The following is a 72089-nucleotide window of genomic DNA, read 5'->3' on the forward strand; positions in this document are numbered from 1 at the left end:
GCCGCAAAGATCAACCGCGCCGTTCTACAAAAACGCGCCCTTGCTTCTTCGGAACGGAACAACAGCGACCAAACATTGGTTAAAGAGGTTGCTTGATCCGTCAAAAGAGCAAGCCCCGACAATCAAAGTCGCCTCCCAAGAGCCCAAGCGACAACGTCGGCGCTACGGAAATTGGGTCGAGCCCGATCAACAGCCTGCTCCGAGAAACGAGGCCGCAGGAACAGTTCTCTACAGACCGAAAGGCAAAACGGTCAACTTTCTCTCTCTCTCTGACAAAGGACGCCATTGCCGCCCAGCTATCGAAAATACTTGGCATCTAACGCGTACGTGTCAACCTTCGCGGCTGTGTGGTCGCCGTGGCCTGCCTTCCGGGTGCTGACCTCACGCCACTTTTGACTGTTTCCACTATCGGCGCAGTCGAGGTAAAGTCCAAAAACGCATAGAAAAACGCCTGCGCCGGTGTCGTTTTCGACGTTGACTCTGCTCTCGACTGCGACACTATCGCCCAAAACATGGAGAGCGCAGCCCCCGTCGTGGCCTGTTCTCGCAGCGGCCGCAACATGGCGGTGAAGTTCACTGGAAGTGAGGCACCAAGCGAACTAGTTATATTCAAGCAGCGTCGCCCTGTTCGCACCCGCCACCCCCAACCAGTGCAGTGCATCAACTGCGGGAGGTACGGCTACGTCACAGCCGCGTGCACTTGGTAGACACGCTGCCTCCGCTGCGGCGGTGCTCACGAGACTGCGCAGTGCAACGCTGCTCACGCCAAGTGCATCTTGCCACCGAGCCCCGCTGCCCCCGTTGGCAACAAGAAAGGAAGATTGCCGGATTGATGGCCTCCTCCCAGCATCCCGTCAGCCGTCGCGAGGCCGAAAAGGCGGTCAAGAGCGCCTCGAATATCGCCCCAGAACGGCAACTCGAGGCTCGTCCGAGCGCCGTGACGCAACCGGCGCTCTCTTACAGCCAAGCCCTCATTGGCAAGCCTGCACCACCTCGCGCGCTCCAGCCATCGGAGCCTGTCAACACGGAATCCCACAAGGATGTTGTGATTGCTGCCCTCACGGCCGCAGTCAGGGCTCTGCTCGGTTCCGTAGCAACCAACTCGCCCGTCCACAACTTGTGCACCGCGGCTTTAGCCGCTCACGAAGCCCTTTCCCATCATGGCTAATTACATTTTGCCAAGGCCGCGCATACTCTAATGGAACGTCCGTTCCCTGCGCCGCCATCACACTGAACTCGCAGAAGAGCTCCTTCTGAACGAGTACAACGTTATCGCCCTGCAAGATACATATATTCGCGAGGGGGAGCTCTCTCTGCCCGGTTATCTGTCGTATCATAGTGCCCCGAACTGCGCTCATCACGTGTACTGCCCACCCGTGCGCCGACCCGTCTCAACCACCTGGCCGCTCCCGTGCTTCACTCTCCATTCGCGCTCAACTGGAACACATCACTGTGCCTACTTCTAACGTTCAGTGCTCTGGAGCGGAATGCGTGGCTGCCACTGTTCGCGTTGGTTCAGTCGACACCACCGTGGCCAGTGTGTATGTGCACCCTTCTCGAAGATAAGACACTCACTTCCTAACCCGGCTGTGTAAACTTACTCACGGTGATCACGTCGTTTGCGGTGACTTTAACTCCCATCACGCCTCGTGGGGAAGTAATCATACTAATGCGAACGGACGTGATCTCCTCGACGCCATTCACGCTGCCGGTCTTCTCCTAATAACCACAGGGGAGCCGATATTTGCCAGACGACGAGTGAAACGCAGAGTGATAGACCTTTCTCTCGTCTCCGACCGCTGCCAATACGAATGGCATCGCAGGCCATACACTCAGGGATCTGATCACTTTCCCACCCTACTCGAGTGGCTTCACAACGTACGCCGGCAGGGGAAGTCCTACAGTGTAGTGAACTGGCCCCGCTTTCGCTAACTGTGCGCTGATGTGCCCGTCGCGTCGCACCTTTTCGCGCACATTGCTTATTGTGCCAGTCGTGCGTCCGTGACTTGTGAGGTACCTGCCAACGCCCCTGCGCCGGACATCAAACAACTCAACCTGCGCGCTTCTTGCCGTAGAGCTCAGCGAAAGCCTATACGCAAGGATAGCCCCTAACACTGGACCGTCTACAATCGCATCGACGCCGTTTGCCGCAGAAACTCCGGACATCGCCGCAACGAAAGCTGGGCTAGTCTATGCATCAGCCTCGACGACCCACGAAACCAATCGTCATGCTGGCGCATCCTCGGCGCTATGCTTCGTCCCAAAATGTCACGCTCCCCTGCGCTCTCGTTCGCGATTGCTCGCCACATCACTGCGACCGAAGCTGCTGAACTCCTGGCGGATAGCTTCCTAGCTCCCCCAGTATGAACTCTTCCTCACTCTAATCTCGCAGAATTAGCTCTGCCTGAACACTGCAGGTGCGAGCTTTTTGAACCGTCGCGTTTCTTCCCAACGCAACGTATTAGAGAGGAAGTCCGTGTTTTGTGCAACGCTGACTTCACCACCGGAGTACTCACTTACGTTCTTCAAAGTCGCAAAAGCCGCTCGGCACCGGGAAGAGACGGCATAACGTATCATATGTTACGCAATCTCTACCGCTCGCAGCTTCGGCAACTCCTCGAAGAATACAACGAAGTTTGGCGTTCATGGAATGATGCCGTCGTGGTTCCACTTCTGAAAAGAGGCATACCCTCTTCCGAACTCTCGTCCTACCGGCCTGCTTCACTCACATCCGCCGCGGGAAATCTTTTCGAGGCCATGGCCCTGCGCCGCCTCGAATGGATTTCTGTCGCACTGGACTTCCTTCCTCCTGAACTCAATGCTTTCGACGACAACTTTCGCAGCTGACTGCCTCGCCGATGTCATCGCCACCCTCGAGGACGCCAGGCACCGTGGAGAAGCAAGGTATCTTGTTCTATTGGATGTGCAGAACGCTTTTGCCACTTTGCCGCACGTTTCAATTGCAAATGTCCCTCGCGCAATGAGTGTCTCCGACCACCTCCTCTCCTATATTGCCGCTTTTCTAAATGGGCGCAGTTTTCGTGTTCGAATAGGCGGCTCATTAGGTGCGTCCCGTCTCGTCACCATCGGTGTTCACCAAGGCAGCGTACTCAGCCCTCTTTTGTTTAACTTGGCTATCGCTCGCATCAAGGACTTCGTTCCGCCCGTTCAACCTCATGAAGTTCGCATCGCAGTTTGTGTTGACGACGTAGCCCTTTTCGCCACCAGACCCACTTCCTGCGGCCGGAAAGTTCGTCAAAGCATTCAATGCCCCATCATTGCGTTGAAAGCTTCCTTTCTGGCATAGAGCAAAACCGAGGCCCTACACGTACACCCTCGTCTTACAGCGTGCTTTCAAGGTTCCTCGTCTCAGTCCACATGGCGTTTCTCTCCCGCGGGCTCGCGAACTTCGCTACCTTGGCGTCCTTGTAGACCCCCGTCTTAGCTTCAGGCAGGCTGTGACCACTCTCCGCAAGAGCGCCATCAAAGTTGCCAATGTCGCGCGTTCCCTCCTAGCTCGAGGCCGCGGCTGCTCTCCGCAACTTGCTCTCAGAGTACACAATGCGATCGCCTCCTCGAGAATCCTGCACGGTCTCCCCTCGACCTCTCTCAAACCTGCTCAGTGCCAGTCATTTGACATGCAACATAGAACAGTCATTTGCCAGATTTATGGCCCATGCACTTCTCAAATAGGGCCCGCTTTGGCTGAAGCTAAAGACTTCCCCCTCTCACTTAGAGCGGAAAGGCGCGCGCTAAACCGCGTCGAGCGCCTTCAACGCACGCCGCAGGGGCAAAAGCTCGTCACGCGTTTTCACTCTCTCCCCCAATCTGGCATGGGACGGCACGCACCTGACTTTCACTCACTTGTGAAACTCGCCCCCGACTGTGGCTGGCTTTCGCCCATTCCCTATCGTTACTGCCCGCTTGACATCCATACTATAGTACCCGGGCTAAAAAGTAAGTGGAGCGCACCTACCTTTCGCGATTCTTCACGACATCGCCGCCACTTTTGAGGAGCGACTGTCGGGCCGCGTGCTCGTTTTACCGACGGCTTGGTTCTCGATGACGGTTCCTCATCCGCAGCATGTGTTATTTCCGAACTTTCGCTGCATAAGGCGCTGCCTCTGCCGCGATTGTTCCTCAAGGCTTGCCGAACTTGCCGCCCTTAACCTGGCTGCAGATTTACTTCTTGAGCGCATCCCCTCGTCTGTCGCCATACTCACGGACTCCCGCGCGGCGCACCTCGCGCTCGCCAAAAGGGAGAGAGGGCCCCTTATCGCGCAACGGGTTTCTTTAACGCTTGATTACGCACACGGCATGGGCTGTGATCTCATTTTCCAGTGGGTTCTATCACACGTCGGAATCGATGATAATGAACGAGCCGATCACCTCGCCTAAGAGGCTTTCTCATGTCACGCCCTAAACCAACTTCATCTCCCTGTTTGACACTGCACGCCGACTGGTATCAAATGCAGTCAGAAGCAAACACCCTGACAATTGCGTCGCCGCCGGCGTTCCACCCCGGCCGCTACCAAAACTGGGACTCTGACGCGCCGATAGGAACCTTTTACTCCGCCTCCGCATTGGCTGCTTCAACAGAGCGGAGCGGATATCTCGCCATTCAGGCGCAATCAGTTCCGTTTGCCGGAACTGCACTGCTCGCGTTCATAAAACTCTCGCACACATCCTTCTCGACTCCGCGGCATATAGCTCAGCTCGCGAAATCCTAATCGCCTCCTATCGACGCCTCGGACTCCCCACAGCCCGTCCTGAGGACTGTCTGTTTCCTAGGCGTTTTGCGGGTTTACTCAAAAGAGCCTTCCCAGCTCTCATTGAGTTCTTTGAGTCCTCAAACCTTTACACGCGGCCATAGGCCCCGTTTCACGCTTCTTTTTCCTTTCTTTTTTCTTCACGACCTCACGCTCGCCTTCTTCCACCTTTATTTCTCCTCACTCTTTTATTCCCCTTACCCTTCCTCCGTGCAATGCTGTTGAGGTGACCTCCTAAGCGAGAGAGAGTTACGGTACTGCACTTATCTCGTCTTTTCTCATTTCGAAGTCACTTACTACTACATGCTCGCACCCGTGCTCGCACACTTTGATGACGACGCTCCTACGATTCGTCATACCGACGCTACTAATGTCGGCCTCGGCGAAGTGCTTGTACAGCGGCAGGACGGCACCGAAAGAGTGATTGCTTACGCCAGCAGGACGCTTTCAAGAACGGAGGCAAACTACTCCACGACAGAAAAAGAATGTGTCGCACTGGTGTGGGCCGTCCTGAAATTTTGGCCATATTTGTATGGTCGGTGTTTCACCGTTTTCAGTGATCATCATGCACTTTGCTGGCTGACTAATTTAAAAGATCCAGCTGGTCGGCTAGCGCGCTGGAGTCTTCGTCTCCAAGAGTTCGACTTCACGGTTGTCTACAAATCAGGGAAACGACACACCGACGCCGACTGCCTTTCTCGGTCTCCTGTTCAGACTGCAGTGCACGACGATGATGACACGGCTTTTCTAGGCGTGCTAGATACTGTGGCCGTTTCACGCCACCAACGCGAGGACGCAGAACTGGTTCCTCTTTTTGATTACTTAGAGGGAAGAGCAGGCAGCGTGCCGAGGTTATTCGCCAGAGGCCTGCCTTCATTCTGCTTGCGCCTCGACGTTCTGTATAAAAAGAACTTTTCACCTAGTGGCAGCAGCTACCTACTCATCATTCCCGCATCTCTTCGCGACGAAGTCCTACACGCCTGTCACAACGAGCCGACCGCTGGTCACTTGGGCTACACTCGGACATTAGCAAGAATTAGGCTCAAGTACTATTGGCCGAGACTTGCGTCGATCGTGAAACGTTACACACAGACATGCCTGGATCGCCAGCGCCGCAAAGCCCTACCCGGCAAGCCAGCTGGGCTGCTGCATCCTGTTCACATACCGTAAGCGCCGTTCGAACAAATTGGCATGGACCTTTTAGGTCCGTTTCCACTGTCTATTTCCGGAAATAGATGGATAATCGTCGTCAGGATTATCTTACGCGATACGCCGAAACAGGTGTTATCCAACGTGGAACAGCAGCCGAAGCAGCGCGATTTTTTGTCGAAGCCGTCGTCCTAAGGCATGGCGCTCCCGCAGTGGTCATAACAGACAGAGGATCTGCGTTCACGGCTGCGCTTCTGGATACCGTGTTTCGACTAAGTGGTACCACTTACCGAAAGACCACGGCTTACCATCCCCAAACCAATGGGCTGACAGAACGTCTGAATAAGACTCTCGCAGACATGATGAGTATGTACATCGACGTCGACCACAAGAACTGGGACGAGATTTTACCATATGTTACATTTGCATATAACACGGCTCGCCAAGAGACAACACGCGTGACGCCTTTCAACCTCGTTTACGGACGCGAAGTGACAACCATGTTGGACGCAATGCTGCCGCACGAGTGCGGTGACGACGAGACTGGTGCCGAGGAGTTTACGCAACGCGCAGAGGAAGCCAGGCAGCTTGCGCGTTTGCGAATGAAAGCACAACAGGAATACGATGCCCGACACTACAATCTTGGACACAGACCCGTCACGTACAACGTCGGTGACCAGGTGTGGGTCTGGACTCCGATTCGTCGGCGGGGGCTGTCTGAAAAGCTCCTGCGAAGATACTTCGGCCCGTACACAGTTCTGCGCCGCATCAGCGATGTTAATTATGAAGTTGTCCCCGACAGCCATAACTGCTCCAAACGTCGGCGGCATCTGCCCGAGGTTGTGCATGTGCTTCTTATGAAGCCATACATTTCCTCATCACCTCAAGTTTGCACCGTCTGTGCACAGCCTTCGGACGTTGGTGCATCGGGACGATGCCCTTTTTTTCAAAGGGGGCGGGGGGCAAATGCCACATGCTATATGGTCACTGCGGGTATGTGCCAGGCGATGAGAACGACGCTGAAGTAGCGCGCGAGTGGAAAAACAGAGACGACAACGACGTCGCGTTGACTGCTCTGATAAAGTGCTTCCATACGTCCTCTACGCCGGCTTTCCCGTCTTCTACTAGGCTGCGACAATATAACGCCCTTAAGAATTTCCCTTGTGTATGCCAGATAGAACTTATGGGACACATTCTCTACCAAAATTAGCTGTACTTATCATATAGTGGTGCATTTGTACAAGGTCAACAATGTTGCATCTTGCAATTCAACATGTTTTAATGCCGTGTAAAACTTCTGCTTGCTCTGCAAGGCCGGCCATAGTGCCTGAGGGATGCATTCATCACTGAAATCTGCAGTGTGTCTCACCGTTATATTATGGCTTTTTCCCTTGCTGGCTCTTGAAAGCTTCGCTTCCCAATTTCCACAGTGTGTGGAATGTGCATAATTTTTTTCCTTGCACGTGTTTCTTCTAGCTGAGCTGGAAGGAAAATGTGCATTCGCCATGTGAGCCAAGCACATATATTAGAAATATTGCAACATTCTTATGTGCACTGACATTTATTTTAACTAGTGTCAGTACACTTAAAGGTCTTTGGTGTCTGTTTTTGCTCTACATTTCATTGAAACGTAGCTCTAAGGGACTATTAAGTTGGGCATCTCAAAAACTCTTTTATTCTTGCCATGCTCTTGCTGTTGTGCTTTTTTTTTGCTCTACAGGATGAAGCTTATTTTTCCTGTTTGTGGCACATGTTTTTCCATCTTTTGTTGTGGGCCATGTTTATACCTAAAACTAACAAGCACTCTTACTTTTTCTGCAATTACATCATTATCCAGTAGCTCTGGAGCACCTCTTCACACAACTTCTAGAAAATGTAAAAGGCATAATTTAGCATTTTGATAGTAGTGTTAAGCAGATAAGGATAAACTGTATAAGGTATGGGATTTAATGCCCCAAAATCACGATCTGGTTACGAGGCATACCGTAATGGCGGACCCGTATAAGTTCGACCATCTCGTGTTCTTTAATGTGCACCTAAATGTAAGTGCACGGGTGTTCTTGTATTTCGCCCCCATTGAAATGCGGCAGCCGTGGCTGGGATTCGATCCCTCGACCTAATTCTTAGCAACCCGACACCATAGCCACTAAGCAACCATGGGGTAGCGGACGCTAAAGAGGAATGTAAGTTAAGCTGTGTTAGCAAATAACCCTTATTTGTATAACACAAAAAGCCACTCTTACCATAGGAGCAAACTTGGTAATCCATCATGATGCAAAAGGGAAGAGATGGCAACGCCCCCTTCAAGTTCTCACTTCAGCTTTCCATGAGGTCAATGATTTTCAGTGTCTAGTTAACTGGGCTACATTGTATTGCAACAGAGGCAAAGACTGAATTTTGTAAGTTTTGAGAACTTTTGCTGTGATACAACGGACAATAGGAAACACTTCGAGATCTGTTACATCACACTGATTTTCTGGTGCTTGGGGTTCAATGTAAAATTAAAAAAAAATGTTTGGCCTTTATTTTTCTTCTGTTCAATCAACTTGTTAGTGTGCAATTATTGAAAATAGTTTGAAAGCGCGCCTTGTCGCTCTACACTGATTTAGTGTTCATCTTTACTGTCCATTTACCATCATGACATTTCGTATATCAACCATGTAGCTCCATCTGATGCAATGTTAGAATGTTATAGGAATCTGCTAGAAGAGGTAAGGAAAGTGAAAGTTATGACAGAGAAACAGCATGATGATTACACACTAATAAAACATTTGTAATAAGTAGCATATATTTAGGAATGCTTTATTTTGGCAGGCCATGTGGTCCTTAGAATACCTCAAAGTAGGCCTCTGCACAACAGTGACTGTGTCAGCACAAATATAGGGACATAAGTGCATGTGTTGTAACACATAGTAATTTTTGCATTTACACATTTCTTCACTTGAAAAAAAAAAAGAAATGCTGATGCCACTACCCAATGCTCTTGTGCTGAGATCTCCGCTGAGCCATTAGTGGTGCACTTTCCGTGCAGTGGCACAGGACCTTGTTGCTTATGGGGAAGTGGGGAGGAGGTGCAACACAAAATCCAAGGAAACCCAAGCACTTGTTACAAGTTCCGAATGTAAAATGATTAATGCCACAACTTGTAACAAGTGCAGTCATTCGATATTCGTGCTGCGAGTAATGTTTTTTATGTCTTCTGCGAGGTATTATTAAGTTTTGCAATTACGTTGGTGCGGGTTATTATTCTCTTTTACAGTTTCTACGTTAGCATGTTGGCTGCAGACTGGAATCATTTGGGCGATATTGCTGAAAATGAAGTGCATTTATTGATTTATTATTTGCTATGTACGTGGTGGAAGCGACAAGAGACTGAGGCCGTAGCAGAGACCACCAAAGCTGGCAGGTGCGCGTAGCAGCTAAGCCCAGTGGGGTTGAGAGAGAGAGAGAAACAAACTGTGTGCCGGTTTACAAAGCCGCGATCCTCGCACAACACCTGGCACGCTAACACGGTAGCAGGTAACTGTTTCGCGTGCTGGTGACGTCGCGCTGCAGCCAATGGCAATTTAAATGATGTTTCGCTGCTACAGGCACTGCTTCTTTTCGCACATTGGGCCATTTCATGCTTTCGCATCAAAAATGACACCATAGTGATGACTTCCCTGGTCCCTTAACTAAGTTTTAGTTCAAAAGCTCGCTAAGGTGCTGCCTTTGGGAAATGCCTGTAATTCTACTCAAAACATCAGCTCAACTGCACCAAATGTGATTAGACCCTCAAGCTTTTTATACATTACAAAAATGCACTGTTCTGATTGTTCCACCTTATTCTTTTCAGAGCGCCTTCTGTCAGTGTTTGCAGTACGCTGTGAGGCACTGTATGGTGTTACAGCAGCGACGTTTAATGTGCACCAGCTCTACCACATGGCAGATAGTGTTCGATATTTGGGGCCACTGTGGGCCCATTCTCCCTTTTCACTTGAGAATGGAAATGGACGTCTTGTAAAGTCGGTGACCGCTGCTCAGGGCCTGCCCCATCAGATTGTTGAGCGTGGTGTTATTGGGTAATATCTAGAGCACTTCGGCGCCACTGCAAATATCTCAGAAGAGGACAGAGCAGTTTGTGATCGTTTCCTTGGGCAACCACATATCCAGAATGCAGTTGAAGAAGGCGGTGCAACGTTTCCTGGCCTGAACAAGCATGCTACATTCAGTGCTTCCGAAATGCAAGCACTCAGTGATACTGGCTATGGTGGCAGTAGTATTGAATGCTATGAGAGGCTTGTATTTAAGAAACAGATGTACCATAGTACACTCTACAAAAGGCCAACTAAAAGCGAAAGCACATTTGCGCAAACATTAGAAGGCTTCTTCCGCATAAAGAAAATGGTTCGCGTGTTGTTCAGGGCCGGTCACACTTGCTTGCTGCTGCGCAGAGAAGTCCTTTTCCTGGATGACCAACGCTTTCCGCAGCACACGTTTCCTGTCATGTTTGCGGCCATGTTTCCTGTCAGCAAAGGCTCCACGAAAAGTTGTCAGGCCATCAAACATATTAAAAAGATGTGTGTACCTACAATTTAGCAACACACGCAAAGCATTTTAGTGCCCTCTGCCTAACATGATTGAGAGAGACTGATGAATAGAGTGACGCGCCAGACATGTTATTGTTTTCTGGATTATTGAACTGCATTCTGGAGATGCGTGTGCCACTTTATTTATTAATGGAATTTAATGAGACATGAAAAAGACTAAAGAATGCTTTCACTTTCATTAGTAAAAACCCTTATACGATACCAAAAATGTCACCCTCACTGCAAGAGGCTTGGTAAGTGAAAAAAGGCACAAAAAGGAAAGCCTTGAAGTTCTTACATCAGCTGATTGTGATGTCATAGATTTGGATGGCGTTTGCTATGGCCTAGTTAATTATTTATTGGTAAAAATTAACTACATTGTGTTCTAAAGGAGCCAGGCTGAGCATGACAGCTTTCAGGAACTTTCACTAAGCCAACTTGGCCTAAATGTAAAAGAACGTCATGAACTTGAAAACAATGGAACTCTGAGCTTCATTTCCTGTTCTAGTCCCCACAAAATTTAAGAAGGAAGAGGGCTTAAAATACTGTATTATTCTAAATTATTTATGTTTATGTTTATGTCTTTTTAAGACTCCAAAGTTATCGAATGGTCAAGTTGGCTATTTCTTCTCTGTTCTTTATCACCAACTGACTGAGCTCTCATGACGACTTCAGCTTTTGGTAGAGCTTGTCGTGGTCAAAGCTTATGGACACCTGTATCGCTCCTTTAGTAGTGAAACAATTCACAGCAAACAATGCGAGTGCCGTTCCCTGTAATGCACAGCTGAGAAAGTCTTCAACCGCCACGAGCTGGTAACTTAAGTGCCTGTCCCTGCTGCTCTTCGCATCCCAGTAATGATCACCATTGAGTAGTGGCCCGCCTCCCAATGCCAAAACAAAGTTCATCTCATGAGTAGTCAGCAAGTCAGAGTCCCTGCTTTTCCATGAGGCTGGCTGTAGAGTCGTGTGGTGGCAGCAGGAAGTCCTTGCAGAGCACACAAAATTAAAGTGCTTTGAAATGCACTCTGGCGTCGGACAGATTATGCAGCCACAATTTTTTTTACTGACACTCTCTAGATGATTAGCTTGTAGCTACCTCAATTGTAAATAGTTCAATCTTGCTTTCCCTTTTAGTTAAGTTGTCAGAACAGCTCAGGATGAAGGTCCTTCCGCTACAATTGCCGAACAGAAGGGCCATTTACTTTGCCCTTCAGCCCAAGTTTACGCTGTTTGAAGCAACATGCGGTTTGCTCCCCGTGTTTCTGCCACTTGCAACAGTTATTGCGTGGTTTACTTGGGAGGGGCAACATCATTGTCTGAAGAAAGTCGCACCAGTTGCTTGTTCTGGTCACAGATGCCTGTGATACGTTAGATTGAGTACTTGGAGCCCTCGAGCTACTTTTCCTCCAGTCCCACTGCTTTATTCTTTAGCACTTGTGGCAGTGCTGGTTACTCTGTAGTACTTTCTTTTTCTTATTCAGTGGAAACAGCCGTCTCATATTTAAGAGTAAGAGCCCTCGCTGCTGTGCGACAGGTGCATGGGGTTTCATGAGTCACTACTCTTTAGCATTGACACAGTACTTTAGCACTTTTTGCATCAAATTCTCCAAAATTGCGATGCTTCTGTTCGACATCTGTGCTTGTTGTTCAGTGGTGTGCTAGTTGGACTTTCCCTGATTTCTAGCTTTGCCTGGAAAAATTTTAAGAACTCGAGAAGGTAATCTGCATATCCAGATGTGGTTATCTTTCTCAAGTACTGAAGGCAGAGCTTGCTTGGTATCTTCTTGTGAAGCAGTAGTAGCGTGTCGCAAGTGCTTGGGAAGACTCCCAGTGATTCTAGACTAAAGGCTCCCGCTTTACTTGTTGTAAAGCGTCCTTTCTCCCTTGATGCTACAGAAGCTGTACATTGGGTGCATGTCAAGCAACCACAATGTGTGCCTTTCAATTATTACATCTTTACTAAAGTTTATAACAGCTGTGTCTTACCAGTACTCACGTACGGGGCAGAAACCTGGAGGCTTACGAAAAGGGTTCTACTTAAATTGAGGACGACGCAACGAGCTATGGAAAGAAGAATGATAGGTGTAACGTTAAGGGATAAGAAAAGAGCAGATTGGATGAGAGAACAAACACGAGTTAATGATATCTTAGTTGAAATCAAGAAAAATAAATGGGGCATGGGCTGGACACGTATTGAGGAGGGAAGGTAACCGATGGTCATTAAGAGTTGCGGAATCGATTCCAAGGGAAGAGAAGCGTAGCAGAGGGCGGCAGAAAGTTAGGTGGGCGGATGAGATTAGGAAGTTTGCAGGGACAACATGGCCACAATTAGTACATGACCGGGGTAGTTGGAGAAGTATGGGAAAGACCTTTGCCCTTCAGTGGGCGTAACCAGGCTGATGATGACGATGATACTAAATTTGTCAGTGACAGTCAGCACCACGATGCTTTAGCTTGTCGCTGAAACACAGCCCTTTGATGGCAGCGCAGCTCATCAGGTGTTAGAATTCAGATACTCAAAATAGGACACTGGTGCGAACATTCAGTTCAAACCGGTTCCATAACATTGCCAGGAGCGGTCTCCATTGAATTAGGCATTTTGTAGCTTTTTGTAGTTTGATAGCTATAGGTGGTCGTTGAACTGTTGTGATCAATGGAGTAGTAAGAAGCTGTCTGTCATGGTCTGCAATATTTCCGGTCACTGATGATGTTCCTCGGTTTTTTTATGCTAAATCGTTAATTTTGAAGTGCTCATGTAATTCTTGATTTTGTGTTGCAGCTCCTCTCATTATAAGTCATGCAAGAAACTTGCACAGCTTTGCGCTCGTGAATGTATATTTTATTTTTGAGTGTCATTAACTGTGTCAGGCTTTTCTGATTTTTGAAACATGTAAATGTTCAAGATCAAAAGGACTGGCAGTTTTTCGAAGCACCTTAGCGGCTTAGGTGATGATCCTGCTGATAGCTTGGCGCTGGTCAGCCTGTTACTTGTAGAGAACTTTCGTGGCGTTCGAATGTCAGTGGCTTAAGTGTCTTGAGTTTCGGCAGAAAGGATTGTATGAACACTAGCGTGTAGTTAGGAACTAATGAATAAGGGGTGACCGGGGTTGTTGGAGAAGTATGGGAGATGCCTTTGCCCTGCAGTTGGCGTAACCAGGCTGATGATGATGATGAATAACGGGGTCACATGGAAGACCATTTCTCTCTGCGTGAAAACTTAATGAGGCAGTCAGATCCGCATGCGCATGGGTTACCAAAAATTATGCACATTCACTGTCATGTTGCCGATGGTGAACTAATCTGCGAGGCTCACTTTGAACAGAGATAGGACAGTTGCATTTATTTCATGCCATGTTCAGTCCTAGTCCGCCAGTCCGGGTGACCCGCTTCGCACATACTCTGCTTTCAGTCGACACCACAGGATCGTGGCGCTGTACTTGAAAAGAATGCTCTACTATACTCCATCTCAGTAATTCCTTGCAGCACTGGGGCAGCTGCAGGGCTCCTCAGCCAATAAGAAGGCTGAATGCCCTTCAAGATGTGTTCATCCATGCCACGTCATCTCCTCAGCATCTGCTTGCCATGTTTTAGATACATCATCCACTGTTTGTGGAGTGATGCAACAAATGTTATTGTGTTGTAACTGTAGGCTACTTTCCCATGAATTCGACAGCAAGGCTTCGCTTCATAAATACCCTTTCTGAGCACATCAATACAGCCTCCTTAGCCAGTTTTAGTAAGATCGAATGCCGTGATAAATGTTTACACATGCCGCACCATCTGCTCGGCATCTAGTTGGTGTTTGCTCGCCACGGTCAACACGTATGTACCATGCTAGAGCGGAGTAGTAAATTAATGATGAAGTTAGCAATTAGGCCTTCGTAGCATTAGGCATCATCAACGCATCACCAACTCCAATCCTGTGGCAGCATCGGCTAAACTGAAATCGAACCACGTTTACTGCTTTGGACCACCTCTGTAGCCCTAGCAGCGTCAATAGAAACAGCTGATCTCAATAATAATGACAAAATATACCTAATGCTTTGTCCTCAGCGTGAAATGAGACCAAGTGATGATAGATTTTATCATTTCTTTGTTGCAGTCAGGGTGGAGAGCCAGTAACGAGCTCGAATTAGGATCAAAGGGGGCAGTCCGGTTTGCATAGGGTGCTGCCATGTTGCTGTGTAATCGAGGTTAGGGTGGCTATTAATGTTACGAGCAATAGCTGGCACAGTAATTCGATGTGCATGTGCAAAGAGTCCAATACCTTGCATATCGCTGCAACGTATCATGTGTCAAGCACAAATAAGTCTAATCCTGCCAATTATCAGACAATTAAGGCTGCGGAAAGATATTGCCTATATACACTTCGTACCTGCTACAGTGCTGCAGACCACTTACGAGATGTAGTGTGATGCACACAAGCACTCAGTGGACTCCACTTTAAAACTGCATTTGTCACATAAAGTCAACAACTGCTAGCAGTGAATGCACTGCTTACTACCGCCACAACAAATGTAAACGAGGGGGTCAAAATAGTGATGCAAAGTTGGCTTCTTCTAGCTGCACTTTCTCCAACCATTCACCTGAAACGTCATCCAGAGGGTCACTGAAAACCTCTGATGGCTCAAAGGCTACACAAAATAGTACACTTATGTGCGCTGTCCACCAGGATGTCATATCTATTTGTTATCTGGGGCAAAGCTGTGCATTACTGATGAGACTCGTAGAGCTCGGACAATTTTTTCAGTCATGTGCAGAGTAATTTGTAGCACTATTCTTGAATTTAATGGAAAAATTTTACATTAAGTTACATTAAGGACCAATAGTGCTTTGTTGTTGCTGGTCAGCAGCCAATATACATTACAGTGAAGAAATCGTGCTAAAGGGGAAAAGGTTTTAATAAGCATGTTATAAGTTAATTTCTATGTAGCCTGTACATTGTCTGGATGTTCAGGTTTTACTTGCAGTACAGGCCATAGTTTCCTACATATTTTCATGCCAGCCCATCCACGCCAAGGAAAAAGGGTGCCTGCCCAGAATAGAAGAGAGGACATTATAGAGTGGCAGGTGGTGTAGCTGGCCCTTTTCTCCATACATATTCTATTGCTTTATGAATCAAAATGAAAAACAGATATTTAAAGAAATAAATATTTCCTTTATTTTATTTGTTGTATTTTAACGAGTTCGTTTGAGAGAAAGTGTAGGTGCAAGAACACGCTGCATGTACCCTGTTCGCATTCGATGGAGGATAGAAAGAAAGTGTCCGAAAGAGCAGGCACGCCCTTGACGCGCCCGTGTAAGGCGTGGCAAGCGGCTCACTTGCGAGTGTGCGTACAGATGGCGGGGCAGTCACGGTATCGCTAAGTTGCGATAATCCGTGGAGAGCAATACGCGGCGCTGGCGCGTTTCGTTTTCAGCCTTCTGCGCTTGAAACGCGGAAGCAGCGTGCCGCGCAGGGTGCGCTCATATTGTCAAACGCAGTTTTTGTCAACATATTTTTTATTTTGCCTGGAGCTTTTGCGCGTTCCGCACTATCTCCGTTCACTAACTGATGTCGAGCAAACTCGGGTAAAACTCGGGTGAACGAGAAACTCGGCACATCCTGCATAGCAGCTTGCATAGCAACAAGAAAATAATGGGTACTCATGGTAAAAAGCACCTTCGGCTTGTGGCAATACTGCAAGCAAGGACACATACAAACTCGTTCAACGTACAGCGATATTAGTTCACAAATCAGTTATACGTATAGCACACTTGTTCAGCTAACTGATCTTCACAGGAATGACGTAGGAAATGTATAAAATACCCGCGAACATACATACATACTATAACGGCAGTCCACAATTTGTGCACTGTTTTGCTAAATGGCTGACCAGATGTTTATAAGCTCTATCGGCTTCGATCCCTACGCATGTCATATCTGGTAATCACGCGTTTGAATTGCTTGCGTAAAGCGACGTTTTTCTTTCGGTGAGGAAACCGGTATTGGGTAGCTTGGCGCCAGGTGGGCTTTTTCGCGGAAAGTGTCTGTGGAGAGAAACATTCTCCCACTGTCAACGAGCATTCATCTCATCAAAAATTAACCGACGATTGCGATACTTCCTAACGTGAACTTTGAGCGCAGCAATTTACGTGTTTTCACTTCATGATATATTCGTTGGCGCGGAAAATTTGTCTAAAGCGGCACATTACAAATGGAGCGATGGTTGGCGCGGCAGCCTCGCTAATTGGGAGATTCCGAGGGGCATGGGGTGGGTGACGCGTGGGCACGAATCACAGCTGCCGTGCTCTGCAGATGTGCTCCTGCAGCGCTTTGTTCTCACATACGGTATCGGTCGACGCACTCGCCGCATGCCATTAATTAACAGGCGACCACGTGCAAGTCTTACAGCATCTCGTAGCGATCGCTGCCGCAAAGCACTGCTAGCGCGGCACTACGCTTTTCCTACGCTTTCGCGATACCCTCATCCCCCGCTGTCCGCTTAATGCTTCCGCTGCCCCCTCCTCCTACTGCCGCTCTCTTAGCTATCGCCACCTTTCACCCCCCCCCCCCCCCTGCGCTTGGCATTCGCTCTACCTTCCTTTGCTGTGCTCGTTCGCTCCCTTACGCCGAATGAGATCGTAGAGGGACGACACCGACGCGAAACGCAGGAACGAGCGCCGAAAGGTACGTCCGCCCTAGCAACAAAAAAGCGCGCGACCCGCCGTGCGCGGCGAACGATGCTGTCGCGAACGAGAATATTCACGAAAAGCGGCAGCAACGGCAACTGCTCGTATAAGTAGGATACCTTTTTTTTTGTGGCAGCCACTAAATGAACGCCAAACAGAAGCGAAGCCCGCAGTTGTGGCGCCAGCTGTCTCACAAATAAAGAATCATAATGTATGGCCTCTGAGATGAGCACTGACAAGCACACCGTAACATATCAGAGGCGATGGCCAGCCAATAAGGCCGTTTTCTTAGTGCTTCCCATAACGTCCTCGTGAAGGAGAAAAAGGAGTTACTTCGAAATAGAAGCCTTTTACACTGGAGTGGTTATACGCGAGGTTCTGGTGGTCTGCATTCGCAGGCAAAATGATTGCGGCCATCCCAGAGGTAAACGAGCTAAAACGCAAAGGTAAAGTGTATCGACGGATAGGCCCAATCTGCGTTTAATCGCGAGAAGTGACAAAACGTATACTGATAAAAAATCGCAGTTCCGCCGGAAAGACGAAGCACTGATTGCGAAAGCAAACCAGTAGATAGATGTACGAATGCGTATGGATATTAGTTTTATCGTGCCGTGTAAACGTGTAAACATTCGCTTACCAACTAAATTAACTATGATAGAATGCGTAAGCGTGACTCAACGAGGACGTAGAAAACAGACACACGGAGACAGCGCGGTCTTTGTGTGGGTACGTCCTTGTTCAGTCGCGCTTACACATTCTATGATGCATTCTAACAAACTAGTCTGTCAACATGTTTCAAATAAATTAACCAGCATGGTGCCTTGCGCGCACAGGTAAACATGAACACACATCGCTCGATGACAGCGGAAACTGTCTGTGAAAACGCTGGAAATAGGAATCGCGGCAGCCGCCGCGAGCGAATTGGTCTCCGTGCATATGTCAGACGTCGAAAACACAGCGCATACGAAGCTACCGGCACTACGTGCACTCTGCAAACATCGTATATCGCTTTGAAGATGAGGCCCGCGCGGGCGCGCACTTTAGCCGCGTCGGAGACCGCCTTCAAGACAAACGAACGCCGGCAACGCGTTCCTACGCCGTCTACTACGGTGGCCGCGTTCTCATTGCCAACGCCGTATAATAATGCCGCGGTTGTGTCCACTCTGTACTAAGCGGCGGGTGAAGAGGACATCGAGGCACCGTAGCAGCCACCGGAGAAGAACGACCCTCCTCCCTCACTTCACCCCCCGGCTCGCGCGCCACAGGAGAGGGCACGCATCTCGGCCGAGTTCCTCGCTTGCGCACGCACGTTGCAGAATCAAGCGTCTTTCCTATCTTTAGATCACTATCATCATCATCATATTTAACCGCCTTCGCCGACTGACTCTCACACACTTTCACGCATACGGAACCTCACCGTGACGGCGACGGCAGAAATGCGCCTGGAGTGTCGATACAATTGCTATCGCAATAAAAAGAATATCGTAATAAAATGAAAACCGGTAAACACGCTATTTGGATTGCGGATCGTACTTGTGGGTAATTTCGACAAAGACGTGTCTCGGCCAGACAGAAAGTGGTTCGCGCCGTTTCTCTTGTAAAGATTCGGCATTCAATGTTACACAAACATCAGTGTGCCCACGACGCATGATTGGTCGCTGGCCAAGAACCATTCCAGTGTCGCCACAGAGCCGCTGACCTTATATCGTAGCAATCATTAAGTGATAGTCACCTACATGACTAAATATAAATCTGAAAAAGCAAACCAAAGACGATAAAAAAAGCACTTAGTATACAATGTAATGAAATAAAAAAAAGTCGCGGAAAAAACAAAATTCATTATGCTATGTGTCTTTCATTTTCAATCAATATAGTTATTATCAGCCTATTTATCACCATATACCTAGCTGCGCTGGCCATCCACCTTCACAGAGTGCAATGGCTATGAATTTCTTTTTAGAAACAGCCCGCGCGTATGCCTGTTTACATGACAAATCCAACGTCGATCTTAAGGACAAGGACTCGTGCGCAGGCGGGGAAGCAGAGTGTGCCCGGCCCTCAGTCAGTTTACCTCGACGTGCCGCCAAATCGGGCACAGCCAAAACCTTCTCGTCCGCTTTCTGGAACATCGGCGTCGCAGAAGTAAAGAGCAAATTAGTATTATGATGTTCACAGTCATCAGTAGCTCCTCGTCCGTGTCCGACACACCTGAGCATGACTGACAGTCGTGCAAAGAAACACAGACACCTCCGATGAAAGACCAAATCGGCTGAGTATAACGCGCCGAGGAGTATCAAATGGAACGAGACAACTAGGGACAAGCGTCGCTGCCGCGTCCCGCGAAACACGAATGCGAACTTGCTCATCTGACTTGCCGGTGCGCGTCGTCGCGCTTTGCATGTCACACGTGTTTTTTTTTTTCACTAGTGCGGACGTAACATAATAAGAGGTGCGCTTTAAAAACCGCCGGGCTGGTTGCCAGGGAGTGAGTAGCGCGGCGACTTCCGGTCGTAGCGGCATCTGCATGGTGTCTATGCACCCTGTCTTTAATTGGCCACGGTATTTTGGTCGTATTTGTTATTACAGCGCAGCTCTGAGGCACCCGTTCCGGCGGCGAGCGTGGGCGTCCCTCAGCTTCCTCAGCGTCACCGAGCGTACAAGCACAGCGAAGGATAAAAGAGTGAATGCGGAGCGCAGCTGGTTACGAAAGACGACGACAGCGAAGAAAGCACGAGGAGGAAAGGGAGGAAGAATGTATGGTGAAAGCGTGAGAATAAATCGTAGTGCCCCGCAAGATGGGCTCTGCGGCGATGATGGCTGAGAAATGTCGCCACAGCTGCGCGCGTCGTCTGATCACCGATGATCCCACCGGTACCATATGTGGCACCGAAGTTTTGCACGAGCGGAGGTCTGTCGGCGGCGGCTGCTGTGAATCCAACTCACGCGTCACCTATGCGCCGCCTCTCGCGATCTTCCGTTTAGCGAGGCAGTCGCGCCACATTTGGCTGTTTCCAGCATGCCGCATGCGTCAGATTGTCCGCCCCAGCCAATACATTACGAAAGGAAAACACGCATAGAGCTGCGCTCTAGTTCCGCACTAGAGAGCATAGTAATCGTCGATGAACTTTTTGTTCTTACCCCACCAAGCCGGCAGCGCCACTGCAGCGGATGGTAGAAATGCGGCCCGCGCCACTATGTAACCTGTAGGCAGGTTTCACTTTCGGTCAACTCGCGCACAACGCCGTTTACACCTTACTCACTGCGCAATGGGGCACTTAATGCTGCCGCTTTAAAACGTAGAGCTCAGCGTCGCGAAAAGGAATGTCAGCAACCGTCTTCGATTGCTGCTCTAACAATTGATTCTATAAAATCTCGATAATGTTTCTTTCGGTGCGGCGTCTGGGATCAGTAGTGGTTCCAATCATACAGATTGTATCAAAACACCAGTAATAAATGGGCAGACATATATGATTGCACCAATAAACCACTCACCTTTACTCCGCCAAAACGTTACTGAATAAGTTCGTGCATGTATTTTAGAAAATATTGATGCCTTGAGGAGGATATCATAAGAGTTCTGCCAATACACCGTTAAATTTCAGTCATCCCGTGATCATTTATCTTGGCAAGAAAGGTATTGGGTTACTATTGTGTTAGTCAGCGAGGTACAGCACAGTCGTTTGAAAAAGGCACTTCAAAGTCGGAACTGATACGCTAGGCATATATAAATCAATACCGATTAAGCTTGTAATAAATACTGACGTGCATAAGTGAATTACGGTTTAAAATATTACGACAAATTTTCAAGGTCTCGTCGCTTTTTTGCAACCACCCCTCTTACTGATAACGGCAAAGCTGGGCAATAGTTCATCAAGGAATAATGGTGCAAACGAACAGCGACATGAAATACACGGACGAGCGCAGTTCTTATCGTCCCCGCTAGTTTGCGCCGTTCTTCCTTTAGTATGTATTACCATCACGTACAACAGTCAGTGCTTCTAAATCGCCTTAGTTACGTTCTCTTGGCACTTTCATTCTTTGCTATACAGCAATGATCTGACCGCTGCTATTTTGTCATTGGGGTAACTGCTTATTAAAGTTTGACCGGATTTACTTTGATTCTGTAGTCTTATACGTTCAGTATACTGCAAGCAACGCACAGCTTAGCCATGTTTAGCATGAGCGTATCGAGGGCAGACAATGATGTTTGGACGATTATGTGTCGCACTTTGTACATGTATACATATTATACGTACACATGTCTGCACCCACGTGCAAGTGGTGTTGAACAGCAGTGGGTAGTATCGACTGAGCGTCCGTTCACTCATTCCCGTTTGCATAAGCACAGTGTTCACAAAACCTTCACTTTATGCTGCACAATAGGCCAACCGTGTTGCTATACCATTTCTGACTAAGTTTAATTCGTGCGTGATAGGGATTTTTGAGGCAACGCGGCAACTACAGAGGTAACATCTCCTGTACTCTTTATTAGTGATAGCCTTTACATAAAGATAAAGTTTCATTTTATGACGCCACCTTCTTCGCAACAACTGCACTTCTTGACTCAAGGAACCCCCTAAGTAGTTTCGACTTGGCCACGCATGAAGAAATGATTTAAACACCGCCTTTGACGAATATGTAGATAGAGTGCCAGTTATCATGCACAATGGTTTAAAGATACGGTGTGCCATCGTAGGTGCATAAGGCAAAGTGAATGTTTTTCGAAGTCCACTTATGAAACCGGAAGTATGTTTGCCTCTGTTGTGAAACTACGAAACTAAAGTAACTAGAAACATTTATATTGTTCCTGTTGCCGAGATGGCAACTAGGGAGTCAAACAGGATCGCAACGCATGTTAAAATCTCAAGCCGGGTACATATATCTGGTGTTAATTTCTTGAACCAGAAAAACAAGAAATCCTAAAAATTATCAAAAGTTCGTCGCGACTACACGCCTGTACTCTATCAGCAACATAAAGCACTCTAAATAAACAAGAAAGCAGTTCATACTATGGCGCCGCGTTTTCCTGGCGTTGGTACGCAATAACTGCCGGGAGCTGCTGTCTCGTCGTAGAGTGAACACAGCTACATCATCGCCATCGCTCGACCAGACAAAAAGAAGCGCGTCGATGGTGCTACCTCTGGTCATCCAAGTTGACAGGTATGCTAATTGCTGTACAGACTTGCTCCTCCTTTTATTTTTTACAAATTTTACACTGCCGCCAGCAGCTAGGAGCTAGAGAACCGGCTGATAATGTCAGCCCATCACTCGATTGGGAAGCATTTCGAAACGATCCTTACGAACGATCCTTGCGTCTGCGGTGGGTTTACAGCTATGCTGTTGTACTATTATGTGAATTATAACCGCTGATTATCCAAGCCCCCAGCTTGAGTACAAGGGACGTAGGTGTTCTAGGAGAGAGGCTATAGCCACTATTGAGGAGAGGGCTCAAGGGCATGCGGACGTAACAACACGTCAACCTTCTTTAGCAGACGCGACTGCTTCGCAGGCAATAGATGCCGCAGGTGAAAGAGCAATGACAAAGGCAATGACGCGATTAATAATCAGCATCTCCGAATGCATATCTCAACCGGTCAGCACCCAGGTTGCTAATCATCCGCAGATAACGCCAGTAGTGACTGCTGGCACCTCTAAACTTCCCCCTAATAGAGAACTTAGACCAAACATCACGTTTACCTGACGTCACGTTCACGTACAACTCATCCCGTGAAGAAACCGCCGGGTTTTCGCCATTTCAGCTACTATTTGGCCACCACCTAGCATTACCTTACGCTACGCTGCTACCTGCTGTTGTAGAACATAGCACATATTATACGCGCGATGCTTTCGCGCGAGTCCATCTGGCGCATGAGATCGCTCGTGAGCGACATTCTCGCTCAAGATTACTTTAAAGTACCGCTATGACCGCAGCTATCTACGCCTTTGCTTTTGTCCGGGATCTCTTGTACTTGTCTGGACTCCATCTCGTCGTGTAGGCCTTTACGAAAAGCTTTTGTCGCGTTACGCCGGATCTTATAAGGGTTTACGGCAACTAGTGACATTATCTATGAGATTACGTAACTGGACAGTTCTTTACTACCTACACTGTGATGTCTCGGCGACGCGCCTGTATCCCGGTTGAAACAATGTTTTTCGGCCACCTCGTACTCGTGTAATTATTCTGCGCCGAGACGGCGCTCCACCTGCCGGGGAAGATGGATGTTACGTGCCACCTCCTTGGACTAACAAAGAAGACGACGATAGCTGGGACGTTGCAGATCTTCAGCCATCTTGGCCATCTCTGCAGATAGTCTGTTTATATACCGTGCTTCATTTTTCATCTATTTGACGCAACATCACCGTATAAATAAGCTTGGCGCGTTTCCCCCCGAAAGCAGCCGTAAGACCTCTGAGACTTCGTCGAATCCTGGCCACCAACACACGCTGGACTTGCACGTCTCCACAGACGTCGAACTCCACGCACGGGCTCAGAATCGCAGCCGGTCCCCATTGAACTGAACTGCCTCTATGTCCTCTTAGAATAAGCCCAAAGAGTATCCGCCCAGGAAAACGCTGATGGAGAAAATTTTCGAGAAGGTTGTTTCGACGGAAATATCTTCAAAATAAGATTCCAGAAACAATTGCAGTAGAACTGTCGTTCTATTTTGCTGCTGATATATATTTGCATAGTATGACCGTTCAATTTAATCCGGATATATACTTATTTCAAGAAATTTGGCTTAGCCCAGATGGGACTTTTCATTGCCAAGATGATCGTTTATAGCGATTAGATCGATCTTCGTAAGAAGGTGGTTTACTCACGGTTATATCAACCAGAATTTCGCATCAAGCAAAGACAGCTACAAATCTGCTCTCCACACGGTACGGATATCCTTTTTTATAGCCAACACATAATTTCCTTCAGGTGTTCATGACATGCGCCCTTTGGATGCTACATTTACTACTTGCACAAAAAATATTTTATTAGCGCGGGAATATATCTCCCATTACATTAGATGGGGCTTAAAACAGATCGGAGTGACACACGGTAGCGTAATTAGTTCCAGGAAAACAATCAGACGTGCAAATTCAGGACGACCTTCTTTCCTCAGAGTTCATGTTACTTCTGCCCTAGGTTTGAGTTTTGCAAGCTCAAGCCTCTGCCTGTCCACCCATTCGACTGTGGATTATGTCACAAGTGGTGGCCATATACCGGTCAGTTTTCATATTATAGGTCCAGTGACCTCTCCAGTTCCTTATGTGCACGGTTTCATATATTAAAGTAAAATTTAAAATTCCCTGTAATCCTCAGTGGTTTCGCTTACTGATGCAAGTGTCAAATCGAAAACATTAAGCATTTGTTCTGTTTTAAATTATTGCCGTGAATAATCTCAATTTGTGGTAGAATCAGTCAGGTAAAACGAATTCTTTGTCTCCCCCGGCTGGATCAACAGCAATGAGCTGGCCGACGACCAGGTGCGACATCTTGTCAACCGCGCTGGTCCGAGGGGCCCGGCTTCGAAGCGGAGCGATCGAACCACGGACCCGCTGCTTACTTTCCACAAAGCCACTGCTCACTACCAGCTGGGACGCGGGCAGTTTCCGGCTCCTCACCCGAAGCTAGGCAGATTCCAGGCCTCGGTGCTGAGAATGCTGCAGACGGGTTCCTTTCTGTCTCGATCCAGGCTGAGCCAATACATGCCAGCTGTGGATCTCCGCTGAGTCGACTGCGGCGACGAACGGTCCACCTTGAACCACATGCTGTGGCAATGTTCTGCGTTGCACCACTCGCCTTTCAACAAGAAGAAGACTGGGAAGAAGCCGTCAAGAGTGACGACCTTCAAATCGCGCTTCGGGCTTTCCAAAGAGCCTGCGACAGGGCTGAAGACCACGCTCTTCCGCCCCCGGCGCGGCTGCGGCCCGCGACTACGACAACATAGTCCTTCAGGACCAAATAAAGTTTCTTGTCTGTCTGTCTGTATGTCTCCAGAAGACAAGACAATCAAGAATCCAGAAACAATATACAAGAAACACGACTACCCCCCCCCCAATCAAAGAATATGCAAATAAATGCCGCTGAATTCCTTGTCCGTTCCCTTGGTCGTGGCCAGCCGGATAGTAGCTCTACCCCCCATCACCTCTCTCTCTTCTCTCTTCTTTCCCTTCATTCTTATAATCTTTTTTTTTTCTTTTACTATCCCGCTGTAGTTAGTGGCACGGGAGGGGCTGCTTTTTTATTTTTTTATTCATCTTAATTTTCAACATTTCCATCTTGCCCCAATTTAACGTCTGTCTGTCTGTCTCCTGGGTGGTATGATGATTAACTCTATGACTACAGGCGAAGAAAGCCACTTTGTAAGAAACTGTTGCATAATCAATGCCCTCAAAATTAGATTGGTGACAGGTTCTATTACGTTATTCTAGATGCACAGTATTCAAGGTAAAGGATGTCGAATTCAGTTCAGTTTACTATCTTAAACCTCCCTCGCAGGAGCATTACATAAGGGGTGGGTTTTTATAAGGTAGCAAAACCATAGTGAGAAATAATCATTTAACAAACAGTCGGTTAGAAGTTCTGTAAACGAAGGTGGACGAGATTGAGTAATCTAAACTTCTTTGAAAATGTATAATGAACGCGCACTATATAGCATTCTGAGAGCCTAGGGGATGATTCCGCGGGCGATAAATGCAGAATCCTCAGGTATGTCTACAAAAGAAATAATATAACCAGGAGGTAATTGCTTGAAGGTTAGAACGTTCCTACTTTTTCTACTTTTATCAGCTCCATTGTTACCACCAAATTAGGACGCTTTCGTGAAAATATTTCGATCTGAATTATCAGCAATGGAGCTCCCGTTTCTGGAAGACACGGACAACAGTGAGACAACAAGGTGAGCGCTACCTTTCAGTTGAAACTTTGCGCACGTCCTGTCGCCTCGCTCTTGTTCGTGTCTTCCAGCGTTATGATCCCGGTTGCTCTATCTAACCTACAATAACCATACTTATGAATTAACAGATGTCTTACTAAGCTTTCCGCCAGGCGCTCCAGGCCTCGATCTAATTACTTCCTTCATGTTGATAACCCTGCCTTAACATTCGTGAACTTGCGTAGTTCATCCAATGCAGAGGCCACAGCGCGAGGAGCGCCAAGAGGAGGGCTGTGACTTTCCCGACCTTTCCCTCCAGCTACCCTTCCCTCTTCCCATTTCAAGTTTGTTTGGTCAAAACAGCGGTAAGACCAAATAAAATATGAGAAGCGCAAACCCTGTAAACACTGAAACCTTTAAGCTGCGACGGTCAGAATTTTTGCTGGAAAATGTGAAGCGAGACACAACCTGTGCACAACCTGTGCATTTATTTTGATTGGTTTACGCCTGCCATACCTAGCTGGTGGTGCGGGCTTCCCCACTTTCTTTTTCTTTCTTTTTCTTTTATGGGGACAAACAAAGCCACCCTGCAAAGAGCTGAGCAGGTCGCAGGCCATGCTATTCAGGCAACTACAAACGAGAACGCTTCCAAGCCCGGCGTTTTTCCATAGGATGTACACAGAATCGCACCCCCATGACAAGTGCAGAGCGTGCTGTAGGGAGACGGCCACATTCGAGCACATGCTATGGGATTGCTCCATGCATCCAAGCGAAACTAACTCAGGACGTATACCGCCGCAGCTTGAGGAAGCGACGCAGAGCGATGACCAAGAAAAACAACTCCAGGCCGTCCAGCAGGTCATCGAGGCGCTGGCTAGGCAGGAGCCTGGCGAGCCGGCAATGGCGAGCGGGGATCCTCGCAGAGCACCCGCCACGATAACGACGTAGGCCACGTCCGAAGCGCGCCTTAGCGCTTTACTGCAGGCTTAACCCATTAAAGACCAGCGTGCCCATATGGTGACGTTAGTCTGCACAGTGGAATTCAATTAATTAAGAATAACAAAACGGCACCAAAATCGCCTTTGACATGCCGTTAGACAGATGAGAGTTTCATTTATGGATATCAAGTGGCAGCAGGTGTCAATCGTTTTGTGGGAGCCCCTCGCAAGGGCGGGAATAAGCGCTGCTGTGCGAGTGTTTCCACGCTACAAAGCACGAAAGTTTTTTTTTTTTTGCATAACACAAAGCGATGCGCAAGCTTCTACTTATGATGTCCAATCAATAAAATCTTCATAAATGTGCTGACTTTACAAATGAACACGACACTGCCATTTTTAGGAAGGAAAAACAGAAAACATAATATTTCAAGAGAACCACTGGAAAACCAGAACCGAAAGCAAATCATGAGTTTTGTGTTTCTGCCATCTGGTGGGAGACACCAAAACTACGTCCTAAGCGGCTTAAAAAGCAGTGCGAAGGGGGAATCGAACCGCGGCCACCGCGAAGCGGTACTAAAGGTTCGCGCGATTGTACCACTCAGCCACGGCTTCCGATTTTTTTTTTCATTACATGGAAAAGAAAACTGAAGGTGTATTACAAAGTGAACACAACTACACACTTAAAACTCAGGCAAACACACACATGCATCCAACAAGTGCATCCAGTCTGGCGGAGGTTCCTGCGCAGCGTAGACACTTCTTACATAAGGAGCACTTTCGTGAAAGGACTTTGTAGATCGCGGGCTTTCGGCATGGCGGTCAAACTGTCTAATTTTCCATAGGCTATGTAAACCAAGTACTATGAACATGTCATAGGGAGGACCACCCGTAACCTTAAACAGTAGAAACCTAATTGTATATGGATTCATGTCAATATACTTTTTAAGCGTCCGTTAAAGAATGTCCCAAAAGAATACAGCGTCTCTACAGTCTATGAAGCAGTGATCTATGGCTTCGGCACGTGGACAGAGCCGACAGTTTGTTGACCACGGCACAAAGCAACCCCTAGAATTCAACCAAGTTTTAACAGGCAGTGTTTCCGAATGTAATTTAAAGAAAAATGTTTTTACTCCAGGAGGTACGCACATTTTTCGGACGCGCTTAAGTACATCCTGATAAGGTCGGCTTAAATAATGTGCAAGATACAAAGGATCTGGGAATATAGAGTCCACCAGTGCCGCAGAAATTGCTTTTCGACTCGCAGTGAACACGTACTCCCAGGCTGAATCTAACTTTCAAGAAAAGAAAAGTGTCAACAACATCCTTAAGAAAGCCCCAAGGAGCCTGTGGGACATCTCTGGCATTTAATGACACTACTATATTAGGAATATAATGAACTAAACGGAGTTGCAACATTTCACGCAAGAATGGATGGTCATTGTCTCCAAAGAAAAACAGGCGTGAAACAATTTGCCTGATGAAGAGGTGGACTAATCCTAGACCACCACGTTCAAGTAGGAGGAACAGATTGTCGCGGCGCATCATTTGACAACTGGAACTCCAAATAAATGTTGCAAATACGCGACGCAGTGCCTGAAGGCGAAGTCGTGAGCAGTGCAGTACTTGCACCACGTACATAAGACGGGAAGCTAAGAAAACGTTACACACTTCAGCACGAAAGAACATTGACAAATTCCGCCCTCGCCATGAATTCACTTTACGTTGAATTTTGCCAACTTCTCCCGACCAATGAGCGTTGCTATTTCTGTACTGTGAGAGAGGCACATCTAAATAACGCAGATCTTCTTTCCATTGAGTGCCTGCGTAATGTGATAGCATTGTGGCCCATAATCCAAACCAAAAACCTGAACTTTTTTCAAAGTTAGCGCTTGCACGAGAAGCCACACAAAATTCTTCTGTAATTGCAAGAGCAGTCTTCACACTCGCTTTATCTGTAGAAAAAAAGGCCACGTCGTCTGCATACGCAAGAATCCGAACCTCATTAGTCAGTAATTTAAATCCTTGGAAATCTTGTTCTTTAACAATGCTCATACAAAGTGGTTCTAAATACAAGCAGAACAGGAGCGGTGACAAAGGGCATCCTTGTCGTGCTGATGATGCAAGCCTAATCGAATCGGAGAGAGAGCCATTCACTATCAGCCTCGTTGAATCATTAGCATAACATATCCTGACACCTCTAAGGAGCAGGTACCCGATATTTATATGCTCTAGTACAGTAAACAGGAATGAATGATTTACCCTGTCGAACGCCTTAGCCGGATCTAGCTGTACCATTGCCACCTGTCCAAACCCCTCAGCTACACACTCTAGCACCGATCTCGCAACATGAACGTTCGTCTGAATGGACCGGCCCCTGATGCCACATGTTTGGTGATCACCGACCACAGATCTTATTACAACTTGCAAACTGTTAGCTAATACCTTATCAAAAATTTTATAATCAACATTCCATAAGGAGATAGGCCGATATCCGTCAACATTTTGCAATTTAGTCTCATCATCGCTTTTGGCTATAAGGACGGTGTGTCCTTCGTACATTGTGGCCGTTAGGCACCCTACTTCCAAGGCCTCACGGTACACCTGAAGTAATAATGGTGATAAGAGGGAACGAAAACACTGATAAAATTCGCCAGTAAGGCCATCGGGGCCGGGCGTCTTGCCCTTCGCTAACGAATTCATGCATGCAGTTACCTCACTAATATCAATGTTTTCATTTGTATAATTGTAATCATCCTGATTTAACTGGGGCAGCAACGACACAATTTTTTGGCAGCATCTGTATCCAATGGCTTATGGTCTCGAAAGAGTTTTTGATAATGCTCGAAAAACACTTTAGTTATTAGAGTAGGCTCATTAGCAATGATTCCACCATATTCTATATCTAGCATTTGTTTCGACAGCGCGTGTCGGCGTTCATCACCAAGGACCCAACTGCAAGGCAGTTCTTCCAGGAAACGCTGCTCTCGCGCACGCACTAGTGCACCTCTGTATTTTTCTGCATTCAAAGTTTCTAACTGTGCCTTGACCTTATAAATATCATCAATATATTGACCCGGATGTAGGCATTGAAGCTCATGCAATTCACTCTGAAGTTTATACAATGCTTTGTAAATATTCTTTTTTTCAAAAGCCAATATTGATGATTCCTCGATAGCTATCATTTTAACTTCCTGTTTGAATGATTCCTACACAGCAAAGAGTGGCAAATCCTTGCGGCATGACACATGAGCTATAAGCTCAGTAACACGATTTAAGAAACACTCACGCGAAAGTAATTGGTTATTAATGTTCCACAGCTCCCAGTACATACGCCGACTTTGATACCGACGGCTGCCAAACGATGCTGAGACTAGACAATGGTCACTAAAGAATATAGGGTGCACAGTGTAACCATAAATAAGAGGTAGTACGCTAAGTGAAACGCAAATTCGATCAAGCCTTGCATGCGAGGTGCCCTGGAAGTGCGTATATCGACATCCTGCCTTTTCATTTTCCCCAATCTCCACAAGCTGATAATCACATATCAGGCTTTGCAATGCATCACTACTTGGATCATGTCTTAGCTTCTGTGACGTACGATCTTGCGCGTTACATACACAATTAATGTCTCCAAAGAGGACCAATGCACGATCAGTACAGAAATGATGTTCTAGAGATAAGAAAAAGCACTCGCGTTCACGTAACTTGTTCGGAGCATAAACACACACAAATGTAAAGCTCGTAGGACTGATATCCATATCGCAACAGATTAGGCGCCCTTCCCTATCTGAAAACAAAGGTAGCAAATCACATGGTAAATGTTTTCTAACAAATAACATACAGCCTTCGGAAACGCCGACTGCATGGCTGACACAAACATTATAGTCAGATAGGAATGAAGATAGAGCTACATCTGTGTTTTCGTCGGATTCAATCTTTGTTTCTTGGATAGCAGCAATATCTAATTTTCTATTGCGTAACAAACGAAGAAACAATACTTGCCGTCGCTTACTTCGTAAGCTACGGACATTTAAAGTAGCAAAATGGAAGGGAAGAGCGCCCGCCATCATTACCTATGTAGGTGCAGCGTCTAAACACTGCTCCAGAGCTGCACCAATCCCTTCTTGATGAGGTGATGCACTATGGACCTTCTGGTGCACGTTAACACAAGGGAATTCTGCAGGAGTAGGCATTCCCCGGAGCGGTTTTGTCAACTTTGACACCTTGGGAACGCGAGCCTCTTTTCCCGGGGGCGATGGATTGTCAGATGGCGCTGCACGCTTCTTAGCGGCCTCGCACATCGATCCAGATTCCACTGACTGTGGGCGATCTTGAACTGGTGGCAGTTCTGCCCATGTGTGATGACCCACTTATGGGCAAAGGTTCGTGTTCTCAATGTTTTAGCGGTTCTCTTAGGCGGAGCCTCCGAGAACCCAATTGAGGACGAAGCCGTTGGTTTGGACACACACACAAAGACTTTTAATCACACACAAAAGAAGCATAAAGCAAATAAAAAGAAACAGAAAACATGCTTGAAATACACACTCAAAAAAAACATTGCGGTAAGGAACGCTCTTATAGGGCTTGCACGAGGTTAACGAGGGTGCGAGTTCGGGCTTGCCACGAGGGCGGGGACGCGTCGCAGTCTCGACACGGCAACGCGGCGACAAGCTGGCAGAAGGGGTGGCGCCGGTCTCACCAAAGGTTGCGGCGTAGGCTGACCGACCGGGCGCCGGGAGCGCGCCAGCTCTGGTGAGGCGAGGTAACGCTGGCGGCTGGGTGGCAGGAGTGGACGGCGGCGGCGTTCTGGCCGGGCAGAGAGCTCGGGCCCGTAGCCCGACTGCTCCCCTCTCGCCCACGGGCACGGAAGCTCGAACGCCGGCCTCGGGCAGCAGGCGGCACGGCAGACGGGGGTGGCGTTCTGGCCGGGCAGCTGGCGTAGAACTCGGGCCCGAAGCCCGACTGTTCTCGTCTTGCCCACTGGCGCAAAAGCTCACCGGCCTTGAGGAGCCGACGGCACGCTCAGGTAGACGGGCGACGCACAGGAACAGGTTGGCAGGAGGCCCCGGGCGGGTGAAGTCCTGGTGGGCTCGGGTCCGGAACCCGACGGCCCGTCTTCAACGCCCGCTCCGGTTGTTGACCTCCTCCTGCCGTCGTTTCCTGGGACGATCCTGGCGTCTCCCCGGCGTCTCCCTGCGTGTCCTCTTGCGTGTCGCCCCCCGTTCTGCCAGCGCACCACGCTTTTTGTCGTGGTCTGGCCGATTTGGCATTTACTGATTGGCTGCCCGACGCCCCGTGGTTTTTTCTCATTGGTTGCTTTTTTTTTTTCTTTTGTTGTCTTTCCTGCGCCGCGCGTTCACGTGCCGGGCGCTCTTCGGCGTCGTCGTTTTTCCTCCTTCCAGCTCGGCGCGCGTGCACTCCGCGTCGTCTGCTCTCGACCGTCCCGAGCCCCGCACCGTGTCGCGCACCACACATCACATAAGCCCCTTTTTTAACAAGTTTTTCAGAAGAAAAACTGCCGCTCAGTGCGCGACATAGTTCACACATGCTCGGAACACTACACTCACAGTCATGGTTCGTTCACAAGAACTCACAGTACAGTTCTCTGAGCATACAGATCAAAGACATTAACGATTCAAAAACACCACAACAACTCTAAAGAATAGAAACTGTAGCATCAACGGCTATCATACACTATAAACCATCAAGTTTCAGGTTACCAAGTCCGAGGTCAAAAGTCCGTGAAGAGCCATGAGCGAAGCATCGGCTCCTTCAGGTGACCCTTTCCCACATGAGGCGGACTAGACGTATATCTTTTTGGTCAGAGTGCACTGGCCGGTCCGTGACCATATCGCTCCAGGCATTAATGTCTGTGCATGGCTTCGACCGAGTCACTGCCTGTGTTCTAATGTAGTGAACCTTGTAATGCGTGGTTGCCGCATCAATGCCAGTGGTTGAACCACACATGAGTTCATGAAAGCCCAACGAATGTTCTGAATCCTTAAAGCCATACGTTGGTTGGGTACACATGCCTGAGCCCTCCCAAATGCGCATAGGGTCACAAGCAATTGCCCTTGCTGAATTAAAGGGAAGCAGCAAGGACAACTCAATACTTTTTGTTGAAACCGAACCTGGTTCCTCAGGATCCCTGATATCTTCAGGTCCATCTTGACCCTGGCGCAAACACTCCGACGTACTATATTTAGCCTGTTTGAAGTGTTCAGTTCTAACTTCGTTCTCAACCATGCTTATGCATGGTAGCTTTGAACCTTGCACAAACCAGTCATCGCCTGCGCTGTGCTCACGCGGCACTAGTTTATATACGGAAGCAATCTGCTTCTTGTCTTGTGACCTAACAGTATCTTTGCCTACAATGGCGTGGTCATAAGTCGTCTGTCCTTGAGAGACTGTCTCTCCTTGAGACCGTTTTCTCTCGCCAAGGCCTGAGGCCATGTCGGAGGGAACCGTAGGGTCGCCGCTGCACTGCTGTGCTGCATCCTCAACCGCGGATCCTGTTCCCTCGGAGCAAGCATCCGCGAGTGCCTTGATGCGAACGCGCACCCTGCGAAGTTCCTCCTCCAGGCGTGCCCTCTCAGCCGCCTGTTCTGCCACTCGGCTTTCGCACTCCCTCTGAGCTTTCTCGCATATTAACAGCCACCTGTCTTGCACCCACCTGTGCCAGTCTTCCCCCTGCAAACCCAATCGCTGGGCTACGGTGGCTAAGTCAGAAAGACTGATTTCCGGCTGTTTCTTGCCTACATGTGCGCCTTCTGCCTCTGCGACTTTAAGTCGTAATTGTAAATTTTTTTCCTCAAGCGCAAGTTCTTGCTTTTTAGCCTCGCGCTCCGCTACCCGTTCTTCTCGCGCACGCGCTTCCTGCTCATTCAGCCATGCCCTCAACTCCGCACCTTCTAGCCCCATGCGCTCGGCTAAGGCTAACAAGTCTCGTGCGCTAGCCATCGTTCCTAACCTCTAGAAGAAGGATCCAAACGAACGGCTTTGTCCTGTCGCGGACGCCAATTTGTGATGACCCACTTATGGGCAAAGGTTCGTGTTCTCAATGTTTTAGCGGTTCTCTTAGGCGGAGCCTCCGAGAACCCAATTGAGGACGAAGCCGTTGGTTTGGACACACACACAAAGACTTTTAATCACACACAAAAGAAGCATAAAGCAAATAAAAAGAAACAGAAAACATGCTTGAAATACACACTCAAAAAAAACATTGCGGTAAGGAACGCTCTTATAGGGCTTGCACGAGGTTAACGAGGGTGCGAGTTCGGGCTTGCCACGAGGGCGGGGACGCGTCGCAGTCTCGACACGGCAACGCGGCGACAAGCTGGCAGAAGGGGGTGGCGCCGGTCTCACCAAAGGTTGCGGCGTAGGCTGACCGACCGGGCGCCGGGAGCGCGCCAGCTCTGGTGAGGCGAGGTAACGCTGGCGGCTGGGTGGCAGGAGTGGACGGCGGCGGCGTTCTGGCCGGGCAGAGAGCTCGGGCCCGTAGCCCGACTGCTCCCCTCTCGCCCACGGGCACGGAAGCTCGAACGCCGGCCTCGGGCAGCAGGCGGCACGGCAGACGGGGGTGGCGTTCTGGCCGGGCAGCTGGCGTAGAACTCGGGCCCGAAGCCCGACTGTTCTCGTCTTGCCCACTGGCGCAAAAGCTCACCGGCCTTGAGGAGCCGACGGCACGCTCAGGTAGACGGGCGACGCACAGGAACAGGTTGGCAGGAGGCCCCGGGCGGGTGAAGTCCTGGTGGGCTCGGGTCCGGAACCCGACGGCCCGTCTTCAACGCCCGCTCCGGTTGTTGACCTCCTCCTGCCGTCGTTTCCTGGGACGATCCTGGCGTCTCCCCGGCGTCTCCCTGCGTGTCCTCTTGCGTGTCGCCCCCCGTTCTGCCAGCGCACCACGCTTTTTGTCGTGGTCTGGCCGATTTGGCATTTACTGATTGGCTGCCCGACGCCCCGTGGTTTTTTCTCATTGGTTGCTTTTTTTTTAATTGTTTTTCCTGCGCCGCGCGTTCACGTGCCGGGCGCTCTTCGGCGTCGTCGTTTTTCCTCCTTCCAGCTCGGCGCGCGTGCACTCCGCGTCGTCTGCTCTCGACCGTCCCGAGCCCCGCACCGTGTCGCGCACCACACATCACACCATGACACACATGGTTCGTCGTCAGGCGCCTTAGTCTCATCCTCGCTCGCAGGCTTCTGGCTGAGGCTAATTACAGCCGATGACGGCTTAATCTGTTCTTGTCGATGAGTCTCAGGGAGTCTTTCTCCAGTTGCATCCACAACTTCGCTCACGTCCATGAGATGATCGGTGATGGTATCATCCTCAGCTGGTCTATTTCCACGAAGGTTGTCAGCGTAGGTTCCGCCGCATGCATCTGCAGGGTGACCGTAGCGGTGACAGTTACTGCAGCGTGGTGTTCGACATTTTCGCCGGATATGCTCAACCCTGTTGCACCGGAGGCAAAGTAGTGGTCGCCCAGGTACCAAAATAAGGCACTGGTGGCCGTATATCCTCAACAGAAGTGGCAGATTACTGGCAAAACTTTCAATGTGAACGCTACGTCTCGGTTAGTCATTTGCCAGCCCTCCATGCCGTCACACCGCCACATTTCTTTCGTGGTGGACTGCACTGTGCCATATGGCTCTAGCGCTTCAACAATCCGTCTCTGTTCGAGGTGTGGGGGAAGCCAAAGAAGCTTCACCTTGATATTCTTGCATTCCGGGTCAATGACAAGGCACGTGAGGCCCTTTACCAACAACTCGCCTTTGTCGACAATTTCTGTTTCGTGATGCTATTAACACATGTCACCAACCACAAATGACTCATCTGGTATTGTCCAGCGCCGCGTATGTCAGTTGCATTTAGCACTGAAAGGAGAGCATCGCGAAAGTCCGGGGCTCGATACGGCCGCCCTGCCAGGTCAGCATGCAGGAAAACTGAATTGAGGACGGTGTTGCCTGTCGGTAGACGAGGAAGAACGGCTTTATAATTACTGGAATCGGTAGATGGCGGTGGGTGTGATCCTCAGCCAAGGGCCGATGCGCTGTTTCCAGCGGAGCTCATCGCAAACGTGGCCGTCCGAGGCTTCGCCCGGTGGTACGCTCATCCTTTCATAGATACCACGTGAATTTTCACGACAGTGTTACAAAAAACCCTTTTGGGAACAGTGTTACGCCATGTTTGGAGAGTCGAGATAGGCATCAATCGAAAGCTGAGTCTCCGGACTGTATACGCTGCACGGGGTATTACGATAGACGCAGTAGTTTCATCACAGGCACCGTTGTCGCCTCGAAAATCGAGTAGAAATTTTCGTCGTTTCCATAGGCTTCCACTGCTTAATATTTAACCGCTGTGGGAACAAAATTATTACGTGCCATAGCGTGATGACTGCATTTGGCTCGTGTGGATTGTCTTTCAGAACATGTCTGTCACCTGCCTTTTTCGATAATCGACCTGCACCTTTTGTTATTCGCGAAAAACCCGCTCGTTCCATTGAAAACGCGCTAGCTTCGTGCCGGCGCCGCTTGGGGCGCTAGTTGGTACGTGCCCACTAAAGCTGGATATGTTTCGACAGCCTTAATTAAACAGTTGTTGCGTAACTCGGAAATCCGCTACGAACAAGCCCTACATTTTCGATATTTCTTTAAATCTAGATACCTCATCAAATTAGGCGCAGTAGTTACGGAGAACTATTTCTCCTTTCGCGTGTATTTAAATAGTAGGCCCCGTGAAATCATCTCTTGAGTTCGAGTTAGAATAATTTATTTGTTAGTAGGAAATGTTTGTAAAGCTGCTTGGGAAAGAAGAGGAGGAAAGAAAGGAAGAAGGCAGGAGTCTTATTCCGAAGGGCGCTTGGTTGCCCAGAAATTACTGAATGCCTAGTTCTGGAACTATACATAACTGCTAATTAAATTATTTAAAAGAGGCTACTTCAGTGTGCACCTCAAAATTACAAAGCGGTACACTACAAGTCGCATTACACACGTTCTGTTCTTCCCTAATTACTCTTAATATATGGCTGAAGTATGATAAAGATAAATCCTGACTATCGAAGAAAAACAGAGCCTGTGTGCGACCTTACAAAATTCAGCAATATTTCTAGTGGAGCTATTTTTGTCGCGCAGTTGCTGTAGGAATTTGAATTGCTAGTTATATTAACACACGGCTTGAAACTTTAGCTGCTTATGACATAGCGAACTATGTAGGCTTGAACCCCAGTTCCTCCCCATTGAAAGTCGGTGACACGTGTCATATTCCCAAGACGCCCAGGAACATGAGTGTAACGCTGGCCTAACGCTGTAGTTAACCGACCGGAATGAAACTTTGCAAGCACGTCGGACGTAACGTGCGTCATTTCCAAAAAAATGAAGTTATTGCCTAGTTCAGCTGAACAAAAATAGGGATGCCTGCTACGTTCCTGGTATTGTGTATGAAAATAGGGGAAAATGAGTATTCGTTACATTTCGGCAAAACTCGTAATTACCCTAGAGAATGCTGATTTGGTGCTGCGGGTAAGAATTGCTCATTTACTTCGCTATGCTGGTGTCATCAGTATCCGCCAATTAAACAGCTGTCGATTCAATCGGTAACTTACACTCAATGTCACGCAGTATTTAAAGCATCTCTCAACGCTTGTTTGAAAAACAATGGAACACGGCGACAATACGAGAAAAGATACAGCGTGGTAAGTGCTGACCACAAATTTTATATCCGAAATTGTTTTACTTATTAAGAATCCATCTATGTTGATTCGTTTACCTGCGGCTCCAGCAAGCTAGCCTTCAATTTGTTAAGCACGACACCATGTCAGTAAAATTCTTCAGGATTCATCTGTTCACTGATTATTCAGTTATCTTCAGATAAATAAAGAAACGCAGAAGATATCAATAGAGACCTCTCTGACCTTGATGCCTAAGCCGATTGGTATACCCAATGGCACACGGAAATAAAAGCCAACCAAAATAAATTTATGTGAGTGTCGGCGATTGCTCTAACTTTCCTCTTTATTCTTAATTCATACATGATCTGTAGCATACATGATCTGTAAATGAAATTAAGAAGTTTGCAGTGACAACATGGCCACAATTAGGACTTGACCGGGGTAATTGGAGAAGTATGGGAGAGGCCTTTGCCCAGCAGTGGGCGTAACCGGGCTGATGATGATGATGATGATCTGTAGCGCCATTAGGGCATTATTGCGGGACGTGGTAAAAGACATAAAGTTTGCTGCGGTACACGGCATCCACAAGTAGTGGACTCCAAGCGAGAATTGGTTTTGGAAAAAAAAGTGCAAATGTTACTGCAGAGCTCATCTTATGATGGAGCGTTGCAACGCACCCTATTCCTGAAGTCACGCTTGTTTAACATCTGTAGTTGTCATTCTGAGACTTCCATTGGTTTTGTAATGTGTGGCCTAAGAGGATAGCCTCTCATGTTTTTATGGCAATCATTTGCCGTAGGTACGCTTGAGCATGGCGGCATGACGGCGACTGAATGACGCCGATGCACTAATGGCTATGGAATGGGAGAAGGAATGTAGTCGATGGAATGACAAAGTCGGTATGACGACAAGGAGATGATGACAGTCATACGATCATTCTTAGATCATGACGTTGCTATAACGAGGACAGCATGATAATTCCAATGTGAGAATATTTGAATGACGATGAATATATTACGATGCTGGATGGTGACATCATCATCACCATCATCAGCCTGTTTTATATCCACTGCAGTACGAAGGCCTCTCCCTACGATCTCCAATTACCCCTGTCCTGCGCCAACCGATTCCAGCTAGCGCCTGCGAATTTCTTAATTTCATCTCCCCACCAAGTCTTCTGCCGCCCTCGACTGCGTTTCCCTTCTCTTGGTATCCATTCTGTAACCCTAATCGCCCAACGGTTATCTAACCGCCGCAATACATGACTTGCCCAGCTACATTTTTTTCTCTTGATGTCAATTAGAATATCGTCTATACCCTTTTGTTCTCTGATCGAAACAGCTCTCTTTCTGTATCTGAACGTTATGCCTAGCAATCACCATTACATCGCTCTTTGCGCGGTACTTAACTTGCTCTCAAGCTTCTTCGTCAGTCTCCAAGTCTCTGCCTCATATGCCAGCATAGGTAAAATGCATTGATTGTACACTTTCCTTTTGAATCATAATGTAAAGCTTCAAGTCAAGAGCTGTCAATGTCTGCCGTATGCGATCCAACCCGTTTTTATCCTATGAATTTCCTCCTCGTGATCAGGGTTCCCTATGATTTATTGACCTAGGTAAATACACTCCTTCGCAGAATCCATAGGCTGACTGGCGATCCTGAACTCTTGTTCCTCTGCCCGGCTATTAATCATTATCTTTGTCTTACAACAAGATGACAAAGTTATAATTACAACGATGGCATGTCGAATACGGCACGGCGACGGCGATAGGACAGCGGATGCATGATACAAGAATGTTTGAAGACGACGGCCGGACGGCAGTGGGATGACATTACTGGAGTTATGACAATGGTAAAAGGACAACGTGACGACGACGGCATGACCACAATGGTATGACGACCACTCTGTGACGAGGTGGCATGACGAAGGTTGCATGACGACGATAGAACTACCGTGACGCAATCCCGACCACGGTATGAGGACGAATGCATGACGACGACTGTATGACGACGACGTAACGACGATGATGGCATGAAAAGGTATGAAGACAATCGCATCACAACGGGTATAGGACAACAATGGCGTAACAGTGACTGTATCACGAACCCTGCATGACAACGGTGGCTTGACGACCGTAATGTCATGACCACGGCATGACGAGAGGCGGTCGGTGAAGCTGCAATTGTGTTGCCGTGAACCCGACGGCATCACGGCCATGATCATATACCTAGTGGCCCAAGCTGATCGACAATTTAGCCCACTGTGTCCTCAAAAGAGTCTGTGTTCTCGAAAAATTTGCGATTAACAATTTATTGTTAGAACACTCCTCTCTGTAATACCCTCGGGTCCTGAGAGTATGAAAATGAGCAAAAATAAATTAATAGACAGGTAGGTACGATAGACAGGCTCAAAGCTCCTGAAGTAGGCAAAGGATGCTAATTGCATTAAAAGAACAGTACAGAAAAGGTACGTCCCAAGTTTAAGTTATTCTTCTATACGTGAAGAAACAAATACGGGGCCTTGAAATTTAGAGCATTGCATGGGCCCGGTTTCGCACTGGGTAAGCAATTACTAATTCGGTCCCTGGCGGGCTCGTACCTGGAAGCTTCGAGCTCGTGTCGGTCCCGGGCCTCAGTGGGGCCCGGATTAGGCCCCGAGATTCTATTTGCAACTCCACAGAACTGAAGACTATACAAACTGCAGCTCCATGCAAATTTAAGTCTGTGGTGTCTGTCGGTTTGTGGGAAACCCGACGCAGGCAGGCCACGACACAGCAGCTATACGCTGCTCACATTAGTGTATAATAGCAGCGCTCTTCAGCCACCGGGAAAACGATAGCAGCGATCAACCGCGCTCCCTGTACGCCCCGCTTTTTAATGCGATCGGCATTCTTTGCCGACGTCAGGCTCTATCTGTCTGTCTGTCTGTCTGCCTTACGCCACGTGACCCAGTTGTCTACTAACTTGACCCATTACGTATGGCGTCATACCTAGTGTCATCGCCATCACAGAGTCATGATCATCCCGTTCCAGTCATGTCGTTCTCGTAACGCTGTCTTACCGTCGTCATCATTTGAGAAACATCATGAAATTGTTGTATCCTTCACTTCATACCAGCTTTGCAGTTTCATCCACATCACTGCATCGTAATCATGCTGTCGTCATTCAATCGTGACTATGTCGTTGTCATGTCATCATCGTCAGTCCATCGTCGACATACGGTCGTTGTCATGCATTTGTTGTCATACCGTGGTCGTGATACGTCAGGGTCGTTGCATCGTTGTCATTACTGCTTCATCTGATTATCGCCATGCTGTCGGCATCCCGCTATTTCCGTCAAACACTGGTCGTCACACCATCATCCTCGTACACTTGTCGTGATTACATTCTTGCTAGGCGCCGTTCTCCCGCTGCTGCAGCAGCATAGCCATCACTTCAGAAATGTCATCCAATTGCTGTCATGGCGTAGTCGCCATCCGGCCTTCGTCGTTCTAACAACATAATTCTCCTTCATTCCGTTACAATTGTGCTATGGTCAACCAATCGTGATTAGGCCACCGTCGTCATCGCGTTGTCATTGCGTCGTGTTTATTCATCGCCACCACGTCAGAAACATTCCATCTTCGTCATGCGGTCGTCCTGATAATAACTTCGTCGTTATATAGACGTCATTGCCTCTTCTTAATTCCATCGTCATCACTGCATGGGCCATCGGCGTGCGGTCCTCGTCCTACCATCCTGAGATGAACTTGGCGAGCGATAGTCACAAAAAGCGACTCAATCAAGGAGACCGCCTATGTCGCATATATCCGAATCACTTGAAATCTCGGGAGGGCCACTAAAGATTTTTTGTGAAATTGTGTTAGTCAATACGGTGTGTCACTGCGTGGTCCTATATTGCGTGAATTCTAATAGCATAAACTTCTATAGTTGTATTACGATAGATTATGCCGGTATTATTTCGTCTTCTTGACACTAAACAACTCTGGTCAACATTGTTCCCAGGTGATTAAGCCCTCAAATTCGTTGAACTGATCGTGCTCAGGCCTGGGACATGAGACCCTAAGTTCGACGGAGGTAGCGCTGTGATTTTGACAGTGGCCTCGCCTATCAACAAGGGGAAGCGCGCATTGGGGTGGCTGGTAGTGGCGGCGAAAGGTAAACTTCAAGATTTCCAATACTTCACAGAGTCTAATCAAAATGACAGAGTTAAAAAGATGTTTCCATTGGAATCGCGCTTAAGAGATTGGAATCTTTTTTGTTGGTGCGAGACTCACTGGAAAAAGAAATCACTAGACTCTCTTTAGGTATTGAAACAATCTTTGGTATAGCACCAACAAAGGAAATCAATAGGAGCAGTTTCGATACAGTTGGTTTCATTTTTCAAGGATAGAACACGTGGCTAGAGGCAGAGTCGTCTGAAACATATTGTGGCGGCACAAAAATTTGTTCATGTTTGACAGTGGTCAGTGATGTGCCGCTGTGAACTTCCTGTGCGTGATCATTTCAATAAAAAAAATGAAATAAATTTTAAACAAGTTGTTAGGGTATCTAATTTAATTTGCGGTAAATTAATTTTCGGAAGGTAATTTATAACTTTTTTGTGTCTAGAAGCGTAGGGCAACTAGCTACTGGTTTCCATTATTTTTTCTTCATTTGTTCAAGTGAGTTGAATATTCTACCGTAGTTTATTGCATAATGTGCAACTATATAAATTATTTACTTAATGCTTTCATGTGTCCGTTGTTCTTAGATAATTTAAGCCTACTGGGAGGCTGCAAAGTTTATCGAAATTGGTGAGAGGGATGTTACAAAGAAAAAAGAATGCAGAAAACTTTGTGTAAGTGCATTTTTCGTTTGAGTACTATTTTCACATATTAAGTCACTCAATCCCCGAGTTCACAGCCTCGTATATTCTTTTTCTAGCACTAGGTCTAGGAAGCCAAGGTACGGTACGGTATCTAAGTACGGTATTAACATGATCTGACCAAGAGCCATTCTATGATGGCGGAACACCTAAATATTTGAATGCTATTGTCACGTGGTGGTGACGTTGAATAACACAGTAGCAATTCTGTGAACGACAAAACTAACTTTTATTGGGCGAACCTGTGCCCACAAAGCAGGCTACACTTATAGCACAACGATAGCGGCGAACACGGTCGGCGACCGTCGAAAATCCGATTTGCGGGTCAAGCGCGTCGGCTTTTACAGAGCAGTCGTCGAATGTTCCAGACAAATCGTTGGGACCCGCGTGCCTTCCACAGAGTTCTACACCATTCGCGTGCGGCCATGAACACAGATAACACAAGGTTCGGCGACAACAGACAGCGGATAGAAGCATCGATAACTTTCCAGAAACTTCGGATACATGCAGGCGCGTCCCGCGCTGTGCGATTATATTTGTTAGGCGGCGAAACGTGGTCGCCCGATAAAGTACACGTGTCAATAGTCCCCTCTTAAAAAAGAATCGACCCGATGCTGCAAACAAACGAAAGTAAGAAGCACTCGTAGCAAAGAAAACAACATAAGGAAAGTTTGTCAGCGTCCGAAAAAGGGTTTAAGACGCATCACGTGGACCATTTCAGATAGCGCGCGGCGCCGCTGTGAATGCGAAATGCCGTCTGGTACGACCTCATAGTCCAGAGCACCAATACTTGTAGGGTCCGAAATAGCGTCGAAGTAGTTTCTCACTGAGCCCTCGTCGACGTATCGGTGTCCACACCCAAACACAGTCACCGGGCAGGTACTCGACTAGCGTCGTCGGAGCTTGTAGTGTCGGCTGTCTGTACGCTGCCGGTTCTCGATCCGTAGGCGGGCGAGCTGTCAGGCTTCTTCGGCGCGCTGGAGATAGCTAGCGACGTCAACATTCTCTTCGTCAGTGACGTGCGGCAGCATGGCGTCGAGCGTCATCGTGGGGGTTGCTGCCGTAAACCAGCTTAAACGGCGTGATCTGTGTTGTTTCTTGCACCGCCGTATTGTAAGCAAAGGTTACGTACGGCAGGACCGCGTCCCACGTCTTGTACTCGTCGTCGACGTACATTACTAGCGTGTCGGCGAAGGTCTTGTTGAGGCGCTCCGTGAGACCATTCGTCTGCGGGTGGTAGGCAGTTGTCCTCCTGTGGCTTGTTTTGCCGTTGTTGCATCTGGGTCGCAAGCCCCAAGGGTAGCGTTGGCCTGGCGGCCTGGGGCGCAACTGGAAGCATCTGAAGGTCCTGGCAAAGCATGAGTCGACTGCTAACAGAACAACTTGTTTATTCTAGCATCGCAAAAGAGCGGCCGGTCAGGTCGACCAAAGAGGAGAGACGGGAGGGCACGTTACTCGACGGGAGAAATCGGAGCCTCTCTCGGCGTCCGGGGCAGCTGCTTTTATACTCTCGAAGTCGAGGGCAAGAAGGAACGGCTGAGGAGAGGCGCCCGTGACGGCGGGGCACGGCCACGCTGAGAGACACGTTGAGACAAGAAGTGACGCATCCGCCGGGCCGGCGCCGGTCAGACCTCCTCGCTTCTCAGTTGGGGAGCTCCTCTCCCCGGCTGCCGCGCTTTGACAAGCGTGGGTACCAAAATGCACACACACTCACACACACGCACGAAGACACGTGGCATTGAAACATGCCTGGACGCGCTTGGCAGGAAGCGTTACGGCAGCGCTGAACGGGCCAGAATGTCCGCCGCTTTGAATGAAGCCCCGGCGTCCGTTGCATCCGCGCCGGCTATACCGCGCGTCGTAGGCGAAACGTAACAGACCGCTCCGCCGCGAGAAGGAGATCCCGATGGTCAGGGGACTGCATCCGCTGTCCGGAGGGATGTCGCTCGATGATGCTCATAACCGAAATCGGTCGTCCTTCGGCGTTTCTTGAGCGCAGCGCACAGAGAAGGCCTCGTTCTCACGTTAAGGTTCACACAGGGCACTGCAAGGTGACTTCGGGAGAGTTGCCATTATTTCTCTCGTTCCCAGCAAGCTTTAGAACTACGCCGAAACTCAACCGCTCAGTCAGTAAGCACGACACAACCCTCACTGAGCCATGCCAGGCTCTTTCCCCTTTTATACTACTGCCTAGTTCCTTACAGTAGTCTAGCAGCACTTAGAACGCGTCCACAAATTGGAAAATTGCACTAGAAAGCACGTCATCACTTTGAAACACTAAACAAAAGCAATATGTTAAAATTTCTGCCTCAGAAGAAAACATCAGTAACAAACAACTTTGAGGCTGATTCCTACGTTAGGGGCCTCGACTTAAGCCATCGGCATTACCGTTGAGACTCCCCTTTTTGTAACGCGCCTCAAAGGAATATAGTTGCAAAGCGAGGCTCCAGCGCAGGAGGCGGACATTTATGGAAGAGATGGTCTGCAGCCATTGGAGAGGGCAGTGATCCGTCTCGAAGCATGCGAAGCGGAGACCACAGCGAGCGACCGTACACCAGCTCAGGTGGCGAAAACCCTGTAGCCGCATGCGGCGTGGTCCTTAATGCAAACATCACCCCAGGCAGACACAGCTCCCAGTCAGTTTGTTGTTCAAAACACAAGGCTCTCAACATGCGCTTCATGACGGAGTGGAGCTTCTCAACGGAATTCAACTGTGGGTGGTACACTGAGCTGTGCAACAGCTTTACCCCGCACATTTCGAGAAAGGCTGTCGTCAAAGCGCTAGTAAACACTGTGCCCTGATCTGACTGGATTTCCGCAGGAAAACCAACTCGCGCAAATATGGACAGTAGTGCATTGACTATCTCAACTGAGCTGAGTTCTTTAAGCGGCACTACTTCAGGGAACTTTGTCGCTGGGCAGATCACAGTCAAAATGTGTCTGTACCCCGTGGTTGTTACCGGCAGAGGTCCCACTGTATCAATAACGAGCCGTATAAAAGGCTCCGTAATGATAGGTACCAACTTCAACGGCGCCCTCGATTTGTCACCTGGTTTGCCCACCCGCTGACAGGTGTCACATGTCCTCACAAAGTGTTCTGCGTCACGAAAACACCCTGGTCAATATTACTCTTGCAAGAGACGGTGCTTTGTCTTCTTAACTCCTAGGTGTCCGGACCACGAACCTCCATGCGACAAGCGCAACAGATCCGGACGGTAGCACTGAGGCACGATCAGCTGATCGAACTCCACTCCCCTGAGGTCTAGATACTTCCGGTACAGGACCCCACCTCTTTCCAGAAAACGAGCATTTTTCTTGGCGATACCTTCCTTGACATTGTAGCGCATGTTTTCTAGGCTGCCATACTTTTTTTGCTCGGCTATCAAAGCCGACCGGCTGACTTTTAGCAACCTATTGAGTTCATCTGACGTAGGCGCGATGAGCAAATCTGCAGATAGCTCTTCTAACCTTCCTGTGTCGGGCATGTCCTCTGCAGTATCTGGTGCCTTCAACGCTACAGGCTCAATTGTATTCAGTTCGGACGTGCTCAGAATATCAGCTTGCTGCACCTCCGACCCTTTCTCATCGTTCGACAACGTCGGCCCCGCAACTACCGTCTTTGCAGCGAGCTCCCGAACTCTCGATCTGGTTAAGGCCTGAACGCTAGCCTCACCAAACAAAAGCCCATTCTCGCGCAGGAGGTGATCGGACCTGTTAGAAAATAGGTACGGGTACTGGGGGGGGGGGCAGCATAGATGACACTGCGGCCTCTGTCTCAAGCGCTCCGAAAGGTCCTTCAATAAGCACTTTTGCTACGGGTAGACACACGCTATGAGCTTCCACGGCTTGTTTGTTCCATGCGCACTCGCCCGTGAACATATCGGGTTCTGCGTAAGAAGGGTGAACTACATCCATTGTAGCTGCGGAATCACGAAGCACTCGGCACTCTTTCCCGTCCACGAAGAGGTCTCGCATGTAAGGCTCGAGAAGTTTCATGTTCTCGTCAGTGCTGCATAATGACAAAAACACGACTTTTGTTTTTGTTTCTGGACACTGCGCCGAAAAGTGACCCGGCTTCTGGCACGTATAACAGCCGCGCGCTTGACTCGTCTCGAACCGCTTTCTGCGTTCGGCTTCGGCTGCCGCCGTCTCCTTACGTTCGGTCGGACTGCTTTCACTCGCATCCGCACTACGTGTGTCCCCCCTTGCTCTCATGGGCGTGAACTTCGGCCTCTCAAACTTGGAGCAAATTCACCCTTTTGACCGTCCTTAGCTCCGCGAGCCCGACGCGTCACACACTCCTCGGCTAGCTCGGCGGCTTTAAGCAGGAGACACACGGTCCGATTTCGCGTCCGATCCGACGTGCGGCGCGCCGGAACGACGTCATATCCGGCTGCTTTCGCCGCTTCGGAAAGCTCTATCAGACGTTTCGCATGCGACTGCCGGGCCAGTTTTTCATCGTCCGACAGCCGGAACGTCGGAAGGCGACAGCCAATGACAGCGCAGATGGCGTGACGTAGCCACCTGGGATCGGGAAGACGGCCATAGCACAGAACACCTATAGCCATCGCAGGGTTAACGAGTGAATTAACTTTGTGTTCAGCGCGCACCCAGCTGAGATGACCTCAACAATATCAAACGAGTTACTCATATCGCTGGTTCAATGCGAACCAGCTGGGTGGGACCAGAGAACGGAAGTGTATCGAAAGAACGGCGCCCGGCTCAACGCCTGGAAAAGGATAGCGCAAGCGCTAGGCTTCATCGTGTCGCAAGGTATGTAGCCGAGTGATTTTTGAGCGCAGTGTGCTCGCGCACTGCGTTACATGGTGCATTTGTTTGTTTTCACTGTATTAGTTTACCATGTTGTCTAGTGCAAGCAAAACACACGATTGTTTAATTCAAATCGTTAGCTTCCACATGCGGCAAGGTTCCGACTGGTGTTGTTGAAGTCGCCGGAGCGGTTTTTTCGTTGCGTGGTGTACGTCGAACCACCTCTTTCGTATACCACACGCGGTATACGAAAGAGCGAGAAAAAGATATACATTTCGATCAGTGAGCACGCAAGATGTTGCGCGTGACACGGTTGCATGCGTGCGGGCTGCTTGTTTGGAGATGAACGCATTTATCGGCCTCCTTTGCTTGGGGACGGCTGAATGCTGCGCGCGCGTAATGTTTTTGACAAGAAGCCAGCTGCATGCGACGCGACTGTGAAAAACGGAAGGAAACAGGATAAGCAATATCTGGGATTCTAGCGTGAATGGCATGCATGTGTGCAGCCGGGCACAGTCTTTCAGAAGGCTCCGTTCGCGAAGTTTTCGGCCGCGCTCATTCGTAAGTGCGCCAGTACGCGATAGTGTTACCTATGTGTACACCTGACAAAAGAGCATGCTTCATGTGGCCGCACTTTCCGCATCGTTCTTTAAATTGCACCAAATTTTGTACTCAAAATCTTTGAACTTGATTTATTCCGTGTGCACAATTAATGCGAAATTTATTGATAGTTGCCGCACTCAAATCATATGCGGTTGTGAAATTTTTCAGAGAACATCGAGCTGATTGTGCGCCGCTGGCGGAATCTGCGCGACAAATTCGCCAAGAAGATAAAGGAGTTGGCCAAGAAGAGCGGAGGAGGAGCAGGAGAACCTGTTTCAAAGTGGAAATACTTCGACCTCATGCTCTTCCTGAGGGACATTGTAGAACCACGCCCGTATGTTTTAAATTCCTGTTCTGCATTAAACACTATCTTGCAAGGGGTATTGAATGCAGAATACCAATGCATGACGTAGTAGTTCTGCGGAAACCTGCAAGGTGGAGAGAATTAATAAAGGAACAATCAGACATCCACCCTTTCGTAGCAATTGCTACAAGGGAAACCCATACGGGTTCCTCGAAAGAAAAGCTTCAGAGTTGAAGAAAAATTCCTCCTGGTCCGGGACCAGGAGGAATTCATCCCGTCAAAAATTCGTCCCGGACCAGGACGAATTTTTCTTCAACTCTGAAGCTTTTCTTTCGAGGAACCCGTATGGGTTTCCTTTGTAGCAATTGCTACGAAAGGGTGGATGTCTGATTTTTCCTTTATTAATACCAATGTATACTGTTGTGCAGCATGCGAGTGAGCAAAAGGTACACTGTTAAAATTTGTGAAGCCACAGCAGTCGTTGTTAATAACACTTGTCATTGGGCTAGTTGGTGCATGCTTCTTAGCAACGAAAATGACGCAACAAACAAAGGAAGCCGGGTGAAAGGAAAGAGCGTCTACTATTCCCCGATCATTTAAAGAGTCCATACCCTATGATGTGGCCCACTAAACAGTCATTAAGAGAGGTATTGCCTCTGTGGTTTTGGAAGGCGCACTAGTGAGATCTTGCCCTCACAGGATGGTAGAAAACTTTGACAGGTCTACTGGCTTTACTCAGCCGGGTATCTTTGCTCCATCATAGGTGCAGTAGCTGAAATATTCCCTCAAAAATTGAAAGGAAAACAGAAGGAGCGGCATTGAATAAAAAAAGGTCAATAGTACCTTACATACGTAAAGTTGCGCATGACCTGTAGAAGGTAGCTAATTGGTACAAGGTATCTCTGGTCTTCTCTGCTCAAAGGAATCTGTTGGGTCTGTACCCACGGATTTCAAAGGCACTCGAGCCATCTATATGTGGTAAGAGGCATGCAAGGCCCCAAGTCACCTGTGCGGCGGGTGTGGTTGACGAAATTCCACTCAGCTGCGGCAAGGTTTACATTGGCCAAACGGGGCGATATGTTAGCATCAAAACTCTACAACATGAACGTTCCGTTAAGAATAACCACTCAGGACATTTACCTGTGCACTGTGAATCCTGTCATTGTAAGGCAAGATTTAAAAGGATCGCCATTATTGGCAGAAGCAACGAGGTGCTGGCATGAGAAATGTTGTAGGCATACTAGGTAAAAAAAAAGATCTGTATTAGCGATACGTCAGAAGTGTTGCACAGTGCTGAGCTTGAATTCTTCAGTTGCTTTTCAAACTAGCACATGTCTGATATTGACAGATTTATGGTGGTATGATGCGTGGATCCTTGCTGCGCATGTAAGGCGTGGCTATACATTGCGATGTTTTCATGGAGTAAAGTTAGTTGCAAGTGACGCTCTTTCCTTTCGCCTGTCTTGGTGTGTTGCGTCGTTTTCATTGCGAGAAGCAGTGACTGCCTTTGAATGTTTTCAGTACACACAGGTAATCAAAAAATGTTTTTTGTTCTGCTTCTAAATGGCATTGTGCATCAGAACACAACAAAAATATACAAGTGATCAACAGAAATTTCCCCAGCAGGCAGCAGAAAATAATGGAAAGCAGACACTGTAGGAATAGCTGACAATTTCTGGTCGTTAAGTTGGCCAGAAAACAGGTACTTGAACTTTCCATTAAGCAAACATTGTGTGTATGAATGGATGCTTGCATTGTTCAAGCTGTAGTTATTGAACTGCACTTCATGTTTGAAAGTCCCAACTCTCTACTCGGATAGCAAAAACTTACTCAAGTTGACGTTACGGAATTTTCTTATGCCCGTTTTCTCCCTTCTTGGCTCTATGTGACGCCGAAGCAACAATTTAATCCACTTCTCTTTCCCCACTTAGAACAACAAGCAACCTGGATGTTCCCAATTCACTGGACGAGGTCCTTAGGGATACCGAAGATGACCCGTCAGCACTGTTTGGTTCAATGCTGCCCCACCAAGGTGCCAGCAGTGAAGATACAACAGACATTGAACTCCCACATGAGGAAGACATAACACAAACACGATCATCAACACCTCTCTCAAACATTTAGCCTCATGACCCCGCTTAATCTACACAGCCTTCCTCCCTTTCTTCGCACTCCCCAACACAAACACACGAAGCTGCATCCACTATTACACGCACAACTTTTCAAACAAAAAGACACAAGAGGAAATCACAAACGGACGCTATGCTATCTAGAGTGGATGCCCAGCTGCAGGAAGAAAAACTGGGCAGAAGCGAGCAATTTCTGCTCTCACTGGCAGACGACGTGGACAGTGTGCCAGTGCACCTAAGGGGGCAGTGCAAGGTGCACCTGCTGGAAGTGCTCCTGCACTACCAAGCGGGAGTCATCCCGACAACGCTCAGTCATGCAGTGCGGGCATCTTTGCGTGATGCGGAAACCAATTAGTGCACAAGCTGAATAAATGCATGTAAAAAAACTCTTCTGTGCCCGAATCTGTCCGCAACTTTCATGTGCTAGACACATTGGGTCGATATAGGTAATTAAAACAGTAGAGCTTCATTGTAACCTCAGTATGAAGGCCATAATGTATGCATTACTTATTCATTCCACCTGCCATACCCATTAGGAATTTTAGCAGCATGGGAAACACATATATAGGTTACATGTAGAACTATAGGAAGTAAATGGATTAAAGCAAGGGCATCTATTATGTGAAATGCAACAAAAGTATACCTGGTATTTCACGTAACTTGAGCCAAGAATTTTTAAAAAGGCAGTAATCGGCAGCTGGATATATGAAAAGGCATATTGCTTGCTGTTACATTCCCCTTAATATGCCCCGTGAAAAATTACCATTCACTTTTGGATCACGAGTGTTGCATTGTAGATGTAATTCAGGAATATCCAATCCAGGTTTTTGTTGCAGTGTTTTCCTTCTGCATTTTAAGCCAGCGAGATATAAAAAACAAGTCGCTGCACTCACAATATTTTGTGAAGATAAAAATAGCAAGAAACTGTTCGGCTTGTAAAAATCATTTATTTCCAGCCACAAAATGAGTCATATGCCGCAAGAGAAATGCTGCAGCCTCTGTTGAAAATTGTGCTCGCGCATAGAAGAGGACGAAAGTGGGATGGGCGCGCGATCGGCAGGATGCGAACATAAGTCTTGTAATGATGCTTTTGCCATGTTTGGATGGCTTGGCGCTCTGTGCCAATAAACCCCGCAAACTGTCTTTTCTCGCATCGTATTTCCGGTGCTAAACGACCCAGAAAGCCAGCCGGTGCCTTTGCAACTGCGGCTTCGTATGGCAGAGACATTTGCAGTCAGATTGTCGTGGAGCACATCAAGAACAAGTGGACTTTTCGCTGAGCATAAAGCACAAGGATGATTGACAAGGTGAATGAGATGATTCAATCCAGACACTTCGACCTTTCAATCACACCGTGTCCTGCATTGCCAGTTAAAGGCGACGAAGTGGGAGTTGTCCGTACTCAACGTCAACTTGAAATCAAGTGGCCATCAGGCTTCGTTTGTACGTATTTGGCCTTACAGCAAATGTGCGAAAGGCATTCCTTCAGATATCCATCAAGGAAGACGACAGGGATGTGCTTTGCTTGTGGTTTGAGGAAGTACTGACCAAGAATAAAGCCTTTCGTGGCTCAAGGAGCTCAAGATGACTAGTCCTTCTCTCCTATCAGCTACACAGCCCAAGGAAAGCTATGCGGATGATTTGGTATTTGGCTCTTCGGCATGAGGAAATCCTGAACACTAGCAGGGATGAATATGCAGAAGTGGTCAACTAATGACATGCTGCAACAGACACTATGGAAAAAAGAAACACCAATGACGGAGCATATACTAACAAAGGTACTCTGTCTATGCCAGAATATGGAAGAAGACACTGTGTGAAGCTTGACTCACCCGCCGTGGTTGCTCAGTGGCTGTGGTGTTGGGCTCCTGAGCACGAGGTTGCGGGATCGAATCCCGGCCACGGCGGCCGCATTTCGATGGGGGCGAAATGCGAAAACACCCGTGTGCTTAGATTTAGGTGCACGTTAAAGAACCCCAGGTGGTCAAAATTTCCGGAGTCCTCCACTACGGCGTGCCTCATAATCAGAAAGTGGTTTTGGCACGTAAAACCCCAAATATTATTATTATTAACCTTGACTCCGTTCTGAAATGCGACGAGTCAAAGCATTATGGATGTGGACGTATGAAGGCAAGTGCAATAGTAGGAGAAATGGCATCAGAGCTGCAGAGCAAGATGCTGGAGACCATCAAGCACCATGCTTTTGCTGTTACGGTTGACGGAAACAACGATACTACTGCACAGCTATTGAGGTGACGTACTATGCCGATGAATGCTCGCGCATTGAAAGTAGGTTACTCAGCATTCAGGAACTCCACGGGGAGGCGATTGTAAGAAAAGAAAATCGGGAACCTCGTGTTGAAGGCAATGGAGATCTTTGACGTGCCCGTGTCAAACTGCATTGCGTTTTGTGCTGACAACGCAAACGTTATGTTAGGGAGAAAAAAAAAGGCGTCACCGGAGTCTTAAAGGAGGCACAAGAAAACTTGGTTATGATTGGCTGCCTGTGCCATCTAATTAACCTTGCTGCCGAGAAAGCAGCCGCGTGCTTGCCGGCTAAGTTTGATGAGGTTTTTGTGGATATATTTTATTACTTGTAGAAAAGCTCTAAACGCAAGGTCAAGCTGTTTGAATTTCTAGAAATGCAGAATGTAAAAATGCGCAAAGCTTTGAAGCATGTACCGACTCGTTGGTTGTCACTAGACAAGAATTCTTGACCGATCGCAACCTCCGGTTAGCTTTTTCTTAAATGAAATCAAATCAAAGAAGCAGTGCCCATCCTCGTAGGCCTGAAACATCACGAGGTGCAAAGTATGACGAAGCCAGTCGCAAGCGTAAAGCACCAACCGAGAAAAGGATGCCCCAGCTACAAAAAGAGCCAAAGTGTTAACAGAGTCTGCAAGACAAGAAGCTGTTCCCACTCGTGAAGAAATGCTGCTTTATTTTTTACCTCTGACATTGACGTGGCTTTCAGACTTCCTTTTTTTTTAGTGTGATCTCGCTTTTTGAGAAAGCCAATTGCCAGCTACAATCATAGGCACCTCAAATACATATTCTGCACTCGGTTCTGCTCCAACTCCTCACTGAGCTTTTGACTAGGTTTGTCTTTCCAACTGCTGTAAAGAGTGCTCCTTCTCCGCTTGAAGTTCTATATCAAGATATCCGCAATCAGAAGGCTGACAGTGATCTGGTCATTCGTTGTCATACAGCAGCATCAGTAGCGAAACTTTGTTCACATGATCAGACACAATTTTTCACTTGTGTTCGCTCTTACTTTACCACTGTGTGCGATTACATGAGGCACAAATTTCCACTTGAAAACACAACTCTGAGGAATACGGAGGTGGCCAACCGAAAAATTATTTCAGAGGAGTTGCTCTGAAGTCTTCGTTACTTTATTCAGAGTTTTCCTCAGCTGCTGCATCGAGATTATAATGAACCTGCTGACCTGAGTTTGCAACACTACAGGCGTACAGTTTTCCAGAGAACATTCTGAATGAAGAAATGTGGGACGTGCAGTGGTGTATGGTTCGAAAAATGAAAAACACTGACGGAAAACAGATGTTTCACCGAGTTGCCAAAATGATGCTGGATTTACTCGTGATACCGCATAGCAACGCAGAGTGAGAGGGTTTCTAGTACGGTGCGAAAAACTAGGACGGAATTCCGCTCATCAATGTGCAACACAACCCTCCAAAACCTGCTGCTAGTGAAAGACCATCAGTCTGGACCATGCTTTGAGCAGGCTACTCAGAAAAATTTTTTGAAGCAAGCAAAGTCTGCTACTGCAAGGTCCCTGCGAAAAGACTCGTGGAACACTGCCTGACAGTTTCAACGAACCCCCCTCCCCCAGACGTGGAAACTCTGAATGCTCCCCCCCCCCATTGTCGCAAATGAAAAGTCTCCCGACTTTTGATCTCGCCAGGTTGGCAGGCATGAAAATGCATAACACACATGAAAACATTAAAGCCTCCTACAGTATGCCTTCTCAATACATGCAAATAAAGCCACAGGCTACCTCAGTACTGCATCCTGCCAGGACACACTTCCTGCAGTACTGCTGAAGTAGTTGGCATATGTTCCTCTCACATGCCGAGCTGCTTGGGCAAAGTTACGTGCCTGGGTGCGAGCCACTGGCAACGGTGGCTGTGCTAGCTGCTCACGCCACTGGCCAGACCATTGGTGCCCGAATCCATTGACAGAATCGGCATATGCCGGGCCACAGTACGCATCACCACCCTCTGTGCGCCTGTGCATCAGGAAATTGTGCAGCACACAAAGGGCTTTGACGACCTCTTCGGCATTCTTGGGATCTTCCCCCATTGTCCTTTCAAGAATCCTCCAGCGTGTCACGAGGATTCCGAAGGCGTTCTCTGCGCACCTCCTGCGTGATGAAAGAAACACATTGCCTCTTCAGTCCTTAGAATTATTGCTTATACATCTTTCGGATACTGCTAGACAAGGCTCTCGTGGTACAGAAGAGGCAAGAAACAACGTTTAACACCGAGCAGAAGCCACAAAAATTTGTCGCACCTGCTGGTCTCATGGCTGTAGGTCTCAATAAGTATGAAATCTGAGAAGCCAGTAGTGAAATTAATAGTTGGGAAACGCATAACAGTTCACGATTTATCCTTTCATCTGCACAAAAAGTTCATTTATGATAGAAAGTTCTCGTGCTGTTAGGCATGCCAAGACACCTGCACTGTTAACGCTACATTTAAGGAAAATATTCATTTGCATAATGGGAGTCTTACTGTGTGAAGTTTTATCTTTTCCAAGAAGTACTAGTAAGTTTGTGTCTAGGGTAAAAGAGGTAATAGCCCTGTCACACGAGCTTCTGTGAACACCTTTTAACTCCTCCACCTTCATCACAAGGATGATGCACTCAGTGGCACATGATAGCACTCTCGCTAAGTGCTTTATCAATTTAAACTAATTGAATTCTTCCCTTTAGTGTGTATTTAGGATAGGGAATGCATAACGGAGGGGTTCATTTCTGTCTATACATAGACAAAATGGCACTTATAGGTGCATGGCAGCTTCTGTTATATGTCTCTTAGTGACAGTGAGACATGGTGGCAACATTAAAGGTCAAGCTCCAGTAGGAAGCCTCGTGCGCCCTTATCTCAAAAGGGTTTGTGGGTCCTTTTGTGAGAAGGATACAAGGATGAGGCTTTGAGAGAGCTTCACCTTGCTCTGCTCAGGCGGTAGTTGAAGATCCGTTTCCTGTCCTCGAGCTCTCGTCCAGGGTATGGCCTCAGGAAGTCAGGCCGGAGCTGGAAAGCCTCGTCCCCGACAAACACACACGGAGCTTGCTGCATGGTGTTTGGCAAGGCCAAGCTTCTCGGCAACTGCAACTGGCCTTGCTCCAGGCGCTGCCCAAACTGCGACTGCTGGAGGACTCCTCCATTGCTCTGCTTGCCATAGGCGCCAATATCCACGACCAACAACTTGTAGTCACTATCGACTATGGCAAGGAGGACGATGGAGTATGTGCCCTGTAAAAATAGCCCATTTAAGAACAACATACACCATTCTTAAATTGTACATTGCGTAATTTGTGACAAAGCTTTCACATTGTTTCTAGATGGCTTGTAGATAAGGCTGTGCAAGTATTTGAAATGATGAACACTAATTATTTGAATAGTCTGCTATTCGTACAAAACCTGATAATTTGAAATGGCTGAATATGTGCATTATCTTCAAATTTAAGGTTTACATTATTGGAGTCAAGTGGTGACAAATTTTTCCACAGGAGATTCATTTCCTGCACGAAGGCCACAAACAAGTTTCTGAGCTAAGACGTAGCGCACATAACTTCTCAATATTTTCCAATCTTTAAATAAGAATGCGTCACCTTTTTTAGGCAGCCTACGAATTTGTTGTCTGGAACTTAGCAAGCTAGGTATTATTTACCTGATCTCACCATGGTATGCAGGACAGATATAGGGTGTATACGCTGAGCTCAATCTGCAAGCTGGTAACAGCATTGTTTGGGGCAGTGATGCCATATTGCTGGTCGAGTCACGCAGGATGTTGGACAGATACTGGAGATACCCGACAAACTTGTTATAAGTGTTGGACCCACCCGGAAGACTTCATACATCAGCTCAAACACAGCATTCGTTCGTGTGCAGTGCTATGATGGTGACTAGAAGCGGGCAGTGTGACGGGCAGTGTATCTGTGCCGTGCGAGGAAGAGGAGTGATAAGCCATGAAATGTGTACGAGAACAAGCCTTCGGCTTGTCCTCGTACACCAGCGAAGGTTTTGATGCACGACTGCTGCACCTTACCACTCATGAGATAATGACAGCCTTCCAATTATATAAGTTGCTCATGATTAACAAAGTTGTATTCATAAGGGAGTCCTTAATGGCCACAAAGTCAACATGTGGAAGTATTCCAACATCTCACTGCACCTCAAGGACTTGCGAGTCAACACAGCAGCATAAGTTGTTGCACTTAAGTGAATCATCGGCAAACAATGCACCAATGGGCATCCAAGGCAGGCTAGGGCACCTTGTAATGAATGCAGGAAATCTGACATCGGAAGCATCTTCGAAACAAACACATCAAATCACAACTGGAAATTTGGCAGCAACTAGGAACACCAGTACTCCTCATATGTGGTGTGTTGAGTACACATACACCCTATAGCATGCCTATTTGGTATCTGTGCCCCCTGCATACATGTGCTCATCCACACAAGCCCTACCCTCTGCCTTTATTAATGAGGTACTAGTCTGAATGGCAAGAGAAAAGCATGGATGTCACTTTGCTACATAAAAACAGTCTTGTAATATTCTGCACACTGCTAGAATTGCAGGTGCACATAATGGTTGTGCAAAACATTCAAACAGCAACAGTAGGACGCTGCCAAAGTATCATAAAATACTACAGCTACCTTATAATTGAAATACATGGTGCCAGAGTTCTTGGGCCGCTTGATGTGGATATGTTTTCCATCAGCTGCACCAATGCAGTTTGGGAACTGCCATGTGCGAGAGAACCCCTCAGCAGTGTGCAGCCACGCAGCAGCGTCTGGCTTCTGAATAGAAGCAAATAAAAATATTTTTGTCATATCACAGTTTTCGTAGTGCACAACTCATTAGTGTACAGCCTACATTTTGGCAAGTTAATGCAGATGCATCCTGGCAGAAATGATACAAAAATGCAAACAATATGAAGTCCTTGGTTACACTGCACTGTGTGCACTAGCACTCATACGAGCAGCAATATAATGTGTTCATCTCTGTGCCAGAGCAAACCAGTAGTTTTGCATTTGACATGGCAATCCGCACGGCAAGCATTCTTTTTACCACTCAATGAGACAGGTAACGACCTACCACGGTGGACTGACAATGTATGCAAAGGTGTACAACTTATCTGCATGTCTAAGTGTGCATTTCCTTTTGGACTACACACTACAGATGACGTTATAAGAACACAATAAGAGCGCCGACTAACCCCTGAGGATCCTCTATTGTTTGTTACCATCCATGGTATGTGTTTTGCATTCCTGCACTCTCATTCACTATGCACTGAAGCAGAAAGGCTGTAGTTATAAAAGAGGCTGCAAACCAAATATATGTACTCTAAGATTGCTCTGAGGCCACGCAATGTTCATGCACAGAAATGGAAAATGAGGTGCAGTGGTAAAGGACAGTACAACTAATTGTACAATTAATGAATTTAATTTTTTAGAAAGTGAGTGCGGTAACATATCTACAGTACTATCATGATAAGACACTGCTTAATTGGACCAGATTCAATGATGGAAATCGTGTGCTGCAGTATGATGTTTGAGAGCAAAATCACAAGCTTTCAACAAAAAGAAGGCAATCTTCCCTCGTAATGCCCACGTACAAAGTAATTCAATATCATATTGACCGGTAGTATAAATAGGGCCTTTCATTTTTCTCAAGGTCCTAAGTTTTTGGGAAAAACCAGATAATTTCCAATGTTTCTACCCCGAACTAGTTCGATAAAAATTGTGTTAAACCACATTTTCTCCCAGAATCAGACTTCTGTTAATGGCAAGAATAAATCCAGGTGTTACAATACTAATAAACACTGCTCTATTTGTGTGAACAAGTCACAGGGATATATTACTAACATTCATCAAGTATGAACTCTAACGTATGCGTTCTTCTTGCTGAATACTCAAGCAATAACCAGGATATATTATATATTTCGGTTATTATTTCTTTCAGGCTTTAAGTTAATAAAAGTTTTTTGCCCTTTTAACCACATTTAAATGAGTAAAATGGCACATCACATTGCATTTACACGCATTGAACACTTGTAAAAACAGCAGTGTACGCTAGGAAACAAATGCACTGCTGATGTTACTCTGCACTGTGGATGGTAACGGTGACTTTTAACTGGACATTTTTTTAACTAGCCTATTTCTAAAGAAGGGTGGCAGATAATTAGTATTCCATTAATTGTGCTGCAAGAGCATAGTATGATGCAGCTGAACAGAACAACAAGAGACAAGGTTGAAAAGCCTGACAAGTCTAGGATGGACACAGATACTCTGCAAACGCAAAAGATGACATGTTTCGACAAGGACAGGTAAGATAAGCAAATGCATCATACACTTTGTGCTTTTTTTCATTATTTAAATGAAGTGCTGAGAACAAAGTAAAAAAAAGAATAACCAAAAATGTGGTCTTGTGCAGTTTCTATTGAAAATGTATATGCCTGCCAGTGAGAATTAGTACACATAAGTTCACCATGTAAGCCGTGAGAACATGCTCCTGTAAGTGATATTGCATGTTTGTACCCAAAAAAAGACTATTGCCTGCGTTAATTGTTTGTGATAGTTACAAGGACAATCTTGAACATTAAGCTGCCAGACAGCAATAAACTCCAATTTCTCCCTGTTATGTTTTCATTTGCGAATAACGAATTTTGACTTAACAAATTCTAAAAAAGAATCATAATGGAAACAGAAACGACTATAAGAATAAATGATGCATCATGGACACAAATTAAGACAAACTGCAATGACAAAGCATTCGAACACCATCTTTAACCTGTATTGAGATGATCGGTTGAATTTCTATTAGCTAGCATGACATCACTGAGTGCTGCCAAACACTACAAACAAGCTGTTACTGGCACGCCTCTTTGCAGCACAGCAATGCACTTCGCTGCACTTTGCTGCTCAGCCACACCACACTCGTCTGTAGAAATCAGTGCACAATGTGAATCCAGCTTTATAATGTGACCACATATCTAGCGCATTAATATGTACAAGCATAGCAATGGTGGCATGTGACTGAAAATGACTTGTTTCATCCAGAATTTTACACATGAATGTACTTACGGGCATGTATATTGGCTGAAGCCTGTACCACAGCGCCTTGCATGTGACTCTGACAGCTAGGCGTGCAGTGGATATGCCCACTCGGAAGGAGAGTGCAATGTCTTGAATGAGGTCTCCAGAAGACAAATACCTGCATTGATATTGTGGAACATACATATTTCATAATAACTGCTTTATGGACCATTAGAAGCAAGTGAAAAGGCTGAAAATGAAGCCACTGATCATTCTGCATGGTATTCTACAGCAGATGGCCAGTGTTGGGACACTGGGCCGCACTACAACTACATGGCACTGTTACCTGAGCGTCATGGCCTCTCGTTCCGCTGATGAAATGGGCTCCCTAATGCAATAAAGCCTTTGCAGGTCCCTTCCAACAATACTTAGCAGGAAATCAAACTGCTGGGGAACCATGCGGTAGTATTTTTTGAAGTAGTCGATGTCGCCATCCCGCATTTTTTCCATCTGCTGCAGGAAGGAAACTTCTAGTAATTTTCTTTTTAGGCACACACAAAAAAATCGTGGAATGCCCTTGGCGAATAATGTGAACTTGCACTTGAGTCAGCGATATATGTGAGTACAATGCCCATTCGACCAAACTAGCACAGCGTCACCTCGTCGCTTGCCACTGAAACCACATGCGGGCGACGAAGAGGTAGCGCGGTGCGCTTCGCTGCATATTCGTAGTGAACGGCGGACTCGCAGTTTTTACTCACATCGACTTCCACTGCTACTCCACGTGAAGTTTACCAAAAATAGCACGTACCATTTTTCCAACTTTCTGGAACGTGCATTCAATTCTCGACAGGAAATGAGTTTCTTTGGCTTTCAAATCTCGAGTTTAACATTTTAAAAGACTACAACGCACGAAACACTGCCACAGATTCCCGCCGGCTTTTCACTACCTAGTCGCTCGAAACATCACATCGAGCTGCGAGCGTCAAGCGATATCGTCGCGCGAAATTGCTCAAATTGGGTTTGAAGGTTCTGGCGCGTGTAATTAGTAGCATTGTGCAAGCGATAACAAAACACACAATACGTACCGTGGTGAAAAACTCGCTCTCGGCGTGTCGCGTTCTCCACGAGGGTCGGACCCACCATCTGCGCCGGCGTTCTTCTCCCAGGCCTTTTTGAATAAGAAGAACTTTCTTTTTCAGTAACAGCAGTCTTTTGCGGCGCTGAGGAAGGACCATTTCAGTTTCGCTCAAGCCTGACTTGCGGAAAGCACGAAGCAAGAAGCAGCAGCACGGAACACAAACGAACACTTGCTTACAGTCTCTGCCTTCGTACTGCCATTGTTACCAACATCTCAGTACTAGTTTCTTCCGCGTACAACCAATAATGTATCACTACATATAATACATTGTTTATTTGCATAAATCCATGCCGATCTTAACCTATTTTATTTCTCTGCATCATTTTAATATATTTAATTATGGAGAAAAAGAACTTTTGGCGACTTTTTCTGTTGCTGTTGTATGGTCGGTCGGGCAACACTGTTTTGGGCGGAGCTACAACTAACCGGCGCCGCGATGACTTTCCGCACCGTGTGTCTCGAATTGACGTGAGCGGCAAGCCGAAGCATCCGAAAACCGGATTGCCGCACGTCGGATCAGTCACCGCGTCGTACCGTGTGTCTCGCGCTTTAGCCACTGTACGAAGTGGAGAGACGGGAGAGCACGTTACTCGACGGAAGAAATCGGAGCCTCTCTCGGCGTCCGGGGCAGCTGCTTTTATACTCTCGGAGTCGAGGGCAAGAAGGAACGGCTGAGGAGAGGCGCCCGTGACGGCGGGGCACGCCACGCTGAGAGACACGTTGAGACAAGAAGTGACGCATCCGCCGGGCCGGCGCCGCTCAGACCTCCTCGCTTCACAGTTGGGGAGCTCCTCTCCCCGGCTGCCGCGCTTTGACAAGCGTGGGCACCAACATGCACACACACTCACACACACACACGAAGACACGTGGCATTGAAACATGCCTGGACGCGCTTGGCAGGAAGCGTTACGGCAGCTCTGAACGGGCCAAAATGTCCGCTGCTTTGAATGAAGCCCCGGCGTCCGTTGCATCCGCGCCGGCTATACCGCGCGTCGTAGGCGAAACGTAACACCGTGTTCCAGAATGGCTTGGGTGAGCTCTGCTGTAAACGCCGTTCGGCTAGCATAAGATATGACCCGTTCATGGCTGTCTTTCTTCTGGACTAGGACGGCACCGAGACCTAGGCTACTGGCGTCCGTGTGGATTTCGGTATCGGCGTCTTCGTCGAAATGTGCAAGTACCGACGGCGACTGTATGCGTCGTTTTAGTTCTTGAAATGCGTCGGCCTGCGGCGTTTGCCACTTGAACTCGACGTCAGATTTGGTTAGATGCGTTAGTGGCTCAGCGATGCGTGAAAAGTCCTTGACAATGCGCCTGTAGTAGGCACAGATGCCAAGGAATCTGCGCACTGCCTTCTTGTCGGTGGGCTGCGGGAACTTTGCGATGGCAACTCTTTTCTGCGGGTCGGGGCGTAATCCGGATTTGCTGATAACGTGGCCTAGGAACAGAAGCTCATCGTAAGCGAAGCGGCACTTTTCCGGCTTCAGAGTGAGCCCTGATGATTTGTTGTCCTCTAATACTGTCGCAAGCAGCCTAAGGGGGTCGTCGAAATTTTCGGCGAAGACAACGACATCATCCAAGTAAACAAGACACGTCTGCCACTTCAATACTGCTAACACCGTGTCCATGACGCACTGAAACGTTGCAGGCGCCGAGCACAGTCCGAATGGCAGGACCTTGAACTCGTAGAGGCTGTCTGGCGTGATGAAAGTGGTCTTTTCGCGATCTCTTTCGTCGACTTCGATTTGCCAAAAGCCAGACTTGAGGTGCATCGACGAGAAGTACTTAGCGTTGCAGAGCCGATCCAATGCCTCGTCTATCCACGCAAGGGGATATACGTCCTTCTTCGTGATCTTGTTCAGTCGACGATAATCGACGCAGAAACGTAGGGTTCCGTCCATTTTCTTCACCAGGACAACAGGAGATGCCCACAGGTTTTTCGACGGCTGGATGATGTCGTCGCGCAGCTTTTCGTCGACTTGTTGCCTAATAGTGTCACGTTCTCGCGTCGAAACTCGGTAAGGGCTCTGGGGGAGTGGTCGAGCGCGCTCTTCGATTATTATGCGATGCTTTGCGACTGGCGTTTGTCGAATGGTCTGTGACGTCGAAAAGCAGTCTTTGTATCCTCGAAGCAGACATCTGATCTTTTGCTGCTTAATCACGGGGAGACTTGGATTTATGTCGAAGTCTGGCGCGGGAACTACGGTCGTCGGGGTAGATGCGACGGAATCCGAGAAGACTAACGCATTGCTGGTTTCCAGAATTTCTTCGATGTATGCGATCGTCGTGCCCTTGTTGATGTGCTTGAAATCCTGGCTGAAGTTTGTCAGCAACACTTTCGTGTTTCCTCCGTGGAGTCGAGCGATCGCTCTTGCGACGCAAATTTCACGGTCGAGTAGTAGATGCTGGTCGCCCTCGATGACGCCCTCTACGTCAGCGGGTGTTTCGGTGCCAACGGAAATAACAATGCCGAAGCGCGGCGGGATGCTCGCTTGATCTTCGAGCACACTCAAGGTGTTGTGACCACGAAAGCTCTCCGATGGTATCGCTTGATCTTGCGAAAGCGTTATCGATTTCGGCTTCAGGTCGATGATTGCGCCGTGTTGATTCAGGAAGTCCATGCCAAGAATGACGTCTCGTGAACACTGTTGGAGGATACTGAAGGTGGCGGGGCAAGTCCGGTCATGAATGGTTATTCTTGCCGTGCAGATTCCAGTCGGCGTAATGAGGTGTCCTCCAGCGGTCCGAATTTGGGGGCCCTCCCATGCAATCTTAACCTTCTTCAACTGGGGGGGCGATGTGTCCACTCCTTACGGAGTAATCGGCCCCTGTGTCGACTAAAGCAGTGACTGCGTGGCTGTCGAGAAGCACGTCGAAGTCAGTGGTTCTTTGTCTGGCGTTGCAGTTGGGTCTTGACGTCGGATCGCGGCTGCATCGTGTTGAACCGAAGCTGGAACGTCGCGTCGTCAAGTCGTCTTTTTTCGGTGTAGGCTTGGCTTCCTGACTTCGTTGGGAAGGCGGCGTGTCGTCATTAGGTCGTCGAGATGGTTTCTTCGTCGTCTTCGTCCGCGGCGGAGGATCTTCGTAAGTTCGACGAACAGCAACCGCACCTCCACCGGTTGCTGCTTTTAGTTTTCCGGATATGGGCTCGCAGAGTGGCCCCTCGCTGGGCCGGTGTATGGTCGGCGCTGCGGCGACGTGATATCGCCGTCTACCTCGCCGCTACTCAATGGAGCCCTCGACGACCGTCCCGTTCGCCGTCACCAGGCCGCTACCTGTCGCCGCAGCGCCGACCATACACCGGCCTGGTGACGGCGAACGGGACGGTCGTCGAGGGCTCCATTGAGTAGCGGCGAGGTAGTTGGCGATATCACGTGGGCGCTCTCCAAGCTGTGGACGCGGCGCGTTGACGGCGAACCCTCTCAGTCCCAAGTCGCGGTATGGGCATCGGCGATACACATGGCCGGCTTCTCCGCAGTGATAGCAGTGCGGGCGGTGCTCGGGGGCTCGCCAAATGTCCGTCTTTCTCGCGTAGGTGCGCTGGGCGACGGGTGGGCGTGCTGGCACCGGCGGCGGCGGACGACGGAATTGCGGCGTTACAGGGCGCTGGCACGGTCGCGGAGGGGGGCCTTGACAGCGTGCGATGGCAGCGTAGGTCATAACTCCTGGCTGGGGCTGCGGTAACTGAGGTTGCACCTCAGGAACTCTAAGCGGTCACTGAACCTCGTCTTTCACGATGTCAAGGCCAATTGAGGCTGCGACGAAGGCAGGACCTTGCGCAGTTCTTCGCGCACAATGGCCCTGATGGTCTCTTGCAGGTCGTCGTAATCCACTCCTTGGATGGCGTACTGCGGTGTCAGCCCCTCGCGGTTATATTGCCGGGAGCGTATCTCGAGAGTTTTCTCTATGGTCGATGCCTCTGCAGAAACCTCAGCTACGGTCTTTTTCGGGTTACGAATAAGTCCGGCGAAAAGTTCTTGCTTGACGCCCCGCATCAGGAAGCGGACCTTTTCTCCTCCGACATTTCCGAGTCGGCGTGCACGACAAGACGGGTTATCTCCTCCGTGAAGATCGCGATCGTATCGTTTGGCAGCTGCCCTCTGGTTTCTAGTATTGCCTGGGCTCTCTCTTTTCGCACGACGCTTATAAACGTTTGCAAGAAGCCGCTTCGGAGCAGGTCCCACGTCGTTAAGGTGGCTTCTCGATTCTCAAACCAGGTCCTGGCGGCGTCTTCCAATGCGAAATACACATGCCGCAGCTTGTCGTCACTGTCCCAACTGTTAAACGTAGTGACCCTATCATACGTCTCCAGCCAGCTTTCCGGGTCCTCAAATGTGGAACCGCTGAACGTCGGTGGCTCCCTGGGCTGCTGCAGAACTATTGGGGTTGCTCCGGCTGCCATTGGGGCTGTCTTGGTCGTCTCTGGACGAACTTTCCTGACAATCTTCTTGGTCGTCTCTGGTAGAATTCCGTGTTCCGGGGGCAGCTGCTGTAGCCGGCGGCTTGCTCGATGTTCCCGGACGGCGCTGGTGTTGTCTTTGCGGTCCGGGCTTGGATCACGGCTTATCGGGGGCGTCCGGTACATAAACGTAAAGCACCTCCACCAGATGTCACGTGGTGGTGACGTTGAATAACACAGTAGCAATACTGTGAACTACAAAACTAACTTTTGTTGGGCGAACCTGTGCCCACAAAATAGGCTACACTTATAGCACAACGATAGCCGCGAACACGGTCGGCGACCGTCGAAAATCTGATCTGCGCGTCAACGCCGTCGGCTTTTTTAGAGCAGTCGTCGAACGTTCCAGACTAATCGTTGGGACCCGCGTGCCTTCCACAGAGTTCTACACCATTCGCGTCCGGCCATGAAATCAGATACTACAAGGGTCGGCGACAACAGAGACCTGATAGAAGCATCGATAACTTTCCAGAAACTTCGGATACATGCAGGCGCGTCCCGCGCTGTGCGATAACATTTGTTAGGCGGCGAAACGTGGTCGCTCGATAAAGATAAGTACACGCGTCACTATTTGTGCATATGTATGTTTTCGTACCAAACATGCACATAATAATTTGAACGTGTTCCGCTAGTAATGGAATTAAATGTTTCTTTCTATCACAGGTAAAATAGCCAGCAAGAGGGGGCGCACGGCAGAAAAGCTCATTTGATGCAGCTTCAAGCGACCGTTGATCACATCATAGTATCTCGCAATAACAGAGAACTTGACCGAGCTTCGCACAGGCTCAAGGTATAGTGGGTCGAACAGAATCGGAGCCGGCCGGGTTGGGCGAGATTCTATCGGACCCAGGCCGGGTACAGGCGAGGTTTAAAAGCACCAGGCCAGGCTCGCGCGACCATCGCATTGTACTTTTGGGCTCTCACTGGGCCCGGGCCTGAAAAACCGGCCCGTGCAGTGCTCTACTTCGGATACTCTGATGAGCAGATTCCCATTTTATTATGGCAGATGGAATAAGACACCTTAAGGCGTAAACTACTTTATTTTTCAGGCAAAAGGATCCAGTTCATTTTTTTCTTGATTTTACGTTTTCTAATTGGTTGTGCCTCCCCAGGACGAACCTTGCCATAACAGAGTGGATTCTGGCAGCACCGGCGACGGCGTGTGGACTGGACCTAACTAGCTTCCTGCAATTTTTCAGGTTTGAGGCTCGTGCTTCTCAAGTGAGCGGCAAGTTACCAAGACCGTGCTGCTGCCTGCTCGAGGATCGGGCATTTATCATCAACGCATCGCAGACTTGCCTTCTGCAGGATGACTTCACCGTGACTTCATCGATGCGCCTGCCATCTACGCAATTTTGAAACAATCAGCGGACTGTTATCGCTTCCTCTGGGGGCGGTGTATTCGCCGGAACATTTTGGTCATTCTGGCAGCAGCGGCGACTGCGTGCGGACTGGACCTAACTAGCTTCCTGCTATTTTTCAGGTTGGTTGAAATCTTTCTTATAAAGCTTTCTAGATACAACACTGACAGTCTCGTCGCTGCTGCTGCCACGGGTGTCCACTTTGATGTCGAAGAATTTTCTTCAGTGTGCTGTGTTAGCTGTTGGTTTTCGCCATTCGGCAATGTCGGCAACTGAGCAGGGTGCCCTAGGGGATGTTGGAAAGGCTCTGGAAAACCAACCTAGCACTATCAAAGTTGTCAAGGTACTCACCGAGCTCGTAGTCAAGTTAGATGCATTCGCCACAGAAATAAAAAAAAGATGTAGCCAAGGTTGATGCTTCAAGTACTGAAATCCACACTGAACTTGGTGGCATTCGTAGCTCCGTTGGGTTTATAAATGATGGTTTTGAAGAATTTAAGATGGATATTGAATGTTACAGGGAGGAACTTGCTGAAATGAAGGCTGAATCTGCGGAATGTCGCGCGGCGAACGCACAGTTGAGGGAAGAGCTTAAACAGGCAAGGAAGGAGATAATAGGGTTGAAACAATATAGTAGAAGCATGAACCTTGAAATTCAAGGACTTCCGGTTGCAGCTAAGGAGCACCTAGACAAGGCTGTTGCGGACATTGCAAAATGTCTGGACACAAGTGTTACTGACGGTGACATTGATGTGGTTCATCGTGTGCCTTCGAAAGATAAGAAGAAACCTAATGTTGTGGTAAAGTTCGTCTCAAGAACTGCTCGTGAAAAGTTGCTGTCAGCTGCTCGGAAGAAAACTCTGAAAGCAGATAGACTGGGATTTGACACAAGCGACCTCTTGTACATAAATGAACATTTGTGTGTCGAGAACAAGATGCTGCTGGGTAAAGCTCGAAAGCTCAAAAAGGAGAAAAATTGTAAATACGTTTGGGTATCACAAGGAAAGATTTTAATGCGCCAAAGTGAGAACTCTTCAATCCTGCATGTTACCTGTGAGGCTGACCTGGCGAAGGTCGCTTAAGTGTTTTTCTTCTCAGCACATGGACCACCAAAATAGAATGTTACTTGACAAGTATAACAACTGGAAACATGTGAATATGACTTCTCTTGTTTGTGTTCTTCGGTATAAATATTTTGACACTTTGACATTTAAAACAGCTATTTACCGCTTCTTGATCTTAACCCTTGTTTCTGCCAGTGATACTAGACTAACTAATAATGAGGTTTGTAAATACCTGTGTGATGGCTGTATTAAGACAGTCTGTAGTGCCTTCTTCCTCGACGTAGATTTATCATTTACTGTTTTTATGCCGTGCCCTCTAAAGTGTGCTACTTGTGCACAGACGTGGTGAAAAAAATTGTTTCTGTGCCATGCTATAAGTATGCCCATTGCAGTTTACATTGGCATTTCTTTTTCAAAGCTTCGTTCTTTAAACTCTTTTGGCTTCTTCGTATGGTAATCGTTAATAGACTGCAACATACCGCTTCTCTGAGATCATGGCATCAATGAACTCTTCAAGTTATGATTTCTTGACACCTCACGAGCTGAGCACACGTTATCAGACAAAAAGTGGTAATATTTCGTTTCTGCATCTCAATGCTCGATTAGCGCGAAACAAAAGCGATGATATATGTGCCTTTCTTTCCAGCTTTAGCTTTACGTTTGACGTTGTCATGATCTCTGAGACATGGTACGAAAGCCACTCTGCTGTTCTTAATCTGCCTGAATACTCCACATTTTTCCTTAACCGGAGCTCTAAGAGAGGTGGGGGAGTCGCCATGCTGTCGAAAACGTTTTTAAAATGCGAATTACTTGACAATTTCTGTGTTGTAACCGACGACTACGAGGTGCTTACCCTAAAATCTAATTCCTTGCTTTTTACTGTCACCTACCGTCCACCCAGGGGAAGCGGTAACAAATTTCTCCATTTTATGGACGAGTACTTCAGCTGGGTAAATGATCATAAATCACACTCATATTAGGCGGAGACTTGAACATAAACTTGCTTGAAAAGTCAGCACTTCAACAAGAGTTCTATACTATGCTAGAGACCAAAGAATTTTTCAATATTATAAATCAATCAACACGCATTACGCCCAAAATATCAACGTTACTAGACACCTTCATTACTAATGCCTGTGATGAATTGTCAATATCCGGTGCACTGGCAGCTGATCTTAGTGATCACCTACCAATTTATTTAATTACAAATCTCACAGTTCCCCTTAACAAACCCGCAAGAAGGTTTGCTATGCGTGTTCAAGACATAAACCAGACTTCTTTACAGACGTTTTACGATAAACTGTCACAAGTAAACTGGAGCAGCGTCTGTGAGGAAACCAATGTTGATTAAGATTATGGTACTTTTATTTCCACCTACAAGCAGCTCTATTTGAGTCTTTTCCATACAAAACAAGAGTGCGAGCTTCGAAGGCGCGTAAGCCGTGGATAACTAAGGAATGCCTAAAGGCTGTACGAATTAAAAACATACTTTTTAAGCGCTTTCTAAAAACAAAAGATATTGACGATTTGAAGAAGTTTAAGGCTGCGAGAAATAAAGCTAACAGTATTAATCGGCAGGCCAAAGGAAACTATATGAGTAACCAATTTAACGACGAAGTAATAAAGCACTCCAATATTGTTTGGGAGAGGCTCAATAATTTGCTAAACTTAAAAGAGAAGACTGTAGTAGAAGAAATAGTCACACATGGCACTCACTTGTCCGATTCTCAACTAGCAGATGCTTTCAATAATTTCTTCGTGTCCATTGCAGACGGCACGCAGCCCAACCAATACCTCAACAGCCTGAGTCAAAAGGTTAGCGAAACCGCGTTTTTAACCCCTTTTACAACTAACGAAGTTCTGTCGGTCCTACAGTCGCTCAAAGATAGTAAAAGTAAAGACATTGACGACCTCCAAATATTGCCAGCGAAGTACACATCGCACATACTTGCACCGATATGAGAATACATAATAAACTTGGCATTTTCCTCAGGAACTTTCCCGAAAAAGCTACAGGTTGCCAAGATTACCGTAATTTTTAAAGGAGGAGACGAAAATAATTTCTCAAACTACCGACCTATATCGATCTTGCCAGTTTTTTCGAAATTTTTTGAAAAGCTTTTACTAGTGCGCATTACAAGCTTTATTAACAAACACAAAATCAAATCAGCTCCCCAGTTTGGTTTTCTCGCAGGAAAATCAACAGAAACAGCGTTATTAACCGTGAAGAAAATTATACTAGAGTCATTTGAAGAAAGAGAACTAACTCTCGGGGTTTTCATGGATTTTTCCAAAGCATTCGACTCCATAAATCACAAAATATTATTCCTTAAACTTGAGCACTATGGATTTCGCGGAACATTCCTTCAGCTTTTAATAACATATTTAGAGCACCGCCCGCAACGGATTGTAATTAACCATTCTTCATCGCACTTTAGATCCATTCATTCTGGAGTGCCGCAAGGCAGTATTCTTGGACTTACACTCTTTAACATCTATATTAACGACATTGTGAATATTCACAACAGCGCTAAATGTATAATGTATGCAGAAGATGTCGCAATATTTTCTAGGGCTAAGAAACTTAATGGCTTGGCATTAAACGCTAATGAAACTCTGCGCAAATTGGTCGAAGTGAGTGCCAAATCTTTATTGAAAATTAACCCTACCAAAACTAAAGCTGTACTTTTTAGACCTAAGAACAAACCACTAGAACATTTACCTACACTAACGCTTGGTATTCAAAGCATTGAAATAGACACTTTACTGACTCCGCTAAGTGTGACGCTGCAATGTAATCTCTCATGGGACATGCACATCGACCACCTGGTTAAAATACTTGCAAAATGCACAGGCATGTTATGCAGAGTCCGCCCTCTACTACCTCTGAGTGTTAGACTTTTAATTTATAATGAACTATTTCTATCTAACCTTTCATATTGTCATCTGGTGTGGGGTACAACAACATGGTCAAATACATATAGGTTACAGAAAATACAGAAAAAGGTCATTCGTATCATTGCTAATGCCCCGTTTAGTGCTCACACTTAACCTCTTTTCGAATCATTAATCGTAACACCAATTAATGACGTATATAATTTATTGCTAAGGAAACGATATGAAATAAAACGGGAACATTCTTTGATGACACAGCTAACTTACGGCCCAAAGCTAATTACTACCCAACACGTAACAACGACGTCAGGTATGTGCCATCCTTTCGTACAAATTACGGTTGTCAAATGCTCCGACATATATTTCCAACTCTTAATCGGCGCAATGAGCACTGAGGACCTAACGATACGGTTTTCTTTTTGCTTTTTGTTTTTACTGCAAGTTTGCGCCTCATTTCTCTCTCTTTTTCTTATTGTTATTCTTCGTTTTGCATTCTTTAGTGTTCCGGAGGTTCTCGTGTTAATTCTGCCGCCTTTATTTATGTGTTATTGCAAGAGGATGTTCACTAATTGTTATTGAATATGATGTTTACCTATGCACTGTAGTCTTTTTTTATTGTTCTGTCCGTGTTCTGTTGCTGCCGGTTTTTATGTACGGGGGTGCGCCTCTCTGTCAAGCCGGTCATAGGCTTTTTGGGTGCACCCCTAACATTCCTGATGTTGAAATAAAGGTATTTGTATTTGTATTATTGCCAGTGCATTCATATGTACATAAAAAAACTGAGCCGACACAGGACAAGCACGCTCCACAATTGATGAAACTTGTTTTATATGCTGCTTCTTTTACGTTAGTGCTTACCTGTTTTAAGTTTTGCTACAGGAAGCCAAGGTCATTCCCTGCACTTCTAACTACGGCATTGACATGTTATGACTAAGAACCACTCTCTGACGGCGTAACACCTAAATATTTGAGTGATATTTTTAGAGTAACATTGTGACAATACTATAATGTTGCCATTATTCCAGTTTTCTGGAACCCTTGAAGCCGTGAAACATTTCGTATAAAGGGCCGCAAGCTGTTCAAGTATGATATCTCCTCCATCTTTGAATAAAACGACTGTTATTCGATGTTCTGCCACCGCTCTTCCCCGGTTCATGTCTTGCAAGACTCTTCTAAGTTTATTGATAGGTACGGAATGAGCCTGTGTATCCTTTTCATTACTACTTCGAATGGAGGTGCGCGGGCTGCCATTGGTACCGAACAGGTCAATATGGAAATTTTCCGCTCTTGTAAATATACCTTCGAAATTAGTGATCCTGTTACCCTGCTTCTCTTTCAGAGCGTACCTATTGGCTTGTTCTATGGAACGTTTTATTCTTATAATTTCATGCTGCGTTCGTTTCTTACTGCATCCTCAGTCTTTCACACGTTATATTTCAAATATCCTTTATTTTCTCGTTGTTGATGAGTTTTGACAATTCTGAGAACTCTATCTTATCTCTTGATTTAGATACTTTCATTCTTTGTGGTTTCTTTATTAGCTCCTTCCTCACTTGGGGGAACTTACCACTTCAATTGCTGCGTA

At 47.5% G+C, this 72089-nt stretch overlaps 1 protein-coding gene across 1 annotated transcript; it reads left to right on the forward strand.

Annotated features, from left to right (window-relative positions):
• The first annotated feature begins 47110 nt into the window (after positions 1-47110).
• LOC142574944 (uncharacterized) lies at positions 47111-50292 on the forward strand. The gene is made up of 3 exons (XM_075683930.1): positions 47111-47264; positions 48033-48198; positions 50100-50292. The coding sequence occupies exons 1-3, from the start codon at positions 47111-47113 to the stop codon at positions 50290-50292; spliced, it is 513 nt and encodes a 170-aa protein (XP_075540045.1).
• Positions 50293-72089: the final 21797 nt, after the last annotated feature.

This window comes from Dermacentor variabilis, chromosome 3 (assembly GCF_050947875.1).
Source record: "Dermacentor variabilis isolate Ectoservices chromosome 3, ASM5094787v1, whole genome shotgun sequence".
Lineage (NCBI taxonomy): Eukaryota > Metazoa > Arthropoda > Arachnida > Ixodida > Ixodidae > Dermacentor > Dermacentor variabilis.

Excerpts from the sequence above, each read along its gene's own strand:
- LOC142574944 (XM_075683930.1), top strand. The coding sequence starts at position 47,111 with ATGACCTCAACAATATCAAACGAGTTACTCATATCGCTGGTTCAATGC. Across the intron at positions 47,265-48,032 it reads AGGCTTCATCGTGTCGCAAG|AGAACATCGAGCTGATTGTG; the intron begins GTATGTAGCCGA and ends GAAATTTTTCAG. Across the intron at positions 48,199-50,099 it reads GACATTGTAGAACCACGCCC|AACAACAAGCAACCTGGATG; the intron begins GTATGTTTTAAA and ends TTCCCCACTTAG.